The following is a 72,089-nucleotide window of genomic DNA, read 5'->3' as shown; positions in this document are numbered from 1 at the left end:
CTTTGAGAAGTTTCCTTGTTGTTTTCTTTCAACCCTTGGGGAAATATATAAATGGAGCGCTTAAATTGAGCTCATTTTGTAGGTTCTGAAACATCTGTGTGAGGTAGCAAGGAAATTCAACAACCTGTACGAACCAGCATTGCTAAACTCACTATGACTGTATCCCTGTGTATGCATACCAACATCAAAAAATCATCATCAAACTTGGAAATTATCAGCAAATCAGCTGACAAACTTGCTTAAGAAGTCATGAATGGACAGTCAAAGAGATAACCACCTTCTCCTCCCAACAGTGTTAAGGCCAAAGATAGAGGTGGGTTATTAAGAATAAAATACATGATTGCCCATCCCCAATGCCTGTGCTTTGTTAATTACTTGCAGTTTCTAAGATTTCCAAATTCTTTTTCTTTTGAAGGCAGTAAGAATAACAGGCACAAATTTGCAATTTAAACTCCACTGAAAATCATACCCAGGTACAAATACATACATAGTCATAATCCTCTTAATTCATATTTAAAGCTGATTAATTATTAAAAAAAAAAAAAAAGCAGGCCCCTATGATCCTCTTAGTGGTGATCTGGGAAAGAAAAAAATCAGGTAAATATCAAATCTGTCCAGCGGAAAACATTTCTTTGACACACTGAAATCACGTTCTAAAGAGAAAAGCTTATTCGCAAAATATTTCTGTAAACAACAGCAACAGTTTCAAGAAATATTTTAATACCCCTTATATATTGCCATTTCTTCCCCAAATCAGTAAGCACGTGTGCAGCCTCGCTGTGTAGGGTGTTTGTTTTAAGACAAACAAAATCTAATAAACATTCACTCCTCTCAAGGTTTCAGAAGAGGTTTCAGAACACAGATGGACCTAAAAAAAAAGATTGGCCAGAACTCACTGTGATGAGTGGTTCTCTATGAACTGTTTGAATTCAAACTACTTCAAGTAAACTTACATGTGTCATTGATAATTAAAAATATCAGCAAAGCCTAATCTGAAAAGTTAAATTATTCAGGGATTTTTTTGGTCACCTAGAAAGTTCATTGGTGCCTTATATCTTCTTGTAATGAACCCAAGCAAATGAGGGTTTGTTTAGTCTTTGACTATCAAATGCACGGTTGGGCTGAGCTCACAGAGAACCATTTAAGAGAAACCACACTGAATTAAAACATGTATTAGTTGTTCTTATATAGCTTCTAGCAGAACAGTGACATGAGATCCTGAGTTTAATTAAGTTTAAAAATAACACACTCTTTTAAACAATATACCTATGTTTCTCATTCTTCCTTCCTTCATCTCTTACAGCTTGTTTTATGGTTCAGAAAATCCTACACTTAGAGAAGACAGGAAAGAAACTTGCTAATTATTGCTAACTTGTAAGTGAGGTGACCTACAGCTCTTTTCAAAAGATGCTAAGTGCTTTTAAGGTTTTCTCTCTTTGTACTTCAACTTTTTGCAAGGAAGATTTCCATTCCACTGTTTAACCCTGATGACACCAAGTCTGCATCTGTTGCTGCACATACACCAGATGGCAGCAGTCTCTCTTACCCCACACCACCTCTCTGGTTCCACTCAGAAGAAAGATTTCAGCCACCACGTGCATACGTAACTTCAGAAAATAAGCAGCATCATTACCTTCAACAGACAACCTGCACACTTAGACACGGGCATGCAATATTGCAGATCATTAGTTTACTACCTTCATTGTAAAGTTTATAAGCATCCTCATGAGGGAAAGAGCAAAAAACTCTGCAGTACTGAATGTATTAATGGCACTTATTACTTAGAAAAAATGGTAGACCTTGGTACCAATTGAAGAAATTCATGTACCTGTTCACCTTCCTAAATTACAGCATTTTTGTAATTCTTTTTCCTTCAGAAACAGAATTAAGTCCAGTAAATCAACACAGCATTTATTCTCCCTGAAAATGCACACTGAGGCACAGCTAGTATTTCAGCCTTGCCCTATTTGCGCATGCACACCATCACCTACTACAATCAAGAATTACACAGCACGAGCAGGATACTATACTGTGCTGCATTTACCACGTAATTTATTGCTTCACTGTTCATTCGCTGGAAAGATGCTCTTCAGCATGTTTGTTATCTCTTTTCATCCCTTCATTTCATATGTACTGACAACAGAGGACTTACAGAGAGGCTTTAAATATCAGATGAAATCTGGTGTCAGGAGCTCTGAAAGCAGAGGTGGTGGGAAGGGCTGCTTGAGCAACTACTCTCAGGTTGCACTGCAGTTAAGAGAAACAAACAAATCTGCAGCAGAGGGCACAATGACAGTAGATCCTCCGCAGACTCTTCTCCGATAAGAAGATGATCTAATAAATGAATAGAAACCAATTTCAGCATCAGAAGTCCTAGAGCCAAAATAGTTAGCAGGTAGGAGAATATTCTGTAAATTAATCATTACAGGCTCTCTCTAGCCTTTTGTTCTCCCCAGAGCTCCTTCTTTTAGCCACTGTTGGGGGGGGGGGAAGAAACAAAAAAAAGGTTTCTCAAAGAGTCTGCTGAAAAAGACTCAAGTTGTGGTCAAATAATTCTCCTCATGATGACTGCCCTTCTGTCTTTAAATTCACATCTAATTATTGTCAGTTTCTTATTACTAGAAATTTTGACTTTATCTGGAATAAATGCTGTGCATTAATACAAAGGCTGCCTTTTGCTGCCACTTTCTGAGACATTAGACCTATGCCTTAAACATTTTGGCACAAGTTTATTAAAAGACAGAGGGCTAAGTTAGCTCGAAGAGTTTGCTACTGCATTTTATTCATCTTTTATTATAATGCCTGTTAAATATGTTACATTAACAGGGGCACTTGGTACTGCATAATACAACCCTGTGATGCATTAACAAGACACTAATTGTAAGGTCAGAAAATCTAAATACTGTATAAAGGATTTGCGCCTTACACTATTAAAAAATGCAAAATATACTAGATTAACTCAAATTCATACAAGTTGATGGAAAAAAAATGAACAGGAAATGAAAAAAAATCAAGATGAAGCAATGCAGTTTATGCAGGTCTCCAGAAACCAGCATATAATACACATGGGCTCTACGATCAGGCATACAAGGTAAAATTAATCCCAAAGCAAGGTTCTGCAGCCAAGCTCTGTACTTCCAAAGCCAGGTTTTATTGGTGAGAGCTGTTGACAGAGCCTCACCTACTGCTTTATAAATGGCATTTCTGTAATCTTCCTCTGCCTCTGAAGGAAGCCAACACCAACCTCAGAGCCATCTATCTGCACACAAACCCCTTTCACTCACACGGTTCTCCTCCATCTGAATGGTGCTCAGGGACTTTAAACCCAGCAGAAACACTGCCATAACAGTGAGTATTTTATGAGGGCTCTAGGAGGTAATGATTGAGGATACACAAGTCCATTAATTGATTGTTTTGCATTTAACTCCAGTAGGCAATCCTAGCTACATGCTGAGCCACAGCAGTTTCTTTCTCAGCAAACACTTTTGGAAGTGAATGCTCTTGCATTTTCAAAATTGTCAAGATTTTTTTTTTTAATAACATTCTTTTAAAAGAAAAAAAAAAACATAGCTTTTGAAAAAATAATTTTTTTCAGGTTATTTCCAGCTGTGAGGATTTGATAGGAAGTGTAAATTCACTAGTACACCTACAGAACACAAACCATCCTATATATTCTTTGCATTCATATTTTAAATTACCAGCTGTTTTGCCAGCTTTTCTGTAGGTGCCTTCCAGTTTACCACCACCTCTCCCATTTTATAATATTAAAACAGATTAGCCAGACAAATGTTGTGTGCTACAAAACAAACTTTGTCCTACTTACAGGTCTAAGTCCAACCTTCCACTCAGAGTTTAGTAACGGCACATTGCAGCAGGTCAAATTTTTGCAAGTTCTCATTAACTGTTTAACTTCTAGGATGTGCAATATTACGTTCCTATAAAAATAAATAAATAAATAAATAAATAAGATTTATATATATCTATATATAATATATGTTTTGTAATTTCTTAAAGCTTAAAAATGTGGGTCTTCCCAATCACCAGGAAAAAATCACTTTGCCATGTTTCCATTATAAAGTATGAAATAATGCAAGCAAAATAAATATACAAAATAAAAAATAAATATAAAAATAAATAGATAAAAATAAATATAAAAATAAATATATTAAATAAAAATATACTTAAATAGCAACTACAGAATATTGTTTGAACAAAAATTTATATAAAACAGGAACTCTGTAAAAAACCTAGGTCTGATATTTTTCCCCATTTAAAAATGAAATTTCTTTCAATTTTTTTGAGTAAAACTCAGTGGTTTCTTGAGGGAGCATAGTGTTTGTGTTTTTTCTTGAACACAAAATTAGCAAAGGCAGCAATCTTCTATTCCAGTGTTTTAATTAGGGAAAGGAGTGAGGAATAAAGAAGGGAACATTACGAAAGAGGGACGGCTTTAACATTCATAGTTTTAATTCAGTCTGTAGCTGAGAAATACCGGAAATGAACACACACTCAAAAAGGTTACCTAAAACTTCAGGAGGTGTTTTTGTATTGCATTATTAGCCCAGCAAGTCACTGAGTCAATATCATGAATTAACCAAATCAAAGAAACGGCCAATTTTCTATTTATGAGAACAGAAAGTTGTCTTAATCTTCCCTAGACAAGCAGGGGAGAATACAAGCACTAATTCCATTTTTTCACTCACATCATACCGCCCACCCCTTTGCTACCGAGGAACCTAACACGTGAGAATAATTGTAGCATATAGTCCTCAAACTCTCGGTCCCTGTCCAATTGCACCTTTACCACAAGTGAAGAGCATTAAAAACATGCCACCACATTGTAAAGAGTCCTTTCAAGTCAGATTTAGGAACCAGACACAAATAAACCTGACACCCACAGTTCTTCAGAACAGCACGAGTAGACACATTAATCAGCATGACCCACCAAAATAAAACCATGATAGCTTTTGTCAACGGGGAGTCACACGTCATAGATTTTTACGTTCAGTGAAAGCATCAGGAAGCAGGTGGACAAAGAAGATCCAGCTGATACAGTACTCTCAGATTTCCGAGTGGTTCCAAATGAAGCCCCTTCAGAAGAATTTGTAAGGAACACAAGCAACTATGGGTCAAACAGATAAACAAACAGCACACATGGATTAAATCAAGCTAATAATAAATAATCATTAAGTGTTAAGAGACAGAAAACTAGCCATTTGTTCTTCCACTCAGTGGAATACCGCAGTGGAAGGAAAATACCTTGCAGTTGTACCATGTATTCACAAGCAATCTCAAAAAAAAAAAAAAAAGTATAACAAGTTGTAAAACAAAGTTTTCTAGCAATATTACCTTGAATCAGGACAGTAATTGGAAGTGTTATTAGGAAGGAACTCACGCTATTATATGAGCAGGCAGTAGAACAACAGATATGAATTCATACAATGATTCAATAATTCATATTGGAATGAACCTCCAGAGGTCATTCAAACCAACTCCATGCTAACAGCACAGTCAACTAGATCAGGCTGGTCAAGGACTTGTCCAGTTTGGTTTGGAGTATCTTGAAGAACTGCAATTTCACAATAACTCTTAGCATCCTGATCCAATATTTGGCAATCTTCATTGTGGAAAAAAATAAAACTTGTCTTACACACGTGGCGGTGTTATTCAGCTGGGCAGCTGAGCTCCACCACAACCACTCTCTCACTCCCCCTCCCCAAAAGAAACGGGGGAGAAAATACGATGGAAAGGACTCAAGTGCTGAGATAAGGACAGGGAGATCACTCAACAATTATCATCATGAGCAAAACAAACTCAGCATAGGGAGATTAATATAATTTATTCCCTATAACTAGCAGATGAAAACAGTGAGAAACTAAAAGCAAACTTAAAACACCTTCCCCCCCATCTACCTTCTTCTACTCCTCCCCCTGAGTAGCGTCAGGCAAACGAGGAATGGGGGCTGCGGTCAGTCCCTGATGCTTCGTCTCCACCACTCCTTCGTAGTCACTCTTTGCCCCTGCTCCCCCATCCTTCCCAAACTGATCCTGCGTGGGCTCCTCTCCACGGGCTGCAGCTCCGGCCCGGGGCCTGCTCCTGCGGGGGCTCTCCATGGGCCGCAGCCTCCTCCAGGTCACATCCACCTGCTCCACCAGGGGCTCCTCCACGGGCTGCAGCGTGGAGATCTGCTCCGTGTGGGACCCATGGGCTGCAGGGGGACAGCCTGCTCCGCCAGGGGCCTCTCCACAGGCTGCAGGGGAACTGCTGCTGCACGCCTGGAGCACCTCCTGCTGCACTGACCTTGGGGGCTGCAGGGCTGCTTCTCTCACATTTTCTCACTCCTCTCTCTCCCAGATGCTATTGCACAGCAGATCATTCCCTTTCTTCAATCTGCTCTCCCAGAGGCCCAACCAGTGTCAGTTACTGGCTCAGCTCTGGCCAGCGCCAGGTCCCTTTTGGAGCCACCTGGAGCTGGCTCTGATCTGACATGGGGCAGCTACTAGGCTCTGCTCACAGAGGCCAGCCCTGCAGCACCCCTTGCTACCAAAACCTTGCCATGTAAACCCAATACAACACTGAATTGAGATTTCCTGTGTTTCACTTTGTTGTTTACCCTCACAAGTGTTGAGCACCAAGAAAAGGTCCTGGATCTTTCTTTCCACTACCCTCCTATTACACAGCTGAAGACAGCAAATAAAGTTTCCCCTCAACCTTCTCTTTTCCAGCTGAACTTGTCCAGTTCCCTTAGACCTTCCTTGTCATATCACGTTCCAGCATCCCACCAGCCTAATGGCTGATTGCTGGGCTTGCTTTAACATGTCACTGTCTGTTTCATATAGGAGAACTCATAACAGGATGCAGCACTGCAGATGCAGTCTCACAAGTGCTGAATAGAGGGGATTAATCACTTCCCTCAGCCTGCTGGTCACAGTCTTGCCAATAAAACCCATTACGTGGTTCAACCATCTTTGCCACAAAGGCACGTTACTGACTCAGTATACACTTAATGTAAAGCGAGCCACATATGAAAAGGATTTTGCACATGTAGTAATGAGCTGTGAATCAATTGATTGCTCCATTGTGGTTTTTTTAATGAAAATTTCTTGTCTTTTTGGCACTCAAAAAAAAAAAAAGCGTCAAATATTGGCTAGTTTCTGAGATATGTCTATAAAATTGCAAGTAGAATGGACACACTATCTCCAATTCAGCAATTACTAGCAATTAAATGAAACTAGCAGGTGGTAAGTGCAAAAAACAAATAGAGGAGACGCCACATATTGTGCAATTTAGCTGTGGAGCTTCTTGCCCCAAGACATTGAGAAAATTAACAGTTTGCAGTCAAAAATAGACTAGAAAGGCTCATGAGGGAGGGAAAAAATATGTCCAATTTGGACTGCTGTCTATGAAGACATCCACCTGTGTCTCACGATATACCTATGATAAATAAGTGGAGCTTAGAAGATTGCTTGGCAAGAAGCATCATCATCGATTTGCCTCATACAAAGATTTTACATAGGCATCTCATATAAACAGACAGATAAAAGGATAGATGAAACTCTGGTCTCATCTACAACATAATTTTATTTAGAAGATGTATCAGAGGTATCTTACGTAAGATCTTAAATACACACCTTAATCTGACAGTTCACAAAAACAGACAGGCCATTAAACACACACACATGGCTTGGAAGGAGCAAAAAAAAAATATTTCTTTTCTCAAGAAGAGCCTAGGACAGCCATATAAAACTGTGATAACGTGCCAGTTTGGTCAAAATTTGTCCAGTTATTTATAAACATTTGAATTTAGAGTAAGAAATATAGAGAAAAAATATTTGAAGTAAAGGTGAGATTGTGGAGGAAAAAATTACTTCAAATGTTCAGTGAAAAGAGTAACTTTGAAAGTAAGGTCAGAAACCAGAAAAAAATAAAATAAAAAATAGGAGAACCACCAAACCAGGGACAGAAAACTTGACAGCAAACTGAAAAGAAGGACTACTGAGACAGTATTCCTTTAGTTCTCACACTTCTTAGATGAAATTGCAATGGTCCTGATAAAAATCTCTACAGATTTGCATCCAAGAAACCAGGAAAGCAACCAAGAAAAATAAGTCAAGCTGTTTTATCTGAGAGATGAGGGAATCTGAGTACTGCCAGGACAGAAACGTACAGAAGGCTGAGGAGAAGAGCACACTACAAGTATCATCACAATATTTTTCTTTATTCTGCAGGCTCATGATAAAAACATGATGCCATTTTTCCCAGACTTGGGGCCCCAGTGAACTTCCAGTCCATCTAAAAGCCTCCAAATACTTCCAGAAGTGGCTGCAAAGAGAACATATGCAAGAGAACAAATACAACATATACAACATATACAAGCAGTTGTTGAAGTCTCATTCCATGATCATAGCTGTAGTTAAAATATGAGGGATAATTCAGTACACATAACATCAGTGCAGTACTCCATTTGTGCAATACCCTTTGTGCAATACTCCATTTTCCCTGATCAGCTGAAGCAGAAAGCGTTTTTGCACTAATCAGTATAATCTACATTGCCCTAAGTAACAATGTATCAGTGCCACCTTACTTATTTTGTATGCAAATTACTCTATTCTGTTAATTACCATAATTAAGAATTACTGATGGAAAAAGTCATGTCACATAAATAATGAACCTGCTCAGAAATCATAACTTCTAGAATTAGAACAGCAGCTTGAGACTAAAATTTTGCTTTGCACTGAAGGAGTTTGAGTTGACAATTTTGTTTGCCTTGTTAAATAGGAAAAAGTTATCTTCAAGCAGACTTTCACTGCCAATATAGAGCAAGAAGTTTAACAAAAAAAAAAAAAAAACACCATCAATGCTTCTGTAGGACTCAGTGGTATAAGTGAGCAGGGTAACATTACCATAAATTGAAAGCACTAAAAAAAAAAAAAACAGTCTGAATAAGATTCCATTTGTGTATAATAAGATAACGCCTGGACACATTTCAGTATTGAGAACAAACTTCTAAATCTGCAGGAATACACCACTGGGACAATACCATCTGACAGGAAAGGTTGGACTGTTTGTGAAATAAGTGATAGGGCCTCAAGATAGAAATAATATGTAATACACAGTTTGAAACCTTATTGTACAATTTTGTACAATGAGGTACTTTGTGATGTCATAATAAATCAGGACATCAGAAAGTCATAAGCCATCAAGGGGGCAACAAAATGACACGTTGTAATTAATTTTGAGAATATTCAGATGTCAGTTACACAGGCATTCTGGAAACTGCAGTATAAAACACCCCTCAGCTAAAGTATTAATTTTGAGATGAAAGTAAGAATGAAACTCATTGTGAACACATGGAAAATTATTATGAAGATGAGGATTTATACAATAATCTTCAATTACTGCAGTTGTAATATATCTGCATTCTGAAAGGCTTCACACAAAACCTCTACAGAAAAGTGTAATTGGTATCAATGAACACTGGTGCAATTAGCTTCTAATCCTACAAGCAATTTACCACTGAGAGGATCTACCTAGATGAGAAAGTAAATTAATTTGGTAAAAAGAAACCAGAAAAACAATTTGCACCTCTTCTACAGTATGTAGCATGATTTTCAGATACCTTTAGGATGGTCTCTTTTGTTTATGGAGAATTAAGTGCATTTGCTTTAAGATTTCTATATAGGCATTGCTCTGATATTTCAGTTCATTTTAAATATCTCTCACAGAATACTATAGTTAGATCGGGCTATACAATCTGCTCACTTTTAGCTGGATGTCTGCAGCCAATGTGGTTTGCAGTAGATATAAAAACTTCAATCCCTAGCTCTGCTGAAATACACATTTTAAATGGTGAGAAATACTAACAATACAAGTAGAGGGTAAAACACAAGCAACAAGAAAACTTGATTTGATACCACATACGTTGTACTAGACACAGATGACACCATCATAGACAGGATTTATTTTTTTTTTTTTCCATCCAAATCAGACTTTCTAAAATCAATTCATCTTACCATGGCAGTTTCTAACAGCTGAACAGTTCAAAAGTCTGAATGAAGTTGAACTATTTCAAAGCATTTTTCTATTCTGGCCACCCACATTCTAGGGATCTACAGATATGCTACACATCTGCAAAATGCCAAAAAGCTCCTGCTTGACAACACCTTTCTGTTTTGGATGGGTGGGGAAGCAATTATTATTGTTATTATTTATAACAAAGCTACCCATTTGAAAGATTTAAGGTAACTCAGTGTTTTATGTGAGGTCACCAGAACGTCTTGAAGGCATTGGCATCAGAAGCAATGGAAGGCAGGAAGCATGCACCTACAACAGTGTTGCCACCTGATAGGGTGATCGTAGCTAAGCATTACAGGTGCTTTCCATAACTATGCATGACTATTAGTTTACATTAGATCAGCTTTTATAAAATGATGTCCAGTCATCTCCTGTTCCATCACTCCAGCTGCTTTAACACTTGTACATGTATAACAGAGAACGTTTGAAGCAGATTATGTCGCATAAGCACATGATTAAAAGCACCTCCATTAAGTGTAGTAGACAGCAAACTACTTGGGGTCAATCTACTGACTGCAAACATCCATTTGCCATGCTATTGGGCCTCAGCACAAGCTGAATTATCCTTGTCCATCGGGTACTAGAAATATTGTACAGTTGCATCACATTACGGTTGTGACATTTAATCTCAGTGCACACGGACTGGCTCTCACCTACCTTTGGATGCTGCCCATTAGCCCATACTTGTAATTACCTTTTTTAAATCAGGAGGAGGATTGTCCCTTGTAGAACCCTTACAGGTTTACAGCCTTAGGGCTGCATTTTTTTCTTTCTTTTTTTTTCCAAATTTTTTTTCACAATTTTTGCTGTGCACTGTGCAGAAGCACTCAGAAAAATACCCAAGCTAACAGTGTGCTTCCAGCTGCAGAACCGTATCAGCACAGTCCTACATGCACACATAACCGCATGTTGCTGTAGCTATACTGTTCTTTGAAACTGCAGAAGGATCTCTGAATGACTTTGCTCAGTGCAGTCTCACTGCCTATCGGTCATCTATTGCATCCTGAAAGCAGTAGTGCATCACACGACGCTAACATACCTTAAGTCAGTCATCTTTCTCCACTACACAGTTACAGCACAGAAACCATGAATAAAGGATATACCTGTGGTGAAAGATGTAGAAGGAAGATATTTATCTGAATCCTCTCAATATAATTTTCCCAGTGCTTTTATGTAGTCAGTTCTCACAGACAGGAAACAGAACATCTGCAAAAATAGAAATTCTTAACTTGGACTCCAATATTCCTTGGGATACTGCTCTATCTTGCAAAAGACCTGTCTGGGGTATTTTGTTTTCTTTTACTGGTTAAATAAATGCAGACAAGGCAAGAATATATTGTATTGTGGTTTTGGCATTTATTTGTTTGTTTCAGTTTCTAAGGCTTTGCACTCCAGTAGCTTTTACCCATTACTTCATCGTAAGCATTAAGAAATGGTGGTAAGTTTTTCTAAGATGCTGTCATTTGTAGCAGCGGCCTTCTGACTCTCAATAGGTAACAGAAATTCCAGGTCAACATTTAGGTATAAGGCAAACAAGATCATCACCTCCAAAATTAAGCAGACAAAAATGACTTTTCAACATTGCTAGCGTAGCATTTCAATAAGGCACAACAGGGTTTGGAAATGAACTGGGAAAAAAAATCACAGAACAAAAATGCAATAGCCACTTTTACCTGGGATCATACATCTGTTTTAGCAGCACTGCTGGTAGTAAGATTTATGACTTTGTTTTGTTGTTACTGGTTTGGGTATATAGATACAATAAAGCAAAAGCCACACTGAATAGCACCCTGCATAAGGTAAAGCAGAGCACAGATCTAACCTTCTTTAACACATTCTGCCTTTGTACTTAGGCTTGATTACCTCCTCCAGATTTTCTCATTACAACTGTGATAAGCCCATTCTCCTGATACTGGAAAGGCTGCTGCCGTTTTTGAAACAGCAATTCTTCACACTTAACAACAGATAACCAGTCCAAAATCTTCTCAAATACACACCATCACTTCGTCCTTCCTCAGGAGATCTCAGGACATGGCGTGCATGTAGACAGGGATGTTGGTTATTTGGAGGGCGCGAGCTGGAAACCCATTCCCTTTGACTGTACGGTCACACTTCAGTAAGGGAAATGACAGCTAGCTTCAAATACAATTTTACCACCCAGGACTGGGCAATTAAGCATAAAACACCAGCTCAGAGTAACAGTTCCTAAATAATGTATTTCAGACACTTTAATTTTCCAGATTCATAAGTCTTCAAGACTCATTCAAGTCTTACTCTCAGGACCGCTTTCACCAGCAGGCAGCCAGGCATGGCGGGGGTGAGGAAGGGAAGAGCAGAATGGAGCACACAAATCTGTGACACTGGATGCTTTAAGATACCAAAACCACAGCATAGTCAGATGTTACACTGCCAAAGGCATAATACAAACCATCTGATCTTCCAAACCCTGGAATAAAAATATTACTTAGACTTACTCCCCAAGAACTTTGACTATTGAGTTGCTGGTGTTTTTTTTTTATTATTTTGTGGTGTGCATTTTTTTGTGTTTTTTTTTTTTTTTGGTAAAACAAAACATTTCCTTAATCTATCCAACTTTGTGCTGTGCTAACAACTGAGCAGTTCTAAGGGAGCACCAGACAGAAGTGGAAATGACTGTAAATAGTTATGATATCAAAGTCAAATATACAGTAGTTTGCAGAGCAGGGGCAGTGATGTTTTAAAATCTGTACAAGCTGTTGAGTCTCAGTTCTTTGATCCAAGATCTGCTGGCATAAGAAACACTTCAAAGCAATCTGTTGCTTCAGTTTACATGAATAAGAATGTTTCAAGCATATGGATTAACTAAGAGGAAGTGAAATACAATCCATTTTTAATGCATACCTTAGCAGCAAAGACCAACTCTGATCCCCCTTGGCATTTTACAGTGGAACCTTCCTGGCTTTGCCACCCAAAGAAAGTGACTTTATTATAGAAATTAATGCTGCCAAATACAGAAATGTCAAGATAGACCTAGGCATAATGAAATCAAGGAGCCTGGAACAAAATTCACCAAACACTGGAACTGCTAGATGGCAGCTATAATGCTACTGAAAAGCATTATTTAAAAAAAAAAAAAGTGCAGAAGCCCAAAGGTCACCAATGAGTACGAACTGGAACTGCATACTCAGTAGCTAACTCTTCAATGCATGACTTTAGGGCAGTGATAAACAAGTGCATATCATCAAATAAATCCTGATCTACAAAGTAAAGATTGACAATCTGTGTAACCACATGGGGAGAGCAGTTACCAGGAAAGGATATTGAAAGAACAAAAGGACATGAACCTCATTATCTGGTGGGTAGGGAGTGCAGAAGGACTCTTTACTTGGGTAGATAATGATAGAACAAGGGTGAATGGTCTTAAACTAAAAGAGGGTAGATTTAGACTAGACATTAGGAGGAAATTCTTCACTCAGAGGGCGGTGAGGCCCTGGCACAGGCTGCCCAGAGAAGCTGTGGGTGCCCCATCCCTGGAGGTGTTCAAGGCCAGGCTGGATGGGGCCTTGGCCAACCTGATCTGGTGGGAGGTGTCCCTGCCCATGGCAGGGGGGTTGGAGTTAGATGATCTTTAAGGTCCCTTCCAACCCAAGCTATTCTATGATTCTATGATTTGTTCTGCTCAGAAAGCCTAGCAGCACAGCCACTCTTAATATCCTTTCAACACCCGTAGTGGTTTGCCAACCTTTCCTTCTCAGATTTTTTTTTTTTTTTCAGAGAGACCTCATAAAAGCACTGTTTTCACAGTAATGTGATTGTGAATTATTTACATGGATTTATATTTTACCATCATATTACATGAGTGCAGGTGCTTCAACACAAGATGCTGGAAAGACATTTTCCAATGAGCATACTAGACAAGAATAAGGCTTCCCATTAAACAGTGAGAAAAACCTGAATATAAAATTCAAATTATGTAGTGACAGAACTGTGGACTTTTCAAATGGATATTCACATGTTTAACCACTGTTAAGTCCACAAGTCCTGCTGGGATCAAACCCTTTCCTACAGATATGTTTCTGTCAACAGTCTCACTGCAAATAAACTGGGACTATTAGAGAAATAGGTGGTGATTTCATTTCCAAAAAGATGAAGTAGATGTATGCATTGATGCTTTCAGTGAGATTTTCTATTAGAAGGTAGATTTCAAGTCACCAGTTAAAATCCATTCAAAGAAATTAAACATAGCCTTCTTCCCTTTACAGAAGAGAAATGCTACCTTACAGCTATTTCAAGGCAGCAGGGTATCACCAGCCACATAACTGAAGAGCAAGTAACACAAACATAAACTGCTTGCATGTCAAAGCCTATTTCTCCCCACAGTTAGCTGAAGATTGAGACCAAATGGCAGGTTTATGTTACTGCAGGACAGCTTCTGAATGATGATGATGCTAACTTGCTGCATCACCTTTAGTATCTCTAGAGGCAGCAAAACTGAAAAGACATGACTGCTGAACTACTTGCATATGTCCTGAGGCGACTTTCCCAGGATGAAGTTGCTGACAAATTCTTAATGCCATCCATGCTGCACCATTCTTGATCTACTTAGAACACTTCTCCCTTAAGGAAGCACTTTCCACAGCCTTAAATTCACTTAAAATGCAAACTAGGAAAAACATTGCCTGTAATATCAACAGGAGGTTTTTTTAAATCCAATGAATAAGATTAAACAATTTCAGTGCAAATTACTAAATTATTTTCAGTTTGAACTAACCCATTAAAACCCTCTACATGCTAATACTCTCCATGCTCTGTGATTAGCATGCAATTTCTTCTATTAGATCAGTAAACCATAAGAAAAGTTGAGCTAAATATTTCCACAAAAGCACCCTCTTTTTCCCCCACTCCCTGTTTTACACCCTGAAAATTCTACTGACTGAGACAAATCTCACATTTCTGTGTGACTTCTCTTGCTACATATCACAAAGCTATAAGAGCGTGATGTGAAAGTGCCAGGGAAAAGTGCTGGTTTATGATTTACGTCCTCTACAGAATAGCTAGCTAGAAAGTTCACTAAGTCCCTGTTTCCAGATAACAGCTAACATACATATTAAATTCAAGCTTCAGTTCAAATTTTCCTTACAAATGGCTGAAACCTGCTCTATAATCTGTCCCGGTCTGCCAGTAGAAAGCAGATGCTACCAAAGAAAGATATTCTGTATAAACTTTGCTGTTTTACAAGTTTATATTACAGCTGGATTCTTCTGTCTCTCAGTTGCTTTAGCCACTGGAGTACAAGACAGTTACTGCTGTGTTCATCAAGGACATCACAAACTGCGCCGCGCTGTTACAAGAGATTCAGTTCCATACCTGTGGAAAGAGATCATACAAGATTTACTGTAATCACTGTGTGGCCAGACCCCTTCCTGACAGTGAGGAAGCCAAGAAAGGTCCTCCCAGCAGCCAGCCTGCCAAATATTCAGCACACAAATAAAAAAGAGGCAGCCCCCTGATCCCCTCAGTGGATACCACTTGTGGTAAGAGAAGACAGAGGCAGTATCTGATGTAAAAAGTGTGGGAATAAACAGGTAAATAATAAAAAGCAATAGGAAAAAAGAAAAATAAAAGAAAAATAAAAGAAAAAGAAAAATAAAAAGCAGAGCTTGAAGCCTGAAGTACAGAAGTACAAACCTTTTTTTTTTTTTTCCCCTTGTTCATGTCATCACATACAATGACCTTTTTCTTGCAGTCTCCTGCTGCAATTTCCAAGGAGGAGCTGCAAAGATTACCCTTTTTTGGCTACATTTGTTTTACCACCTTTACATTGCATTTCCTGAATTCTCAACATCAGTCCAATGCACAGGAGACTGGTATCATCAGTAACAAATCACAGAAGGACTAGTCCAAAACTCCATGAAATTACCAGTCAGTCAGTTACCCAGCTCATGGGCAAACTTTGCATTCTGAGAGATTTCCTGATTGTGTATGAAATTCACCTCTGCGTAACGTTTACAACAAGCCAAGGAGTTCCACAGGTCACCCAAATCCACTTTCTGCTTCCACTCACACTCTTACCTCCCTTTTGGCACGGGTCTCATGGCCAGCTCTTTGACAAAGACCCATGTTCCTTGTTGGAGCAAGGAAGTTCATGGACTCAAAGGCCTTGGAGAGGGAGGTAGATGGGGGAATCAGGGGGAAGCATTCATTTTCCTCTACGACAGCAGAACTAGCCTGTTCTGAATGAATGTTTAACAGCAGGTGACCGTCCTGCCCACCTAAAGAATAAGAGTGACTTATCATGGGCCATCATTCACTATGGACAAGATTTTGTGCACAAGTTAGTGCATGATGCTTTGTATATCACACTGAAATGAGAAAAGGAAATTAAAGGAATGAGACTGCTCTACAGATGAGCTGTCTGGAATGCCAAAAGCACAACAAGGTGAGTAAAAGGTGGTGTGTGCTTCCATGGGACTAGGAAGGGGGAAGGAAAAAAAAAAAAAGAAAAAAAAAAAGAGAAGGTGCCCTGGCTGAAATTTGTTGCAATGATGCGACATAGGCCTTTGAAACTAGGCATTCATTGCCCTTAAATCCTCTTCCAAAAACTCAGTCCTTGGTAAAAGATTCAAATTGCAGATTTAATGGAGGCAGCACATTGTGCGCGGCTAGAAAATGTATTATGATTAGATGGAGCTATAACTAAGTTCATACATACAGATAGACACATATTCTCCACCTGGGTAAGTGTGTCTACATTATATTCTCATGAATGTAATGAACCCCCTGCAAAAATCATTAATGAAGGACAAAAGGAGTAAATTGATTGCTGGTATTATCTCTAAAAGAGAAGAAATTGCTGAATTTCAGAGGAACAAGTAGCTGTTAGAGCAGCCAAATCGTACACATTATTTTCAGTCAGATTAAGCAGTCAAATTTGAGACAGTCTGCTAATGTCTAAAAATTTATATGGAAAATAATTCTGGGGAGAAAAAAAAAGAATCAAGACTGCTATTATGCTAATACCCAAGTATTACTTGGAAACTAAGGTTACGTGCTTAAACCAGCTTTTTAAGTCAAGGCAAAGTTATCAACACAAATCAGAAAAATGAAATTATATTCCTCTTACTGAATATAATCCTGCCCAGTTTCACTGCTACATGATTTATTTCAGCAGAGATAGAAGATTATAAGGGACATCTACACTGGAAATTCATAGTGCTGCTTTAGCAGGAATAAACAAAGATCTAAGCTACAGCAGCGACTCCAATTTTAATAAACCCTTGAACTGATGTCCTACGTAACATAAACATGGATGCACAGCCTGACTTGCAGATGGATCTCGTTTGGCTTTGTATTTGTAGATAATTTCCTCTTTGCACTGAAATATTACAATTTGCACCAAAATTACTGTAGGTACAAAATGAGGGACCAAAGCACAGTAGAAGAGTATCAGAGTGTGCTCTGTGACAGTAAATTAAAATTCCACGATTTTATCTATGATATTAGTAACTTGAATGCAAGATACCTAGTACGTTAGAGATTAAGTTGCGTGTTTGTGAGTGGTCATTGTGGGGAGATGTGAAGAAAAATTAAAAAAAAAAAACTCTGTCTCTCCAGAGCAATCAATTTTGTGGCACTGTTTTGTGGTTTGGCTTGGGGTTTTTTTGTTTGTTTGTTTGTTTTGGTGTTTGGTTTTGTTGTTGTTGTTGTTCTTCCCAGTTTTGTTTGCTTGCTTATGGTAATGGGGCAAAAACAAATGTACTCATCAGCAATTAATACATTTTTGCATTCATGTTTTTGAGAATGAACCCACTGTTTGCAGGATGGCTTTTAATGGAGAAGGGCTGAATAAACAAGGCAATTTTTTTCACATACAGTTTAACAAGAAAAGATAAACACTTCTCCACAATTCCAATAGAATTTTAAGCCAACTTGCATGCAGAATTCTCCAGCTGCATAAAACTGAAGTTCAATACGTGAGCTTTGGTCCTCAGGAATGCCAATTAAACTGGGCTGGAGTCCCTCCACAAATTCCTACAGAGATACAAAAATTAGTGAAAACTGAAGTCCAAAATAACTGTCTTTAGCTCATGCTTTATACATATGAAAGTCTGTTTACTTAAATTTACCTGTGGGAAACTAACTACTATTATGTCACTTCCCCCCCTTTCCCGTGCCTTATTACATTTTCTTATACCATCTTAATCTCAAGCCTCACTTCCAGAAGTCCCAGACTGGTAACGTGTTATTTCCAATTAGCCGAACCAATCATTTCACATCAGACGAATCCTTATTTCACAAAGTGTTCCAAATCTTTAATCAGACTTCAAAAGTATGTCTATAATCAGTTTCTTCAAGATAACATGAAGGGAGAGGTGAAACAGAAAATGGATTGTTAACATAGATTTTCACCTGCTTAAGATGCAACAGGAGGTAAAATTCAGACATAAATCTGTTGGTCCTAAAGCAAAACATAGATCATGTTCAGTAACTTAACAGCATGTCCATGTAAGCACTTTTTTTAATGCATATATGATTGCAAACGGAAATGCTGAGATTATAAAAAGGAGCAGGATGACATTTACTTCTACTACTTACTAAAGATAGTGTGTTTCTAATTCAGTCTTCCCCATATCTCCAACAGCACATGAAAGCTGATGCAAATTTTAAAATAAAAAATTACTAATGCAATTATTCCATTTCTTGTTCATTAAATCTTTTTTTTTTTTTCAGGATACAACAACATTAGTGTTACATACTAGAAAGCTTTGTCTTTGCTCACACAAAGGTACTCCAGCCTTATAAAACTACTCTACAGTGGAACTCAAACAGAAATTTTAAGATCCTTATACACTTGCAGGAAACTAGACCAAAACAAGGTGGATATACGGTATAATTGCCATGATTATTCTTTTTCATTCTTTTACTTACCATATCATACCAGTAGCAAATTTAGAAGAGAATAACTTGGTTTCAGAGTACCTTACCTATCTTTTAAGTTTTTTATTAAACGTTTTTACTATGTACATGCAAACACTATTTGCACATTTTTAAAGAAGGTAAAGTAAGAAAAAGCAGTAATTCAAGGTGTTATAAAATAAATGAGGTAACAATGAACAAAGAACCACTGATAATCATGAAACACCATACTGACTTCACTCACTATTTCCAGATTTTTCTGAGCATCAAGATGTTTGGAAACACGTTTCTGAAAAGATCTTTTTTTTTTTTTTAATCTTGGTAGGGAAGAAATATTGATGATACCAAACTCTGTAAGTTAAGCATTTGCCTTAGAGCTTGAGGGGTTTGGCAGCAGTGGGGTTTGTAATTAATAGTTAAATACTTTCCAGTCCCTGAGGACTTAGCTGATTTATAGTATTTCAGTGAATAAACAGAACATTACCTAGCTATAGCACATTCTTCCCTACCTTGCATTTTTTTTTTCTATAAGATTTCATCAAAACAGCTGAATCTAACTTTGTGCCTGACTGATTCAGGATAGGAAAAATTATTAACCTACATTATAAGTGGTCTGTATGCAGAACAAAAGTAATCCTACGCACTAATATGTGATCAATATCTGACTCATCAGTGCATCTCCCTTCAAAAGGTTCAGAGGTCTGGCTCATGCTCTTAGGAGATAAACAACTTAAGCCTACAAAGAATAGCTTTCCCATTTCAGTTTTCTTTCGTTTGTTTAAAAGCCTTACAGTTTTCTACTTTATAATAAACACTTCTACAACCTAAGTAGTGTTAATAGAGTGACATTGCTCCTTTTTTTGCGGACACTTCAAAAGAAGCACAGCATGCAAAAGACTCCTGAGTGGTTTAAACAAAGTTTGAAAGTAAGAACAGAATAAGCGATGTCTTGTCATTCAGTACAATAAATCCGTCCTCACCACATAAATCACTAGTTATCCTTGTTGCCACCATTTTGATTTATGGTAGATGAAAAAGACGGGAAACTATGGAACTTAACTTTTCACAGTAATGTGTTTCCAATCCATTACATACAAGAGCTTAAAACCCACTGTTTGTCTTCACTATAATCTGTAGAAACACTTTAATCTGTGCAGTTTCTAACACAGGTATATTTAAGCTCAGATTCAGTTGCCATATCTCTGAGATTCACTACATGTCAACTGAGCTGTACTAATATGCCAGGCAGCCAGAGGATCAAATGTTTTCACCTAAATCTAATTGTCTGAATGTGTTGGAATATCTGTATATGCAATGTGAACTACTGCATGGCTTGCTGGATGGTAACTCAATAAGATATAGTAGCTTGATTATGTGTCTAAATCCCTAATTTAAAACAATATTAATCCAGTTCAACTCATCCTCATTACACCATTCTCTGTTGTTATTTTGTTGTTGTTTTTTGCTATGTATTCGATTACTAGCACCAGACAGCCACGTAACTGCATACAAAGAAAACAGCTCTTGTCTCAAAAAGCAAGCATATGACAACAGGAACAGTCTCAATGAAATCAAGACCATACCTAAATATCTAATGGATAAATTCTCGAGACCCCACCTGCAGTACTGCATTCAGCTCTGGGGCCCCTAACACAAGAAGGACATGGAGTTATTAGAATGAGTCCAGAGGAGGTCCACAGGGATGATCAAAGGGCTGGAGCACCTCTGCTATGAAGACAGGCTGAGGGAGTTAGGGTTGTTCACCCTGGAGAAGAGAAGGCTCCAGGGAGACCTTATGGTGGCCTTCCAGTAGCTAAAGGGGCAGGAACGCTGGGGAGGGACTCCTTGTCAGGGAGTGTAGGGATAGGACAAGTAACTGCTTTAAACCAAAAGAGGGTAGGTTTATACTAAAAGTGAGGAAGACATTCTTCACTCAGAGGGTGGTGAGGCACTGGCACAGGCTGCCCAGAGAAGCTGTGGATGCCCCATCCCTGGAGGTGCTCAAGGCCAGGCTGGATGGGGCTTTGGGCAACCTGGTCTGGTGGGAGGTGTCCCTGCCCGTGGCAGGGGGGCTGGAACTGGGTGGGCTTTAAGGTCCCTTCCAAGCCAAACCATTCTGTGATTCTGTGAACGCAAATCAAAACCTGTCTGCTAAACAAGAAGAGAGAGAAAAAGAAATCTGGAGGCTATCCAACATACAATTGCTCCACATATTAAACCACACTTACCAAAAGCACATGTGTAACAGGAATGTACTACGAAAGCAGAGCTGGTTCTCTAAAAGCAATTGCAAAAAGATAGGAAGAAAAAGCAAAACAACTGCAAGGCCAGTTTGAAGAAAAATACTGTGATTACTACCCTACATTACAAAAACTTCAGAAATATATAGCTCCTATTAGTTCCCAACTAAAAGAAAATGACTGCAGTAAAGAGCGACAACTCCACAGTGACGGTGTTACAGTTCAGAACAATTCTTCAGATTATATTAACCAACATAGCTCCAGCTTATATCAGTGGAAGATCATACAAAGTGCCCAAGAATATTAATGAATTGTTCACTGAAAACATACTCTATTACAAGTAACTCCTTCAATTATTAGTTGTTGCTTTTTTTAAAGAACACGGAACACAGAAGCATTTAGGTACACAGCAGACATATGACAAAACAATGATGAATGGCAGGAATAACATTTTGATGTAGTTCTATTAAAAAGACAACTCCTCCACTCTTGGAATAATCTCATAAAAACCCTTTCATTAAATCACTCTTTCATACTAACCAATTCCTTTTCAATGCAATTTAAGCTCATTAACTTAAACGAGCACTATTACGCTTGCAATAAAATAAACATAAGTACTGCTTTTATGCTTCCCTACCAGGTAAATCACCCCTTTAAAGATATTATAGTTCTATCTGTTGCAGAGTAGTTAAACAGACACATTTAAAAGTTGATGCTGGTTACTTTCTTTTTACTTGGATGAGTTGGTCTCTGAAGCACAAAAAAAAAAGTAGTCTTCAACTCTTTTTTTTTTTTTCCCCACTTACAAGTGCTTATACTTTCTCTCACAGAAATTGTCACAGAAATCGGATAAATGACACAAAAACAACAAAGATGTCCTGTTTTCAGCATGGGACACTAATGAAATCATTAAAAGCAGCTGCAAGAAATCCTGAAGCATTAGACCAAACTGTCACCTAGGGCATAGCATCACAATCAGATGTGTATTTTCATGATAAGATTTCAACTGGTGCCTATTATTTCTCCTTGTTGTCCAAACAATTATCTTTTATAAGCAAGAATGTTTTATCAGAGTGTGATATGCAATCTATTCTACCTTCTCTTGCACCATATATAAAAAGGGACTCAGACAGCTGAAGATTAGCTAGTAAAGACATTTGATCAAAACATGGATTTTTTTTGGAATTGATATTTTCTTTTCTGAAAAGAGCCAGCGCAGTTACCTAATATCATCCCTTTCTTTGTGGAAAGTAATATAAAAAGAAAGGTAGATAGGAGTTGAAGAAATGGAAATTTGAGTGAAGCCACATGCAATAGTCCATGTTTCTGGTTACACGGATGGTAACTACTGAATTTGTTTCTGTTATGAAATTTATAAGCAACCATCAGATGAAATTAAAACATAGCTTAATGCTACAGCAGGTTTAGTTATATCTCTGGTCTATCTGAAGAGGTGAAAATGTATTTTTAATCTTAATATGTTCAGAAGCGGTCAGATCATGATCCCACTACCTCAGTGAAGATGCATAGCAACAGCTCTGCAACATTTAATGTCAGTTTCTGAAGATCTCAGAACCACCATTTCCTTCGGTCTGCTGTATATGCACATTCTTGTTTATACACAGTGGAAATGAGAAATTAGGAATATCCTGAGGATCCTCTGCTATGCCTTGTATCACATCTTAGGTTGACAATGCTGCTAAAGACTTACACTCTTCCTCATCGAGACATCAACTCTCAGGCTACCAGGTTTGAGCGTTGGGAGAAGTGACAGCACACTGTCCTAGTTCATTTCTAATAGTGACAAGAGAATTTTCTATGATACAGTTAAATGTACAAAATGGTCAAATGCTTTAAAAAGTGAAAGTGTTTTGTTGGTGGTGGTGCTTTGTTTGTTTTTTAAAGAAAATGAGGTACTTTGCTTTAAGGAAAATTTTGAAATATAACCAAAATTCAGCTAGAATGAGCAGTAGCAGAAAACTTACCATCTTATGGATGTTGAATGCCCGTCAACTTCGGTGGTTTTACAGCAGGTCAGAGAACAAAACTGCACATTTGAAAAAGTCATTGCAACTGGAGTAATTCTGCATCTTGGTAGGGAAGCCAAAGACTGAGAGTACTTCAGGACTGAGCTACTGTTTCCTTGCTAAAGATGGCGTCTCAAAGTTTCACTCCAGTCAAAAGAAAATCTTGACTGGTCGTTTTTCTGTGCAGCAAGAATTTCGGTTCTGGCACTCATTACACCCAGTACACTTGTTAAAACATTTACATTATTTCAAGAAATGCCAGTCACTGTCAGCAGTCAATAAGAAATGAGATGGAATGCAGCTAGTCATGCTTTTTACATCAGCTAAACCACCAAACACAAATGTTTCCCTTTTTCATTAGGCAAGGTGACAGAAGTCAGACTAGAACTGAATCAGCTTTAACTTCATTATCTTTGAAAGTTATATTAAGAAACAACACTATCACTGTAGTACAGATCTCCTATAGTCTCTGTGGTACAGATTACAAGGGCTTACACATAAACATTGCTTGCATGAACTGATTAATCTGCTTAAATCACAGAAAAAAAGGAGGAATTATTTTGAAGGAAATCACTATTATGATAAAGTCACAGAAACCAACAATATAGTAGTGTTTTTTTTCCTTAACAGAGCACTTCTAAACTACACAAATATGTTGTAGTTTGTAACACGCTATGTAATTGCATCGGAGTCCCAATATTGTGTCTTTTTTTTCCTTTTTTTTTTTTTAAATAAATACAGGGAGTAGAAGATTTTGTCCTAAACTTACTTCAAGGAACCCAAAAGATCATGCACAGAACTCCAATTTTCCATGAATAGTTCCTGTTAGATAGACTACATCAGATATGCATTGATTCTGAAGCAACCGAATGCCACCTATGCTCAGTAAGAGCGGCTGTCAGCTCAGCTGTTCTGATGATTGGGACTCTAATTCATAGGCCAATAAGAGAGGCAAGTGGCTAGGTTCAAATCAGACAGAAGGTCAGAACACACAAAAAGAAACAGAACAAATGGGAATTTGAAGAGATCTCCTAATATATTAGATAGGTGATTTTATTGACAAATGCATTACTGTCGCATTGTTCATGACTTCCTGTCTACCTTTTAAATCCTCTACTAGAACATATTTAAGTAATTTTTTTTCTGGAAAAAAAAAAAAATTAACAAAACCTGTCAGAACATGTTATTTACCAATAACACTAATGAATCGGAAGGGAACAGCATACATGCTGTTTTACTAGTAGGTTGTATTGGGTTTATGTGGCAGGGTTTTGGTAGCAGAGGAGCTGCAGTGATGACCCCTGTGAAGAACCCAGCGACTGCCCTCCATGTCAGCTCAGTGCCAGCTTCAGCCAGCTCCAAAAGGGACCTGGTGCTGGCCAGAGCCAAGCTACTGAGCAACACTGTTTGGGCCTCTGGGAGAGCATGTTTAAGAAAAGGGAAAAAAAATGCTGTGCAATAGCAGCTGGGAGAGAGAGGAGTGAGAAGCAGCCCTGCAGCCCCCAAGGTCAGTGCAGCAGGAGGGCAGGAGGTGCTCCAGGCAGGCAGCAGCAGTTCCCCTGCGGGCTGTGGAGAGGCCCCTGGTGGAGCAGGCTGTCCCCCTGCAGCCCATGGGTCCCACACGGAGCAGATCTCCACGCTGCAGCCCGTGGAGGAGCCCCCGGTGGAGCAGGTGGACGTGGCCTGGAGGAGGCTGCGGCCCATGGAGAGCCCCCGCAGGAGCAGGCCCTGGGCCGGAGCTGCAGCCCGTGGAGAGGAGCCCACGCAGGAGCAGGGGGTCTGGGGGGAGCTGCCGCCCGTGGGGGACCCGTGCTGGAGCAGTTTGCTCCTGGGGGATGGACCCCGTGGTATGGACTCATATTGGAGCATATCTTGAAGAGCTGCTGCCTGTGGGGAGCCCATGTAAGATCAGTTCCCGTGGGAGGGACCCCACGTGGAGCAGGGGCAGAGTGTGACCATGAAGGATCTGCAGAGACAAAGTGTTAGGGACTGACCACAGCTGCCATTCCCCCCTCCCCTACACCGCTCAGGGGGAGGAGGTGGAAGAGGGTGGATGGGGGGAAGGTGTTTGTAGTTTGCTTTTAGTTACTCCCTGCTCTAGTCTGCTAGTGATAGGGAATAAATTATATTAATCTCCCTATGTTGAGTCTGTTTTGCCCATGAGGGTAACTTACGAGTGACCTCCCTGACCTTATCTCAGCCCATGAGCTTTTTTTCATCATATTTTCTCACTCTGTTCTGATAAGGAAGGGGAGTGAGAGAGTGGTTGTGCGGAGCTTAGGTAGCCATAAGTGTGAAACCACCGCATAGACATAAACGTGAATGCTCTCACAAAAGCTTCTTCACAGTATGGCTCTCACAAGAAGAAATTTATTACCATATTAAAATGTGCCAATAAAATAATTATTCCTAAAAATAATTTCAATATGCCCAGTACCAGGAACAGACTAACCATGGGATGTTCAACAGAGAAAAAAAAACAACATTAATTTATATCAACATCTCTCTTCAATCTCATCTATGCCAATTAAAAAAATGCAATTGCACTTGTTACTGAAAAACTGAAAGATACAAAACTTGCAGGAACACAATTTACTTCACTCGCATTAAATCTTAAAACATGAAAAAAATATATTTTTTTTCCTTTATTAATGCAAGGAAATTAACACCCCAATTACATCAGTAGTTTGTTCCATACCAGTTATTAACCTTTTCAGTGCTCACGTAAAGCACCAGACTGACTATGAAATACTCTTTGGTTTCTTCCAGCCATACCAACTCAACACAGACTTTACCCTCTGAATCTGCATAGTCTGTGGTATAGACACAACCCGTGTAGTCACAAAGGCTGGACGCCTTGGAAGACAGTTCCATGCAGACTGGGGCACTGAAACACCAGAAGGGCTTTCGAGTTTCATCCAAGAGAGTAACATCCATCACGTAACAGTCCTACAAACACAAACAGAAGAGATTACTTTCCTATGCCATGGCACAGTAAGTTCTGTCCCTGAGTTTAGGGAGAAATACTAAAGGTTCAATAGACAGCAAATTTTGGTATGAAGGCTAAAAATGCAAAATATAATTGATAGTGTTCTACCGACTATTGCAAGTCAACAGATACTTAGAGGTTTCTTACAGAAATCAAAAGTGCATCCTACAGGCATTAAAAACTGTCTTGCCAAACAGAAAGTTGCACTGTCAGCCTAAATCAGACATTTTTTCTTGCAGATTTTTTAAGCCTTTAAAATCTGTGGTTCAAAATAATTACTTACCTTCCCATTCAAATAATGGTAGTCCTTTCAATATGAGAAACTTAGGTTTAAACTAAAGTACTAACTTCTGTCAATGCAGCAATGTTTGCAAAAACATTCGAAGAGACAAGCCCTAAGGCAGCCAAAAAAACACAATTACTCCTATACGCCAGCTATAAATGAAAGGCCACTCTCTGAATGGCTGCAAGCATCAGCTCCCAAAAAGGTGTTATTAATACATTGTCTTTTCCTCTAAATAATTCTTCCTGTTAAAAAATGTTGCAAATAAACATTCTCAACACTACACAGCTACATCACTTTCTAAGGCTAAAATCAGGGTGGCAATTCTTGGCCACTTACAAAGTGAAGTTTTCACATATGCGCCTTAAAAGCATACAGGCTGTATATCACTGTTAATAGCAGTTATTACCTATTCTCACCTGTTCTGAATCAACAGTCAATCAGATGATATAATTACATTATATATATATATATATATGTATTATTCCTCAGAGCATAATTTGTTCCAAAAGCATAAACAAAGCAACATCACAAATTCCATGCCAAGAAAGAAATTTGGAATGCTTTATTTCACAGTATTATATAGCTGTGTTTATGTAGCTTTAACAATTATTTCACTACAACTGAAGTTTAATCAAACAATACCAAGCAGATGGCAAAACCTTAAAAAGTAGTGTGACCTATAAAGTTTTCCTAAGTTTGTTATTATAGCCTATGCTGCAAATATACAATTCAAACCAAATCTGATGATCATTTAATAATTTATATGACCTATAAATATACTTGAAACAAAGTAGTCTTCAGTGAATTCTGTGGAAGAATATGTACTGTAAAGGATCCATCGCCCTACTGAGATGGTGTTACCTGTGTTCTAGTCACTGCCAGCAGGCAGAGTCCTTGTTCCTCACTGTGTAAAATTTGGTGGGTATCTTACACAGTGGGTCCGTGTTTACAAGTGTTACTGAGTTCAAGAGGCTCAGAAGATACAGTGTCTTCTGGGAATATCCTTTAGCAATGGGACTGGGTAGGTCAGGTTGGTGGTTGGACCTCATTATCTTGAAGATCTTTTCCCACTTAGAAGGTTCTATAATTCTGTGGTTCTAAGAGCTACTATTTTTTGGTCTGATATCTTGCATTTCAAAGGCCAATTGTGAACAGTAAAGCAGGGTGGCCTTAAGCATTTGGTGAATCTTTTTTTTCTCTACATATTCCAAACTCTCAGTACTTCAATTTCCATAAAATACCCAGAAGTGCCAGAAAAAAAGGCTTCTTTTCCTGGAAGTACCAGAGAAAATTCAAATAAATTCAAAATAGTGTCATATTCTGTTCCTGTCACTGATTTTATTTGGCCTTCACATGTTTTAAGAGCTTTAGAGATTTATGTCAAAAGCTAAATTGAATTCTACCCACAGCTGTGTGTTGACATGGGCAAGCGCTCACCATAAAATGAGGGGTTTAACAAAGATTGATATGATTTATTTTTTTTCCTAAAAGCAAATATTCAGTAGAACTTATGCTGCAAACACACAGGACAGAGCTAAACTAGACTGCAGGCTTAGCTCTCTGTTTCCTCTGACAGTTAATTTCCCAGACTTTTATGTGATACTTACGATTATTTTTGTGGAAGAAAAAAAATCCTGCCTAGCAGCTGTAAATCACCTAATTTCCAGATATCTGACCAGCAGAGCAACAAGAATTCCTATATCTCATCATACACTTTTCAGGCGAATGAAGCACATTATATGCCAAGATCCCACTAAATTTAAGCATGTGTATAGGTCAAATAAACTTAATGGGATATAAAATAAAAACAGTTCAAGTGAAACTTTTTCAGAAGCCTAAGAAAGAAAAGCATCTATTCTGCATTATGGTTCTCACTGAACATTCATAGCCATTAAAGAAATACGTCAAACAATTATTTTTAAAAGCATTTTCTTGTTAGCTTGAATTCCTTCTACTTGCCAATATACAATAGTCTTATTAACATACACAGGGAAAGGATTTGTTGTTCTTTGAAAACAAACACCTACCACGAAACAGCCTGGTACAAACTGAGACGGAAAAAATGCAAGTGAACTAGCTTGTCAACAAGGAATGTGAGGAAAAAAGTGCTACAACTAATTAAAGAGGGAAAACTGAATGGAAACTGATTCAAACTCAACAGCAAGCAGTTGATGCTCCCAACAGATACACGTAGGTTACTAAGTTTTAATGATAAATTTTATATTCCTTGTTGCACAGGACAGCTGGTTGACGCTGTAAACTATAAAACAAGTATGTTAATGCCTATGAGCAAAATATTATCAGACAGTATTTCATTTCACCCTAATGCAGCATTAGAAGAAGGGTAACTTTCTTAATTGTTTTACTCTTTTCAAGTAGATGCCAGAATCAACAAAATCTTGAACAAAAGTTGAACAAAATCTTTTTTTTTTCAGTAGCACTTAAATTACTTTTATTAGTATTTTTGGTACTTGTGAAATATCCATGCAGCTGAAGTACATTTAAAAATATGTGCCTTCACTATTGCAAAATCTACAGAACCACTCTTAATCTTTCTTTAAAATCATTCTTTTAGGAATTTTATAAAGGAGGACAAGTAAAAAACTCCTCTACAATACCAACTTTTAACCCAGGCGACCCCATTTGTATGAGTCAAGAGCTAGGTTCTGACTGTGGGAATGTGGGCTGCAATCTCTGCCTGTGTCCACTGCCATTTTAATATTCTTCAACAGTTTCTAACTTTCCTTGCACATACACACAACAACAGAACTGCACAGTATTTCCCTGGGGGTCACGATGTATTGCCTGCAAGGAAAAAAGAAAAGGCACATCTGCAGCACATTTTTTGTCCAGTGCCTCCAGGCAATGCTGGTCAAACACAACATTTTCAGCAAGTCGAAAGCACTGCAGTCATCATCACACACGCACACTGGATCTATCATGCAACAGATCCTCCAGAACAGAAATAATTGAACTATTTTTCTCAACATTCACATGATTTTTACAATACTTAAATTCCTTTTTATTTTTTTCTAGGAGACATAACCTTCCACAAATAAAACATTTTAAAAAACAGCATATTCAGGATGCATAAACATCACTCTATTTTGAGATGAACATTTCCAGAAACAACAAGTATTTCTGACTGACCTTTACATTGCCTTTAAAGGCATCTGTTTCCCAGGATAAGCCAACTGTCCCAATAAGAGGCACATGCTTCGCATTATCCTTTAAGCTTACAACTGTGAGCCTTAAATATCCATTTTCAATGTCACCTGAAAATATTAACAATATATAATATTATACATCTGCAAATCAAACCCAGTCAAATACACTTTAAATATTCTCTCTCTTTACTTTACTTGCCACCTGCTCACCTGTGAGGAACTCTGACGTACACCAACAGCTAGCTATCCAGTACATTATGGAGAACTTAAGTCAAAATTCAGGGCTTTGATTTTGTGATCCACAGTAGAAGCAGCAGCTAAAATAATTTTGATTTGCGTATAAAAATCTGAAGGCCACCAAAGGGCTTACACACGGATGTAAGGACTACATTCCGTATTTAATACTTCAGTCATATGCCACCAGCGCCTCCATCGCTACCTGCCCCCAAAAAGTTAAACTCAACATATAAAACATGAAGTAAATGCTGAAATACCTTCCTCCTGCCTCCCCCCCGCCTTTATTTTTTAATTTCTATGCTCTGTCTGGTTCTTCAAATAACCCTACAAAATAGGAAACAAGGACAACAATCGGTCCTTCCTGGAAAGCATATTGGGTTATTTAAACTGACAAGCAGTAAACCCTGATTTGAAACTGACAAGCACTAACCCCTGATTTGAAAATCGTTTTTAAATAATGATTTTTTTTAAGCTTCCTTTCTCTTCTTTCACAGAATTATTAAAATCACTTTATTATTATTATTATTAAACATAACTATTTCTTTGCTATGTCCTCCTCTCCTCCCAGAGAGAGACTGACTTTTTCATTTTTTTTTCTTTTTTTTTTTTCTCCTCCTATTGGAAGAAAATTAAACAGGCAATCCAAAGGTCTACTTATAGTTTGGGGTATATCAACACAAGCAAGATCTCTGATTACAAAAAATGCACCCCATCATGACAGAAGCAAGTTTCTTAGCAGAACTTCCCTTCAACAAACTTATTTGAACAACAGATACTAACTCTATTTAAATAAAGATGGAAGGCACTAGGGACATGAAAGTGGAAAAAATGGGGGGGGGGGGGGGGGGGTCAGGGAACAGAACCAAAAAATAACTAATACTTGCATGAGGCAGGTAGAAAGGAAACAAGGAATTCCCACAAAAAAAAAAGAAAAAAAAAACACAGCTTGTTACAATCTAGTAGCAGAATCCAGATGATAACTGAAGGAACTGGTTTAAATGCAAGTGGCAAAAAAGCATAAAAGAGAGAAGTTGTTTGCCCATGGTTCTCCATCAATAAAGCGTAGTAGCAGCAAGAGGCTGAAGACAGAAGCAACATCAAAAAGGCAAAAAGCCTTTGCCTGGTGGCTGCTGAAGGCAGACTGCTAGAGGCAAAGTGACAGAAAAAGGCTGAGCCCATAGTTTACCACAAAAGCCAGAAATTTCTCTGAATTGGTACTGTGGGACCAAGCAACACCCATGAGATGCCTGACCACAGATCAATGCTGGAAAAGACATCACTCAAGTAGGGAGACCAAAGAATACTTACTGTGTGGGGAAAGCAGCTCAACACATGACAGAAGCAGCAGATAGCTCAGTACCGACACTGTCTAGAACAGGAGTGTGAATACAGTCGAACCATCTTGACTATGACCAGTATATATTTGGTGTGGTTGAAGGAAAATCATGGAGTTGTTGAGGTTAGAAGGGACCCCTGAAGTCATCTTGTACGACCCCCCTGCTCAAGCAGCGCCACCTACAGCAGGTTGCCCAGAATCTTGTCCAGCCAGCTTTTGCATGTCTGCAGGTAGGGAGACTCCAAAACCTCTCTGGGCAACCTGTGCCAGTGCTCAGTCACTGCAAAGCAGTGCTTTCTGATGTTAAGATGGAGCCTCCTGTAACACAGTTTGTGCCCATCACAGGGCACCGTGGAAAAGAGCCTGGCCACATCCTCTTTGCACCCCTTCGGGTATTTATAAAGATCGATAGCATTCCCCTGGAGCCTTTTCTCCCACTGGCTGAACAGTCCCATCTCTCTCAGCCTTTCCCCATACTAGAGATGCTCCAGTCCCACCATTATCTTTGTCAGACACTCTCTAGTAGCTCCATGACTCTCTTGTACTGAGGAGCGCAGAACTGGCCACAGCACTCCAGGTGTGGCCTCACCAGCAGAAGGGGAGGAAAGAACAAGCAGAATTCACTTCCAGGATCCAGCTCAATGTGCAAAAAAGAGGCGTTAAGTATGGGTGATACCTACCCATATGGTTCAGCTCCAAACTTCAGTAAATCAAATCCAATGACAAGATTTCATTCAAGATGAATATTCAAGCTTTACAAAGAGAACATTAAGAGCCTGAACTTAAAGATGAGCTTTTACACAAGAGATTTTAAATGACATCAGGCAACAAGCATTTTTTTCCAAAGAGCTATTCAGTTATCTGCAATTCAGATTTGAATGGATGCAGCTAATCTTCTCACTTACTCAAAACAAATGAAAGTTTTAATGGAATAAGGACAGATTGAAAAAAAAAACAACAACTCATACTACTAATAAATTAATGAAGCTAAGCACAACACTGGTATTGCACAATATTAGTAACATGAACTACTGCATTGCTAGATGGACCACCTGGCTACGATGTACGTTGGAAATTGCCTGTTGCAAATATTTCTCAACTCCAAGCCAGAATGGAAAGAGGCAATGCAGAACAGCAATCTGACAGCTAATTACACATGGGTTAGTTAACCCCATCTTTGTAACTTTTTCTGTTTTAATATAAAAGCTAGTCCTCGTATCCATAAGAAAGAAAACGTACTACTAGAAGTTAGCAAGAATCAAAGTGCTAATTACTTACATGTCCCTTTCCTCATCCCAGTCAGATAAGAAAGAAAATGAAATTAAAGGGCAAATCAAGCTATATTAAACATGGAGGAGGCAAATTGGACAGGGTTCCCTTCAACCTGATCTGTAATTTGTTTCATTGGTACCCTTATAATATTTACAGTTCAGAGTTTATGTGAGACAGGTAGAGCAGCAAATCAACAGCAAATCAACTTCAGTCAACACAGCTTAAAGGGAACAGGTACTTCCAAATCAAGGGAATACCAATATAGAGAACGTACAACATGTAGTCAAACTTCAGGGAAAGAAATAACCCAATAGTTCACAGGGACTTATTTTTGCTAAAAGCCAAGCAAGGTTGATTTGCTAACCAAGCCTTGTTGTAAGTTATAGTTTGATTGTTATTGTCACAGATAAGGCTGTGTTTAATGCTAATTCTGGTGGCAACAACAAGCCTTACCATGCTGAAATGGTCATTTAACTTTCCAAATCAATCTTCAAGGTCAAGCAAAAACATTCCAAATACGTAATGGGATATTTTGCAAACTAATCTTACAAGTGCTCTAAACACACAAAAATCACTCCATTATGTTTTGCGGGCACAGCACAACTGACATCAAACAGGAATAACACTGAGAAGCCGAAGCTTAAAGTACCATATAGTACCAACAAAGCTATACTTAAACAGATGAAGAACTAGGTAAATACATTGCAGAGTGTTTAGTGATAGTATTCATGATTTCTGGATGAGTCATATGAAAAGCTTGTCACAGCTTCCTGAAAACAAGAGAAGTTTTCTAATACATTCAATTTGAAAGCTTTTAGCATATTCACCCTACAGTATCTGTCAACAAGACCATATTAGCAATTCAGTTTAAATGGAAGGAAGCATAAAATGCTAAAAAACAGCCAAAACAGGGTTCCAAAACAGCTAGCTACTGCAGTGCAAGTATTAAGAACAAAAAAAGATCTGAAGTCATACACAGTCCATCTACTTGGTTCAATGAAGTGTGATATAACTTTTTTAATTTAATGCTCTGAATCTTGCAGAAAGAATTGAAAACAGAGCAGCAAGAATGAACACAGCAGTAATGGGCACTAACGAAAAGCAGACAAAAATAAAACTGAACTTGCACAAATAAATCAGTAGCTCTGTGGAATAACAAATGGGCTTTCCCTGGTAACCTAGCACTGTCTATAGCTTCAAAATGTAAACAAATAAATAAGTAAAACCTCAGTATAATAACTCACAGTTGATCTGTGTCTTAGACTGTGAAAACTGCCATTGGCACATCACATTCATAATTTAAAATAAATGTGGATTGGGTAGAGAATTTTAAGAAATAGCAAGACTTCTCACTATGTCTGAAACCTCCACACTCCAGGGTCATCCGAGGGAATGAGACAAAGAGTGTCATTAAATGGAGCCTAAAAACAAAGTGTAAACCATCAAATACAAGAAGATGGTTATTAATGTAAAAGTATATGGAAGAAAAAAGACAACAGATGAGCTTGTTGCCTGCAGAATCGTGGCTTCAGCTGGCTGATGTCCTCTGAGAGCAGAATGCAGTGACTACTTCACAGAGTTAGAGGACACAAAATCAAAACAACCCAGAAAAAAACAGTGATCATAAAACAGATTCTGTAACTATCGAAGTGAGATGGCATCACAACCTTAGGTCCCGGACATTTGCTACAAAAACTTGCCTAAAGATCAGCTTAATCTTTAACAGAAATAATTCCTAAGTGGGGAAAAAAAAATGATACCAACAAAGCAGATGTCTCACATTTTGCTCTCTTGTGCAGCTGTACTGCTAGGAGCCTAAAATTTTCAATTTTATAGAACAAATTGTAACATTCACCTCAAAAACACAAAGAAACAAACAAAAAAAAATCCACCCACACCCCCTGGCCAGTTTACAGAAGAAATTATTCTTTTTCTGAGGGCATAAAGAGGACTCCTGTAATAACAACGTCTCAGGAGAGATTTCTGTTGCTTCACGGCTAGAAATTCACTGAAGTTTTATCCTTATAAGTGTTCTCGTATTTCAAGCTTGGAGCTTCAGGGAATCTGAAAACATGCATGTTTCAAATTCAAAGGACTACAATGCTGCATACCAGCCTACGGTCCAAATGACAGTTCTATTTGTTACAGCACTGTGAAGCAGTCAAGCCTGGTAGCAGTGCCCTCTACTGTCCTCTTTAAAAACAGTATTTTCTGAAACCAGAAGGCTCATTAGTACTGTTGTTAGAAGAATAGTGGGAAGCAATAATTAATTTACGGTGTTTCATTTTTTAAGATCTAAGAGTTGTGAAGAATATTTAAGCTTGAATAAGTAATTATTTTCTGTATTCTGTATCAGTACTTTCACTATTGGGGATAGGGAAAGGACCAGATTTGATGGGACCTGCTATTTTAAAAAAATTCACTGAAAAACTGAATCTTATGCAATAAACGAGTAAGATTTATGTTTTCTACAGTTTTGCCATTCATGTAGTTGTCATTGGGGCACTCAGTTGTTCAGCAGGCATATTATATCATTAAAGCTCAGCTTTAACAAGCTACGGTATTTACTTATGAGCACACGTAAAGACTTTGCATTAATTGCCACCAAGAAAAACGCATCCCTAGCCAGCTTCGCAGAATTTGTTGGCATAGCTGTATCTGCATAAGCTACAGGATGAAGAAATAAACAGAAAGCCCTCTGTCATCACATGAAGTTCTACTGTGAATTTAAGACGCCAGCAGAAGAGATCTTTGCTGATAAAGCTTATTCAGGATTGTAACAGCTACCCCGGGAGGACTTTTATTCTTAGAGCAACACTCGTACCCTGGGACTCTGCTGATAGTAAGACAGCTGTAGCGTAGCTGCAGGCAGGGCTGTGTTAAAGTCAAGTCAAAGAAAGATCATCCATATTTTTGGCGAAACCCTAGTGAATTATTAAGTTGGGTTGTACATGAACAATAAGGATGGCTAATGGTGTCTTATTAAAACAAAGAGGAACTGAAAAATGTCAGAAAGGGCAACCTTAAACTTGAACTAAATAAAAGCTATAAATCTTAAAGTCCACACAATCTCCTACAGACATATTTAAATATTCGACCTGATAATGTACCTAAAGTATACTTGAGAAAAATTCTACAAAAACATGTCCCCGGAATGTGTAGGGAGAAATTCACTCTCCCTTACAGTAAATAAGTAGGTACGAACATCTGCCCGCATGAAAAGCTGTGCCGCTGCATTATTATCTCAACACTGAACCAAACAAAAATATCCTGACAATTTGCAGATGTTATAGCTCAGGTCTGACATTATGTTAATGTAATACCGGACAGACTTCATACAGAGCAAGCTTACAACACCTCACCACACACCATGCAGATATAAAGAAATAACGAAACAACAACAAAAAAACCAACATAGCTTACTCTAAAAATCCATTTCAATTTCTTCCCTTAGAAGAGAGAAACTGAATCTGAGTGGGGCAGCATAGCAGCAGGGATCATTTTAAAAACAGACATTACTGTTCTGTCAGCTCTACCTTTTCTGCAAAAGAGGCTCTTGAATGTTCCACACAGGTAAGTACAGCTTCCACTGTGCATATCGAGATGTAGGTCGTAGTCATGCAGTCCATATTCTGGGTCAACATCATCCAGTATAGGTTTGTTAGGTGGAAGGACACATGGACTTTAAGTAAAACACCACATGGAATTAAGAAACAGGGAATGACTTAAAAGAAAGGGATACAGTATGTAGCCTGCACTGAGAGGATCATTTTATGAGAGGTCACAGGAGGGGGGAAAAAAACATTACAAAATACAAATTTTCATCTTTGCTAATGCTTTTGAAAGTCAAACATCTCTAGCTCATCATACTTCTTTAATAGTTTACTAATAAGCTCTCCAGTCTAGCCAAAGGCAGTAAATATGACAGTCAAATTTAAAAGGTAAATCTGTAAAACTCCAAAATATGGACTTGTTTACACAAATAAAAAAAATGCATCATCTTAACTACAAATCTAAAAGCCAACTAACGAAAAGCTTCTCTAGATCATCAGTTATTCAATAAGTTTGTCTGTACCAAGCCTAATAAACTACTGCACACAAATGATCAGAAGAGCCCAAAGGCCAGAGGCAACTGAGCAACAAAACTCAACCTTTTTGTTACTGAGACTGCATTAAGTCTTACCTTCTGTGTGAAAAGAGTCATACTAAGTTATAGAAAGCACATAAAACTACCACTAGCACATACAACTGAGCAGAAAGTTGAGGGGGTGGGATAAGCGGTAATTAAAACCCCCAAATCATTCTCTATGCTAAAAAAAAAAAAAAAACTCTCATATTTTCAAACCATTTATAGTGTGTAAACAGGTATTATACACTGGAAAACAAATAGCATAACAATGCCTAATAGCATAACAATGACAACATTTTAGTATAAAAATATTTCTACATCTTTGTATACAGTTGCCCTAACTTGTTAATATTGAACAAGAATGGTCAATTACTGCCTAAATACAAACCTCTTATCAGCAACCAATTCTCATTTTAAAACCCAAAGTTTTACTCAAAAGGTTATCTTTATTACCCACAGAGGAGGAAAAAAAACTTACACAGTAGCAGACCCCAAAGTGCTTCTCTCAAGAAGTTGATGATAATGAAGACTTGCCATAACCAAAGCAATTTCATTTTTTCCCTGAAAAGTTAATTAAAGTAGATGTATTTTCATCCAGAAATACTCTTTTTCACAAGGTCTTCCTGAGCATTAAAATTCATAGATAAATGCTGCTTATTACTCTGCTAGTTATTGTAATAATGGCAGGATGATTTAACACGTGGGCAAATACTCCTATAACTGCAACTCTTTTCATGGGAGTACAGAATGTAGGTAAAAAATCACAGCATTTCTGCATTCTGGGGAACAGCAGGGAAACGCCGTGGCAAAAGTTATCAGCAAAAATCAATGAGTCTTACTTCTCCAGGTTCTACTTATCACCTCAAAAGGGATAACTAAAAATAAGCAAACAGACCTTATTCCCAGCTGCTAAATACCTGAGCAGCAAACGTAAGGAACTATTTGTAAAGCGGGCTAACAGTGAGGAATATAGAGTTATTTAATAGAAATACTGAATTTCAAAGCAAAACCCTAGATGTCTTCACCAGATTATGTACTCCTGGGAAAAGGGTGAGACGTGCCTTCCATAAGCCTAAATGGTTCAAAGAAAACTTGAAAGCTCATTGTGAGAACTAAATAGAGCCAAAGGTATCTATCTACTTCAAGATCACAGAGTGCTATAATTTCAGCTCTTTTTTTTTTTTTTAAGAAAAAATACATTTGTAAGTCCTACATTTGCAAATCCACAGACCAATGGTAAAAGTGTTCACTGTCACCAGTCTATTAGACCCCTGAAAAGCAGGCAACTATTGTTTCATCTCTCTGTGATACCCACACACAAAATTTTTTTAGCTACTCCCATACTTTTGTAATGCAAAATTAATGCTATAAAAGATATGAAATAGGTTTATCAGTCACAGCGTCTCTCAGCCTTTCTCCATCCAAATAAAAGAAAGCCCACATAACCTGTCCTTGGTTGTCAAAACTGCCAGCATCAACCATTTCTGTTACACTGCTAAGCTATGTGCAAAAACCAAGATGTCTGGCATTTATGATTATTACACCCATCCACAGTTAAATGCCTAATGTTACTCTGCCCACATAGAGAGTACGAACAGCTGTGAAGAAAATTAAGCAGGAAAAATATACTAGAGAGAAACACTCGGTAGGTTAACAATTTAGTGGAACTTTTTTCTGAACTATTTCCAGGTGCTGAAAGAGTTCTTTTTCCAAGGACAGGAAGAGGTAACACACTAACAAAACCATAGGGACAGCAACACAGGGACGCCAATCTACTAAATAACATCTGAATATCCAAAGGAAATGGTTGTTCAGTTATTGGAGCCCTTCAGAGATTGAGACAGTCAACAATAGGCTTGCACAGGTCAGCCAGCCCCAAGATTTCTAGGAAATGGACACGTTTAAGTAAGGGTGAAACATATATTCCTTCTGTGGTTTTAAACAATCCCTCTGGTAACTGTGTACATTTGAGGTAGCAAGAGTTTCCAGCTGAAAATAAGAACAGTTTCGAGCAACTTTCACAGGCTCCCTGAGAGAAGTTCCTTGCCAGTGGCAAATAACGTCATTAAACCTACCTCATTGCCACAGCTTGGGCAGCAAGGAAGGGCTGCCACCCCAGAATTCAACCCAAGAGCAGAAAGTTTGAGACAAACTTCCACAGAGCCTAACCGCACACAACTCCAGGCCCAGTGTATCCAGTGCACAGATGCAGATTCCTTCAGAGCCGGATGCTGCTCTAGATGTTCTACGCTGCTCTCTAAAGATGCCCATCTCTACATACAGCTTACAGACTGACCCCGAACATAGATACTTCACTTAGGCACTTACTACCAAGAACCGCATGTCCCCACAAGGGCACAATTTACAGCATTCCTTCTGCAGGCACGGGATACGATTACCTGGTGATAGAGACTGAAGGAAGCAACTAGCTTCCACGTTGCTTTGTGGGAATTTATCACTTTGAGTAAAAGGGACAAGGCAAGCAATGACAACGGGGGGTAAGAAGCACCAACCTCCTCAAACTGTTCTACTTAGAATGTCCTTGGGATATCAAACTTTGACATGTGAAGACTGCAAAATAAATACAACCCATCACAGAAATAAAATCATTATAGTATCTAATATACTGATACATAACTGTTCTTTCACTTAGAAGATATTTTGTTTGGAAAGTATGGATATGCCTGTGAAAGCTCTTTAAAATACAAAAAATCATCAATTTGCTGCCCCTACCTGTATTTTCCTGCTTTTAATTTAGACAAGAACTTTTAAATCCAAAGAGAAAAGAAAGATGAAAAAAAGGGGGGGGGGGGGAGGAACAAAAAAAATATCAAGTCACAATAAAGTACAGAAATAAAAATGTTACCCTACCTTCCAAAGTCCTACTAAGAGTCCAGGATTCAGACTGAAGAGCTGGACAAGCTTATTGGCCCCAAGTGCGACATTACTTTCAGTCAGGTTAGAAAGATCATATTCAGCAATTAGGGAGCGTCGACGGGGTCTTTGAAAAGAACGTACAGCATATAGCAACAAGATTATGGCTCTTTATTTATGTAAAAGTTGAGTCAAATTTCATTTTTAATTCTGAAGTTCTGACTAACAGCACTTGAGGAAACGTCTTTTCAAAGCATTCAGCATGCACAGCAATAAACTACTTCTAAACAAACACAACATACTGGCAGGATCTCAACAGCTAAGAGGAAGAGAAATAATGCCACCATAGGATTGCTTAATACACTACTTTAAAAATATATATAAAAAAGAGAGGATAAACAGATATGCTTGCCTATTTTTTCAATATATCCACAGATTTTTTTATCGCTTGGTTAAAATAGTATGCTGGTACCAGATGGAGTCACGAAATATTTCAAAGTATGAAGCAAGCTACTTAGAAGGCAAATTTAAGTCCCTCCACAGAAGCAAAATTCCAAGGAAAATCAAACTGCCTATATAATAAATCACAAGCTTCTAATAGAGGAAATTTTCCTTTGAGAAAATTATTTATAGATTTTTCATTGTAATTAAAGCAATTTTGCTCCTTAACAGCATTTTATTGAAGTTCATACTTTGCAGGCATTCTTATTGGCTAATGAGGCATAAAAAGAAAGAAAGTAGAGTCTGTGTCACCTGCTCAGAATGGGGAAAAACTCTTTTTACAACTCTTCACAGACTTAAGCTCCTAACATATTCAGAACTGTTCCTAGATTTCCCAATAGTATCACAGCATTACCATGTACATCCTGTACAATTGCACACTGCTAGGAAGACAGACAGGAACTTCCTTACATTGGCTGGAACTGTAGGACTTGCAGCAGGGAAGGGACACTAACTCTTTCTATCTTTAACTCAATCAGGCTGGTGGCAAATACTTTCCCAAAATCTTTGCATGAGTTTCTTTGTCTTAACATTCTGAAATACCATTCTAATAATATTTGGGAAATCATCATCTTCATGCATACTCACAATCTCTAACAACTCATGATTATGGAAATAAAACAACTGACTGAAAGTTTTCTTTTACTACTTTCTACGTATGAATCATCATCTTGGTAGAAACAAGTACATTCTTCAGATAATTTGGCTGGTAGACTTCTACCTTTCTCACCTTCTTACGCAAGCACTTTGCTTCTTCCTAAAGAACCATGACTTTGTGTTTTTCTTTTGTTTTTCTTTTTTTTTTTTTTGCAGGTGATCAACAAAACTATTTTCACAGATCTACTGCTAGGGATATGTTGTGTTTTTTTTTTATTTTGGTTTGTTGTGTGGTTGGTTTGGTTGCTTTTCTTCTGAAATCTAATGTGTAAGAAGCGTGTATCTGATACCGCATATACTAAAACCCCACATAAGACACAGACGTGGAAAATTCCTTTCCAGCAACCAAACAGATACATACTTCAAATATACACTTTAAAATTAGTCATCTTTTCTCATGAAATAACACCAGAAAAATCTCATACATACTTAAGTTATAAAAATAACAGCCAAATCCTTCCTTTTCTATACTGAGCATTTCTAACACCTATCCCGCATTGTGCTGTGGACTATTTTTCTTCATATGCACCTATTCCTATCTACACACATACACAACCAATCGCTAAGTTCCCTAAATTCACATAGACACCTGTCAGATTCAAAAAATAAAATGTTAATAACATAGATTACATGACTGTAGCCATATAAATGCTGACAAACCAGTCTAATCTACATGTCCCATGTTAAATTCTCCTGGATTTACAACTTTGTTTCATTCTCATTTGTATCTCTGCTTCAAATTTAGCTTTCCAAGGCAAGACCTGTCTACTAGTTCGTATGGCAGTAGCTTGTATTGGCAGTAGCTGCATTAACCTATGAATTAACGTCTCAGAGTACTGGATTATATCTATTTTTTGCTAAAAATCTGTACCAGTGGATGAGCAGGACATAGGATTTGGAAGATCAGAGAGCTCTTCTAGCAAAGAATTAATTTGTTAAGTCAAAAAAAGTTTAGATAGCTCCTATAGACTCTTTATCAACCAGTTACAACAACAACAACAACGACAAAATCCTCTGTAAAAACTCACCCATTCTTGCTAGGAGCTTTGCTTTGGTCAAGAAGCAATGGAGTCACTCCAAATAATTTTAGGGTTGACAGGATGTCTAAGCATGGCCAACTTGCGCTATACCAAAATATAGTAACAGATGTGTCCTTAAATGACAGGTCTGCCTGCTCCATTACATGTTCCTTTCCATTTCTGTCCTTTAGAACAATCATCCAACTCAAGCCAGAGGCTCTGATATTCAGGAATACAGAGGGAACGGGGGTGTTTAGAAAAAAATATTAATATTTTAAAAGATTCTCAAAATGACGATGCTTAAACTATGCTTCTAACAGTGTTTTTAAATTTCTTTTAACTGTTATTTAGGTCATTAGTCGGCTACAGTTATATTTTCACCTCATGATGTGCAAATTTTAGCTCTATTTCTCATTCCCCCCAGCTTTACAAATGCATTAATATTGTGTACATTGTTCTAGAGTAAATGCCTTCTGTGACAAGGCATTGCTTACTTTATAGCTTTTTTGATTCTACTTGGAAGACCTGTATACGGATCTACAGGTTTAACAAGTTGCATTACTCTAGTTGTGATAGCAGCTATTTGTTTCAAGACGTATTCTTTCTTCCAGTATCCAGGCTTTCTATCCTGTATAGGAGCACAGCTCAAGGAAACAGTTTCTGTCTGCACAGACTTCGTTTTCCAAATTGTCCGTTTTGGTGGAAAACAACCGGAATAGATTTTCAGCCAGATTACACTGATAAAACATAATACAAAGGAGAATAACATAAATGTCGAGTTACTTAATTATAAGGACAAACCATCAAATCAATTCAGCCATACAAGTACATCTCATACGCAGCTCTCAGGTACCACTAAGCATAACGTTGTCAGAAAAAAATAAAGTCCTAGTTTATCAGCAAACTGGGCTTAATCTAAATCTGAATTTATGGAAGACCAGAATGTGTAGCCTCGTAGGTACTAGTCAAGAAAATGCACAGGCACAGTTTGTGCAGTTTTGCCTATGATGATCTTCAAACAGCTCATATCAGGTCAGCTTCCCTGGTGCAAACCTGAAAGCTCAGGAAACGAAAGATGCTAGATGTCAGCGTGTCTCATGAGCTTATGAGGCTATCTCAAAGGACACAGACTCTCTGAACACATTTCTTCTTCTAAAGTATACATACCAAGTAAGATCCACTTGTGAATTTCTGTTCTACCAAAGGAAAAAAAAAAAAAGGAGGGGGGTTAGTTACCCAATTAATTCTTAGAATATGCCAGCAAGGTTGATAAATATCACAATTACATACAAAGAAAATGTTTGGCTAGTACTGCAGAAAGTAGGATCATTTTATCTTGGGAACTTCCCACTCTTTCGTGCTTCTCAATAGCACACCAGATCATGTTTTTCAAAAACTTTCCCTAAACTTACGCTGCTACTTCCTTCATAGACTCTCCCTTACACTCATTGAAGAAGATTTAAAAAAAAAAAAAAAGTAAAAGTACGGATTTGAAAGAAAGCTATCAACAGGAAAAAAGAAAAGGTAAGTCTTGTCTGTCTTCCTGAAAACGCAGAGTCCAGGATGAAGCTCAGAGACAACACAGACACACTGTGACTTGAATGAAAACTGATTAAGCTCAAGCAGTTGCTTTCGAAAATTCCATCCCAAAATAATGATGCATCCTCATCATACAAAATTAACTTAGGAAACAAGTGTTTTAATACCTCTTACTCAACAAAAGCAATCTGGACCCCTCACGTCTCTCACACAGACCCAGACAAAAGAGGGTGGAGGAGGGCAGTTAGAATCACTGATGTTTGACAGAGGTATCATTGTCATGCCAACCCCTTCCGCACTCTTTTGAAGAGTTCTGGATACAAAGATCAAAGAAACATCCAACAGGAACGACGGATTCATCTCTTTACTGTTAGAAAAAATGTGGGGTCACATTTCTCTCCTAACCCGCAATGATCTCTAGGACAGTACAGAGATATTGAGTACAAGACATTAAAAGAATACAAACAATAATGCTTACTTAACGTTTTCGAATTAGATTTCTATTTCTGAAGTCACACAGTCAACAAAACCGTGCTAAAAGAAACTAATAGCAAAAGAAATCAAATTCTCAAGAGAAATCCTCTGCAATTTATCAGCAAGATTACCTTTACCAGTCCTCACTTATCCCCAGGCAAGCTTACGCTAATGTGCTTTGTAATGCATTTCTTCTCCCTCCTTACAGCATTAAAGCATTCAAGGACTAAATGCATCCATCCCACTACCTCCTGTCCAGGAAAACCATTCTCATTTCATCAGCTACTGAGAATAAGCCCCCACATGCCCATAACCAGACTCTTTGTTACTGATGCAGAAGTACTCAAGGAATTTTGCAGAGACCTCTCAGCCTGCTGCTGCCATTTTGGGGGTCAAAGCTGTTTAAAAACACGCAGACCCATAAGCTTCTATGACTGGTAAAGGAGGGTTCACATTCAACACAAGCTTCTACCTTTCCCAGAATCCACAAGAGGGGGCAGAGGAAGGAGGAATCAGTATGGAGAACAATCTCATAATAAAACAAAGATTGAAAATATTTCACTTCTAAGATCAGAAAAGATGAGACAACCCAATTATCAGATAATATTAAATAGTTCTGATAAAGGAAACAATTTTTTATCTAAACTCCAAAGAAACCAAGAATTGCTCGATGATGAAAACAGAGCAGAGATGTCCTTGACACATTGTCATCAGGGGAAGCTAAGCTGTGTATCATCCATTTGGTCGTATTCAGCCTAAAAAGTCCAGTAAGGTATCACCCTATAAACCTTTGCTGTTAACTAGAAAGCACATCCCAAGACAGACATCCTCTCTTTAATGGGATATTCGTCATCTGGCTTCATGATGCTGAAAAGACAGGAGTTAGTAGTAGGTATTTCCTGCATTTTGAAGACCCAGTTCTCTGGCAATGTAAGTTGAATGAAATCAGATTTGCGATCCATCAATTCCTGCCACCCTTCTCCTCACTAGTTATATATTGCTTCTTACTTTCCCATAACATAATTGTGCAAGCAGAAGAGAAATCAGTTCAAAAAGCTCAAAAATCCAGTCAGGGAAGGGAGGGAGAGGAGAAGAGGGCGACTTGGAATCACAAGTGTTCATGGATGTATCACTGCCCCTTCTATCCTCAACTTCTGAAGAATGCAGAGTACACAAATCAAAAAGGCATCCAGCAGGGAAGCATGAATTTGCCTCTGACAGCAGAATACGTGCCACTTTTGCCTCACGGTGTTAAGGTCAATATTCATCTCAGGATCTTTACTGGACACTCCTACAACAAGCCAAACCAACCTCTTCCTGCTAACTCAAGTGCCAGAACCAGACACGCACCACTGTCAGCCTTGACCACAAGGGCAAAAAGGTCTGGGCAAGGCTAAAAGACCTTCCTTTGTGCTCTGGCTCCTTGGTTCCTGTTGTACACGTGCCTTCTGCTGGTGATCAAAACCCTCAGGCTTTCAGACAGACCACCTATGTGAGCTTTCCACACTGCATGACAGGAAGACTGGAACACTACTACATGCTGGGAGGGGGGAGAGTGCAGGAAGAGGGGAGACAGAAATATTTCCCTGTTACACTGGTTACACTGTAGACATTAGTACCAAGTCTTAATTAAAGTGCAGACGTTATTTGAAGAGCCCAAAGACAAAGCACAGCATTAGACATCACATATGCGCCATGCTGAAAGACCAACAGTCCTGTTGCATCAAGAGCCATTGAACCTGCTTGACAGTAAGTACATCCAGGACAGCAGAACTATCCTCAGCAAGACACTCTGTCCACAAACAAGACCAGATTTGTCACAGAGATGCGCAGGGACTTCAAATTAAACTTCTGTTAATGCACCAAAAGATTCAGGGAGTCAAGAAGATCCACAGAAATCCAACAGGAAGAAGTGACCTGATCTTACAGAACCAGCCAGTCTCCTAGATAAGGGAAAGCATCTTCTTCTTGAATCACATTTTTTCCTATATAATAATCTCTGTTGAGATTAAAAAATGGAAACGGACATTGCTGAGAGGGAAGCAGATTAATCAGTTCCCCTTGAACAGCCACAAAGATTTTACCTTACCTTACTACCCTGAAGTTGAAAAAGCATATTAAGATATATAATTTGCAACAACTATACAATTTTTACCTACATGCATGTGCTGACAGCCTCAAAAAAAAAAAATCTGGTTTATGGCCTTCCCTTGAAATTCATCAGTTCTAAAGGTGACAACATTAACTGACTCACTGTTAAAATTTTAGCAAATAAGTGAGATCCAGTTGCAGTAACTTACTATTTAGGAAGAGATTTTCTCATTTAACCAACACGAATGCAGCAGAATCCTGGGAAAAAACGATACCCAGGAATGCTAGTTACTTCATACAAACCAAGCTCTGTCTTCTTGATTGTTTCACAAAGCAATGGTGATATTGGCTCTTTTTAAGCTCTGTATAAACAATCACTTAGAAGAAGGTTGTCAATATTTACTTTTGCCCTTTTTGGTTTCATTTAGAAGTCACCAAAATCTGACAGAGAGGGCAACAGATAAAACCCACTAATCCATCACTTGACTAAGTCAAATCCTCTGGAAAAAAAAAATGATAAAGAGCTGAAGAAGTTGGACTTCAGAAGTTATGAAAGCTGTAATTCTACAAAGCTACTGGCTACACACCACTAAGGGCTGCCTGAATCAATGACCCAGCACAGGTGCACATGAATACAAACAGAAATATATGCAAATTTTATAACAGCATAAATGCTAATAGCAACATTTCAAAGCACTGTATTTAGTTTTCGCCTCATAACTCCCATTAAAGCTAATAGGGCTTGCACAGCTAGAATTCCATGCAACACATTGTACTATGAGCTACGCAGTACATTTTCAGCAGAGTAATTGCCGGTAGGTACATGCACCAGTGCTCTGGCATCGGTGAAACTAAATTAGAAAGACTCGTAACTCAGGTAAACTCAGCTGCTGTGCAAGAAAGACTAACACGCTTTCCTTACTTGTCATTGGCCAGATGATAGAAGCGCTTGTTCACGCAAGCGACGCACAGCAGGGATACAGCATCCAGATAGGAAAATATCTTCATCAGCATTTCTGATGGCATGCTGGAAAACGAGAAATGCTGTTAGACTCGCCTGCAAATTCCAGAAATGACAATGGCAAAGAATTTTAACCCCGAAACTGAGCAAAAAGAAAAAGAGATAAAAAACTACCAGTTTGAGTCCCAAGATGAAACCTCAACCTCAAGAGTTAATTCACAACGTCTGGGTTCTAATTTGTCTCTCTGATCTAAAACATGTGCTTGAAACAATTCATCACAACCTATTCAAGTGGCACAGGACATTACCTGAAAAGTTATGGGTCTGCATTTTCGTTACACTACAACCAGCCTGACAAGAAAGTACCTCACTCAACTCCAACCTCTCGCTGCTTGTACCATGATTTCACCACGCAGTCCATCAGCATTTCCCAGAACTCCCACTCACTCGCCTCCTGACTGTGCTGTCAGCTCTCAGGATGCATCAGCACAGAAATGTCCCAGTCAAACAGTGGGATCATGCTATACCTCATCAAAATCTTCAAGCCACGTGTGCTCAGAGGTCTCACACAGCTTTAATTTACGTCAACAGAAAGATGTGAACTTCAAAGTAAGAGTTGTGTGACACCTTAAAAACATTAATGCTTCTGTGTGTCTCCCAGGCTGCCTGATGAACTGCAGGTGCCAGCCGCAAAATCCCACTTGTGGTGTTTCTTTGCAGCCTAAGTAGAAGTGCAACAGAGCCTTCAGATAAGACACCATATTTTTTTTGTATTAACTGACAAACCCATCCAGTAGTACCTGGTAACAGCACAGAGTTTAAAAAAGAATAAAAGTATTTTATACTCTAACTTTTTTAGAGCACGGTAAAATGATCAAATCAAAATCACCACTGAAAATACAAACCGCTGTGAAAGTCAACGCCTCAGCCATGCCTCTTTTTCCAACTGTATCATTTAAAACATTTGCTGATTTATAATACTTTATTCCAGAACTATATAGATTTCAAGCACAGAATGATAATAATGTCAATACTCCAGGGTTTGTATTAAAACTCAGAAATTTAGTTGCACTAACAGAGAGGCAAGCATGCCAAAACTTGTATAGTTATTTACGTGAAAGGATTCAAACAGCGTAAGCCCAAAGCAGTTACTGCATTTATTCCACAGAAAATTTAGCAATGATCCCTTTAAAAGCTACAAATTGGTTAAAATAATATACTTGATCTCGAATTCTCAGCAGTAGTTTTCACACCCACATTATTTTTCCTTTGAAGGAAACTTTTTTCTCATCTTTCACACAAACCTAACAACATAAGGAATGGAACTGGCTATACAATGGGAAACAGAAAAATGACTAACACAGAAAGCTGCAAATGCGTAAAACAAGGGAATTAATCTTCCCTATAAAATACTCTTAGGTGCTTTTTGTAGAAATGTAAAAGATCTTCAAAAAGAAAACAACTCACAACTATTTTAAAAAGTGACCTTTCAATGTCAAATGGAGAGAAACATTCCCTCTGCAGCATGTTTGCAGCAGCCTCTTTCCTCCCCCTTATCTCACTCCACCATTCTAAGACTACCTATAAAAACCAAGAAGCATCAAGAGAAACATCAAGAGTTTAATTCCAAACTGGGTTTTCTTTACAAAATACAACAAGAATTTTTATTTTAAGGATCATCACATCCCATGACTTGCAGAGGAGTTGCTGAAGGCTTCACATGACTTGGGTCCTGAGGTCAACTCAGGATCCCAAAGTAGGTCAGGAAAGCAAATCTCCTTTTCAACTCGGAACATCTGACATGGAAATGTCCAATGCATGAACTTAATAACTGTACACAGTGAAAAAATTGCTTATACTCTGTGAGGGCTCTTATGCTCTTACATTGAAGACATACTCACCTCTCAATGCACATATTAGGTTTTGGTTTTATGGGAGGTCTCCGATATAGACTTTTAATTTCTGCATTTACAGTTTCAGAACATTCCCCAGGCCTGGCAGCAAAGCTCCTCGATTTATTTCTAGAAAGTAAAAACTGTTAGGAGTCACATCATTATAAAATGAAGAAACATGCATATCATGCGCATCTAGACACCACATCTCAGCTGAGACAGGATTGAGGGAACACATCGCATGGTAACTCATTATTATCGGTTCACAACTTTGAACAATTACCACCTAAAATATCAGGTAAAATACCTAAAATACCTGACATCGGGAAGATGTCAGATTTAAACTCACAGGCCTCTCTCCTGTGATTAATCTCTCACAGTAGTCAGAAGGGAATGACGCTGCACCACCAGGTCAGTTTGAATCCAGTAGAGATCTATTACACCGCTGCACCATTGCGGGCACCATAATCAAGCTCCAGATAGACCCCCCAGAAAAATCAGCCTCCCTGTATTAATCTTCTGTTTTGCAACATTACTCCAGAGGCATTTTTGAGCCATCCAACTTTGCTAAGCTATTAGAAGATACCAAATAGAGCAATACCTTGATAGTCTCTCAAAAACTGCCATGGCTCAAAAAGAATTCCATTGACCGTCCAACAGAATCTCATTTGAAACGAGGCTCTATTCTCACTTCAGACGTTCCCCAGCTAAAATCCTAGCAGCTCGACAGGTAACTGTTAGTTCAACAGGAAAAATGGGTATCAAAGCTTTTATTGCTCGTTTACACAATAATTTGGATACAAATTACTTTCTCTAAATAAAAAGTAACCTTGCATACTCCTAACAAAAAGTCTTAGAATCCAGCGGGCTACATGTTTTCCCACTTTTCTGATAGGAAGAACTATATTATTTCTCGAACTATATAAAGAACTTCAAAGTTGTAATCACAAACACCATCTTCAAACCGCACGCTTATATTCAGATGGAGTTTCCATCTTCCTCAAATCCTTACACTTAATACCCACTGATACCCCGTGATTCCACACAGCAGGCACAACTCCCCACGTACTCTGTTAGTGCTCCATGGTTTGTAACGCCAGCTGGCTTTCTAACATCTGGTCAACCCTGCCATGGCTATCAGCAACCAATTAATGTCGGAGAGAAAAAATCTAATTTTGAAGCAAATGGGCACCACGTACATTTAATGCATACTGTTCTTGATTTAGAATCAGTTTATGCTCAATGAAAAAATCTAAAAACAAAAAGAACAACTGTATCCTATGTTGTTGACTGTGGCGTATAAAAAAATCCCTGAAGTTTTTCTGGGAGCTGTTATAAACGTAACAGAAAGACATACACATTTCAGTTTGGATGCCAAAATGCAATAGACTAACAAAATTAACAGCAACAAAAAAAGTAACTATATGTCAAATACACCCTGAAGGTCAAGCAAATGTTTTACTGATGGGTGTTCTTAACAAGCACATTTAGAAAATGAGATGAAGAACCAACTTGAATGAGTCCATAACAAACAGCATTTTTCAAAAGCCGTTAAAGGGATTTAGAAAAAAGTCCAGTTCAACAGCAGCAGAACTACCTCTATAGCAACAAAGATGCTCTAGCTTGGAGGCACAACAACCTCAATTGCTATTTCATTACCTTTCAATTTGTAGGACTCAGTTTTGTACCAGTATTTTGACTTTCATACCCTGCGGTACTTGCAATGTGAACATGTTTTTGTGGTTGCTGCTGTTGTTGTTTTGGGTTGGGGTTTTTTTGCATGCTGGTCAGGGAACAAAACTATTTCAAAGAATGTCTAGGAAGCTGTAATTGGTGACAAAACCTGTCTGCTTCTCCAGATGTAGTGGTATACCCGTGGGTAAATACAATTGACAGCAATGTTTTCCTGTATATTATATATATATATATATATATTATATATTATATATATTATATATTATAATATATATTATATATTATAATTATTAATATTTATTATATTATATTATTTTATTATATTATTATAATTATATATAATTATATATAATATATTATATTATAATATTATATATTATTAGATATATAAATATATAAATATTCCTCTGCTACCAATTCCAAAGTCTTTTTAAAAGGTGGGTATAACCTATTTTGGTTACAGGTTAAAAAAAACTGGGGAGGAATGAAACAGCTATTACAATGAAGATTATAGAAAAGGGTTGGTAGAAAAATCTCCTTTCTCGATTTTGCTTCTGAACTTGGTGCTTTGAATTTTTGGAAGCTGAGCCTGCACTGGAAGGATTAAGGAATCGCACCTTCCCCAAAGAAGCCGTCCTGTTTCTTACACAGGCCTGACTACCTCGGACATGTAGCCCTTCTCTTGGCAGACTTGTGCAGATTACACTACTCCCCTCAGCTCAAGCACCTAGCCCAGGTTTAAGCCGCACTCCTGAGCGCAGCAACCGCAGAAAACTGCATGTTAAACCGTGGTTGTCTGCTACACCCGGGAAGGCCTGTGCAGCGCATCTCGGGGAGCATCGCACCCACTGAGCCATCCCAAAAACCCTCTTCGTGGCCGGGCAGGGCAGAGCACCCAGGCCGTGAGGGAAGAGGCCTGAGCTTGGTGGTGAGCTCAGGGCTGGAAACGGGAGCCGTGAGGCTGGCGATGGGGAGCAATGGCAGGAAAGGGAGAACACCCCTCAGGACGGGCAGGGACACCACTTATTACCTGAGCCCTGCGGCGGCGGCAAAAGGGGCAAACAACCTCGGCGGAGCGAGTCCGACGGCACCGAGAGGAGCCGCCGCCGCCATGCCGCGACCCCACCGCCGCTGCGCCCTGCCGGGGACAGCCGCCATGCCCGGCTCGGCCACCTCAGGGCGGCCGTAGGGGCGGCGCTGGGCATGGCGGTCGCTGTAGTTGCTTTGCCCGGCGCCACGTCCAGCAGCGGGCGCAGGAGGGAGCTCGTTCAAACTACCGCTCCCAGGGCCCGCCGCCGCCACCGCCTCCTCCTCTCGCAACCCGCTGAAAGATTTCCGCAGCGGCTATGGCGGGGCGCAGCTGGGAGGGCACCGGGGGCTCCTGAAGGGCTGCCGCCCGCCCTCAGCCGCCTCTGAAGGGTCCTCGCCCGCCGCGGAGCAGCCCCCGGGGAGAAAGTTTTCCCTCGGCTCCTCCGCCAGGCCTCGGGGGGAGCAGCGTGAAGCCGCCCGGGGTGCCTCGGCATGCTGCTCCCCACCGCCCTGGTGCGGGGCGGCGGGCAGCTGCGGGCCCCCCTGGGGAGGTGGCCGCCGGCGCCGTGCCTGAGATGGCGGCGGCAGCCCCCCCTCAGCCCCTCTGCGCTGCTCCGGGGTGCCCAGGCGAGTGTATGGACGCAGGCGGGGGGGCTGGGAGCTGAAAAGTCTGGCCGTGACAGCAAGCATGTGTCGGTGCGAAGGGATCAAAAGGATGAGGCTCTGCTGTCGGCGGCTCGGAAAGGTAAGAGCTGTGCTCAGAGGTGAGGGGGTGCCCCGCAGCGCTTCCAGAGGCAGGCGCAGGGAGCATTGCCGCTGCCCCTTTGGTTGTACAGCCCCCATACACGCCCACAGCTCGGAAACTGAAAAAAAACACAACTCTCAGAAAACCGACAGACTCCTTTTCCATCGTGTGGGTTGCAAACACTTCGGTGTAGGCACTGCTGAAGCAGAACTGAAATTCTGTGGCTCCTTCCAAACAGCTTGTTGACTGAGTGTATAAGTCAAATCCACACAAGGAGTAAGTTCTAGTAATTCCCCTTTTTAAAAGGAAAACCTTTCGCACACAACCTGTTTTGATGCTGTTAAGCCAAGTCTACTTCCAGCACTTTGCCAAAGCGCTGTATCTGCTGCTGGTTTCTTTACAGAGGGCCCGGCACTTTGGTTCTTTTCATTCATTTCAGTGAAAGGTGACTCCTGCGCTGTCTCGGAAATTCCAGATTGAAAAAGTTTGTGGAAAGCATCTTCAGCTGATGATAATGTTTCAGGAAAAAAATGGTTTTTAATGTTTCCTCAGTAATTTGCGCTTTGCTGCAAGGCGTACTTTATCACTTAAACAAATGAGTAGTTTCTTCCTCCTTCTCGAAGAGTACTTTGTGAATCTCGTTACTTTTTTCACAGTTTATACTGACCCATTTACTGGTGCATTAAATCAAGTTACATTATAAATTGCAGTTGACAGTTTCAATAAGTACATATTTTGGTCTAATATCCCTCCTTTTTATTGTTCATTTGACTGCAAGAAAATAAGAATACATAGTATAGAAATATAAACCTGTCTTTGATAACATCAGGACATTCCACGATCTCTTAGTATGAGGCATTATAGAAGCTGTGGTTGGGATTTTTTTCTTCTGACAAAATGTTACCTGAGTAGTTTGAACTAATAGAAGAGCATAAAGGTATGCAAGTTTTACTTCCCAATGATCTAACTCTCACATTGTTTTATGTCTTATTTCAGTGAAAGAAGCTGGAAGAGACTTTACCTATTTTATTGTGGTGCTTGTTGGAATTGGTGTTACAGGTTATTTTTTAAATTACTATTCTTTATCAGAAGATATTTTTCACTAATTCCAGATTAATTCTCATTCCATTTTTTCTTGTTTCTATTACAGGTGGTTTGTTCTATGTGATCTTTAAAGAGTTATTCTCTTCTTCTAGTCCGAGTAAGATCTATGGAGATGCCTTGGAGAAATGCAGATCTCATCCTGAGGTTGGTTTTTGAACATTAGTCGTAAGTTTATGTTTCTCATTAATTATGGCCTCTCTTCAAGTCAAAAGTTTGCTTCTCACAAGCAAACCTACAGGAACATCCACACGGATGTTCAAAAACCAGCAAGATCTGCCTATGCTTCTAGCTGGACAGAGCTGGGTCAGCTCTAAATCTGAACCTGTTCTAGATTAATGCAAGCTCTGAATCTGAATGAATTAGCATGCTAAAAGACAAGAGAGTGTAGCACAGCCCTACAGTGTCTGCCACTTCAAAGCATGTGTATCTGTAGGCACTTGCAGTGTTCTGCAGATCAGAGAGGCAACTGGTCTCAATTAAGATTTATGGATCTGTGTTGCTGACTTTCCTCAACACAGTTATTCTGCTGCAGCTTCGGTAGGGTTCTGTCATGTGAAACACTGCATAAATATCAAGGAATTCAAACTCTTCATTTGAAACAGGGCTAACATTACTGTGGCTAATAGGAAAGGAGAAAGGGGACAGTCATACGGTCAGTCTCATAAGATAGCTAAATATAAACAAAAGTCAGTCCAAAACTAGACTACAAAAGTCAGTGCTTCAAACAAAACAAGAAAGGTGGGGAATAGCTTTGAAAAATTACCACAGGTGCCGCTGAGATGCCTGAAGTGACAAGTTCTTACTAGGAAAGAAATTAAGATTGCTTTAGAAAAAGTTTGTAGAATTAAAACTCCTCTCCAGTAGTTACACCATGAAAGTACCCTTCCTTTCTAAGCAACTTTAAAGTAATTTTAAAACTAGGTTAATTTGGTCTGTCTTTATAGATCTGAAGAAAAAAATGCTTGAATTTCATAAACGGTGTTTCTTAGATAAGGTGAAGGGCAGTTATTTGCATTTTAAGATTAAGCTTCAGTCAGATAGTCTCTTGGAAAAGACATGAGCAAATATGCTTTTTTCCCCTTTTTATACAAAATGTCAGTAAAGTATAAAATACACAGTAAGAAAAGAGATTAAAATGTCTTAATGCCAGAGGATGGTACAAATGGAACATATTACTGGGATTTATTGTAGGCATTTTGCATGTGATTGTAAAGGAAAAACACTGAAATAGAGTAATTTTTCCTGTGGCGTTTTCTTTCATAAACTATTGCATTCTTCTTAACGTATCAGACGCACAAGAGACAATTTGTTGAAATAATTGAAAGAAGATGCGTTCACAGAAGGGACAAGAGCTGATGCTAGAATATCTGTTTGAATGTGATACCTTCTGACAACTCGAACCTCTTTTCTCTTGTAGATAATTGGTGTCTTTGGTGAACCCATTAAAGGTTACGGGGAGGCAACGCGAAGAGGAAGACGACAGCTTGTCAGGTGTTTGCCCCATACAGACAATAGTTTTTGCACAGCAGAGGCATTCTGGGACACATCACAAAGTCAGATCTAGATTACTGAACTGTGTGACATACCCTGTCAATTCTGAGTGAAAATGAAAGGAATTGTTTGCAGTACGTCTTATGTGGTACACACCACTAAATACGGTGCACATGCAATATAAAATGCCAATTCCATGTGCCTCAGAACAAGTAATGGTCAGCATGGTAAACATGCAGCACCTCGCTACAAAAAAAAGAGGATGAGTCTGAAGAGAGTAGTACAGAGGCACAGGCATGCATCTGGGGAGCAGGGGTGAGACCAAAGTGTAGTGTGAAGTCCTCGAGTAGAGTAAAATCACTCTTTGAAAAACGATAGAGAGTTTTTCTTATGAAATAGCAGCTCTTAACAGGCCAGAAAGAGCAGGAGAGGTTCCAACTTGAGCAAGCTATATTCTTAAAAGTCCAATTTAAAGCTAGGCTGTGTCTAGGTGAGCAGGTGTAGTCATTGCAGTGAGTCTATTGTCCTGAGTTGACATGTAGCACTGACTGCCTGTTACTTATATTACTTTCTGGTACTTGAGGCCACATTTCTACTGCATATTTAACATAACAGTTCTCACCTAAACGTTTATGAGTGTATCAGTTATTCTCCAGTTGAGGTAAACAACAGAACTAATTCTTATAAAACAAATCCTCCCTGCAGTATAACCCAGCAGAGGCTTAGTCTTTATTATGTTCTTTGACTTGAATTTATTCAATGAGTTTTCATACAGTGTGGGACACACAAGCCCAGCTATAAAATTTGAACGATGAAATTGAGATTATTTTTAGGAGGAGGATTTTTACTTTGAACTGAAAATTTATCTTTTCACTAGACTGTGAAAAAGTGTTTAAAGTGGAGCTACTACATGAAAAGAATATCAATGAAAATTTGTACTATCATCTTTCCTAGTGTTTCATTTCCACTTTCCATTTGAAAGTTTCGTATTCTAAAGAACTTTTTGAGCTGAAAACTTGATCAGATTGTAGAGCTCAAGTCTGTGATAAAAGGATGACCTTAAATGTCTCAAAAATACAGTTTTTCTGTGCATGGCCATCTTGAATGTGAATTTACTGCAATGAGACTTCATTCATCTTTGTCCTTTGTAACCCACCATGTCACCTTAAACCATATTCAAAGTCATCATTAATTCACAGTGTGTTATCTGGATTTGATTGATGGAAAAACTTGGAACTGTGCAGCAGTTAGTAATTTCAGTAGGAAACCTAAACTGGCAGCGTAATTCTAGTTTGACCATTAGTTTCTGGAGGTGGTCACTTGGAAAGTGATTTGACCTTTCTGTTTATCTAGTATTTGACCGTAACCTGACTGTAACTGAAATATCAGCACTTAGGCTGGAGGTCTGAAATGAATGTCAAAGTTGCGCAACTTCTATAGAATGAAATTATTACCAGAATGTGTGAAGTATATAGTAAACTATTTTGTGGTGAATTAACAAACCTAGTATCTGAGTTGACAAAGCATTCTTTGCATGTTTTGCATGAGTTTTGAGGGGAGGACTGCAGTGAGAACGTTTAAGCACCTCAACTGTTAACCATCAGCTGCTAACTAGTTCTCTCTTCTAACTCTCCACTACTCCTTATATGCCCACAGTAAAGCTTGGGAAGAGAAGTCAAGAAGGAACCCATGGTAGCATAAGGACTGCACTGGAATACACTTTCTCACAAAAGTAGTTAAGCAGCTCCTCTCTAAATAAGAAGCTGAAATTTGAAGTTTAACTAGCTATCCTGTCTGGGTGGGTTGTTTTTTTTGTTTTGTTTTGCTGTTTTTAGTCACGTTGAATACGTAAAGGATGGACTGAAACATATGCGTTTGAAGTTCTATATTGAGGGCTCTGAACCAGGAAAGCGGGGAACAGTCCATGTGGAAGTCAAAGAGGTATGTACAATTGCTTGATATAGCTGACAACCCTAATCTTGGATTTAAACTACCAAAGAGAAAAAAAAAACAGAGCCTGAAAGTGTTTTCCTCATTACAGAATCCTGAGGGAGGAAAACCTGAAGTCCGTTACATATTTGTGGATGTTGACACCTATCCTAGAAGAACCATTATCATTGAAGACAACAGATAGCCGGTGATCAAAGTTGCTGCTTCATCTTACTCACTGTTGAATGATATCGGCGTAAGCAGTCTACACAGGAATTGTTTGGTGTTCTTGATCATATCTTGCAGATTTGGAGTTAAATATAGGAAGTAACCTCTCAGGGCCTCCGTTAAAGTCTCTCATAACAACAGATCCAGAATTTGTGGTGAAGCCAATGAAAAATAGTAGAGCCATCACTTACGGCAAGTACTTTTGAAACAGGAAAATAATGGCTCATAATAAACTGTTTAATGCTGGATAATTCTTCTTAACACCTAAAATCTGAGTCTTTCAAGGTTTCAGGTTTAGGTGGAGAGTTTCTTGTCTTCCTTTGCTTGGATTTCCCACTAGCACTGCAATAAAGAAAGTGGTATTTGAAATGCAGACAAATACTGTTTTCATTCTGGATGCGTTTGTAGATAATTTATGTTAGTGTGTAAAGGAGATCTAGTCCAAGTGCATCTAAGAATATGAATTTTGGAGACCCACACCCATGACAAATGACTAAACATAAAGACTCCAATATTGGTATCTTTTAAATAAGTTATCAGCACCTGTACTGTCTGCTCCTTTCAAGGTCTGCCACCCTGCTCCACTGAGTAATGACAAGAGGTGCTCTGCACTGCCAACACTTTTTTCATTAACATAACTAATCTACATCTTCCAGGAATTAGATTAATATAATTTTACCCAAAGTCAAAAGCTCAACTCATGACCAAATTTATCTCTTGGGTTTCTTCATTAGTGCCACATGGCAGTTATTATGCATAATTCTGTGTATTAATGAGCCTCAGTTGTGTCTGTCACGCGGCACCATCTGAAAACTTTCAAGCTTTAGTGTCTTACATTTGACCATTTTCTTAAACACCAACTAATGCATTTTTCTGTGGTTATCTATATATAATACGAGCTTTTTAGTTCACTAGTTGTTTATCCCTAAATTAATATACACTGATGTTTAGCTTCATTCAGTGGCACATTTGGCATGTTCTAAAGTTCATACAGTATTCCCTCATACAAATACCATAGAGAGACACTTAGTAATACTTTACTGCCCTCCCATTCAGTTTCCAGTAATCTCATCTGCATAGCCCTAATAACTACACATAATACTTTTTTAGACCTGGATAGTTTTACTTTATATTAAGCGTTGCAACTTTAGCTTCAGTCAGATCCTCATATTGTTTGAAAGTATTCAATGAAAAGGAATCCCCAATTTATTCCAACTCTCTGAGTGTGGTAGAGAAGAAAAGCATGTTATTGCAAAGCAGCTACCAATGTCAATCTGTGATAAAGTGCAAGGTATTTTGGAGTTTATACATTGTACAGAATATAACTGACTTCTGCTGTGCCAGCCAAAGGGAATTTTACAAAACTAACATCTGTTCAGACTGATCAAAGTGATTCCATATCTGTCAGTTTCAGCAGAGTGATAAATTTGTCTGATTTTTTATCTATTAATGGATAATTGTCAAAACCAAAAAGTCTTTTACTCATAGTCAAAAGCTACAGAAGTCACTGTGGTTCCCTACTGAAAGTATGAGAAACCATTCTGGTACTTGTTAAGAAGTAACTCCAACAAACTTTTAATTTTCACCCACAGTTATTGACATCATTAATGTCAATCTGGAAAGGTTTCTTTAAACAATGAAAGCAACTATTGCCCCCTTCATGTTATTTTTGTGAAAGTAATAGTTATTAATACATTCTAGTGTTGCTTATGACTCTTCCTAATTCTTAGCATTGCACTTTACCAAAACCTATAACCAAGTACAAAGAAAAAAAAAAATCAGAAGCCCTCTGTTTCATTGCATACTGCTGCAGTAGTGACTGATAGCATTGCATGCCACGTTTAAGTCCAGTTGCTGTAAACATGTGTCACACATGGCAGTTACTGAAAACTACTTGTGCAAGAGTTTTGTCATAAATACAAGACAGAGCAGTTAAGAGCATATCAGAAATACTGCAAGCTATGTAATTGTATAACTTAATATTAAGCTTACTAGCCGTAAGCCTGTGCTACACCTTGATAAAAATGTACTCATTCTTCAACTTTTATGAAACAAGACTATATCAAAATACACAGTTTAGGCTAGAAAACTTGATGTTGTTTTTGCCCCTCCTTTATGAATTTCTTCCATCTCAAACTGCCTGAAAGCCGTTGTAAATTTCCATGTCAACAACAGAATTGACAGGCTAGATTTTTTTCCTATATCTCCACATTCCAGCTTTGCTCTCCCATTAATCTGAATGTGGCTTGTTTTCAGTGGGCTTCGCTACTGGGGAAAGTAGTATTTCCTAAAGCAAGATGTAAACAACTTTTTAGAGTAAATGGTATGGTAAAAACAATGTGTCAAATCCAGTCCTTGAGGAAAAAAATAAATCAAGTGTCACACCTCAAAAGAAAGACATTAAAATAAAAACAGCGAAGAAAAACCAGCTGTTTAGGTTTGCTTTTGTCTTGTTTTAGAGCCTTGTTTGCAGTGAAGAAAGAAACTGTCAGGACTAGAAGCTTGCTGGGAAGGAAAAGATTCTGATCTTGCATAATGATTTTCCAACAGTGGAATTACAAGAAATACTTTATTAGACTTGTGGTAGAGCAGCAAGAGTTGGCCGTTGGGTTAATGTCTACATTTGGCTTCAGCTCTAGAGAAAACAGAGTTTGATTATTTACAAACAAGTTTCCATATATTTTTTTCAGTAGTAAGGAATTCCTAGCTTACATAAAAATACAACAGTTTTCAAGGCTTGTGTGAAAGAGCTATTTGAGAATCTGCGTTGCCTGGTCACTGTGAGACATCAGAATGGAAGTTGTGAGAGTTGTCTTAAAAGGACTTGGTACCCTTGTCATATGTTGGCATTTGTGTCAGACATCAATATTGTGTGCTGTAGCTGGGAATAAATGCTACAGTTCCAGGTGTCAGAAAAAGTCTTTGCAAAGTCAAAATAATGAATCTGTCTGGTACTTTGGCAACCAGTCTAGACCTATACAAGAAAAATGGAGACAGAACATAACTGGCAATGAGGAAGAGACAGACGCACAAGTATAATTTAAAAGGCACAGGTGGACGTAGAATGTCTAAAAGCAAAGTGCCAACCTCTGGTTTACGCACCACATTTCAAGAAACGAGAATCCAGAAAATCAAGTCAGGTGATTACTTTCAAACTAATTTTTGTTTAGGTTATCCCCAATATGATGGGGTTATAAATAAAACGTTTCTTATCCTGTACTTACATGGAGTGTGCTGTTGTCATTTCCAGAACTCATCTCACTCCTGTGAAGTTGCAGGGAAGCAGGTGTGTGAGTGCATTTGCTCAAAACAGCAGGATACACAGCTATGGTGGCACCCACGAACAAAATTATAGCAAGTGCCAGTTACTTTCTGATGTGAAACTGTCATGCTATTGTGGAAAAAATAACTGCCAGGAAGTCAGAGCCAAAACAGTAACATTTTCATGGAAATTAAACACATTAAATTTTGACTGTTGCAGAGTTAATAAAAATGTATATGCACAAAACCCCGTTCTCGTTTAGGAAGAAAAAAGCACTTCACCCACGAGTGAAATGCTGTTTTTCCAGAAACACCGTATGACAGATTATTCAAAATTTGAGGTAGGTATGCAACTTGGTCTTTACCATCTCATCCTTTATTTTTGTGAAATCATTTTATGAAATCCCTCATTTTTGTGATGCCCAAAGTTGTGTATGTAGAACAGGCAGCCAACAGCCTTAGAACCAGTTTGTGGGAATAACAAAACCACGCTGTTACTTGGGGGCTTTTGTTTGAGTCTAGGTTCCATGTTTGTGTACGTGTTGTATTGAGACAGAAAAAAAAAATACACTTTCAGATAATTAAGTTTATTAAAACCTTTAAATATCAAAAACTGACTACCTGGCTACTCTTTAGTTAAGCTTCAGTAAACAGAAGTTCAGACTGATGGAAATAACATGTACGGAAGCTTATAATTACCTACAAAAGGAGATGACAGTACCTCTAACAGAAAATATCAGGTGTTTAATAGAAAATGCCAGTTTTATTTTTTTTCTGGCCCTTCTTACACACCCTTTCCCTGAGGTGCCCACCCGTGGCTGCGAGTCCCGGCCCTGCCCTGTGGTGGGGCCCTTGGAGCCGGCTGCATCTGCCATGGGGCAGCCCAGGCCTCACCTCATGGAGCCCTGCTTTACCAAATCTGAGGGCTCATTTTCACCTCTCTGTTAGCTTAAGACGTGAATGTCTCCCCTAACTTACCATCCCACCACACACACAAGTATCTAGCTGAAATTTAACGGGACTTTAAACTTGAGCCCCCTGGGGACCTCACTGCCACGCGCTGCTAAGGCCAGCATTGTTCAGGGTTCACAGCCGTTCCTTCCCAGCAGTGGTATGGTACCCACCTGGCCCGTTACGATGTCTTCTCTTAACTCCAAATCACGTACACGTTTCTGCCACCACATCTTAAAACCTCCTGGTACTGCGCAGGGAAACCTTGGCAGAATAATCATGTTTATCCAACCTCCATTTAATTACAATTCCTCTTTATCTGAATCACAATTAGGTTCTCTAACATGAATTACCTTCTTGTATTACTCGCCACAATTAACTCTATTAACTTTCACTCATCCAAGTGCATTTTCACTTTTTATAGGAACAGATTTTTTTACAATTTCGATCCTAATTCTTTTTTTTCTCTAAAATCGTAACAATTTCAGCCATAGCAATGTCTTATTACGGCTGTTTTATACACATACTAAGTATGTGGCTATATTCCCCAAAATCTGATTTGCTTCATTAATGTTACAAGTCATATTGGAGCTAGAAGTGAATTGGTATTTTGTATGCTGTCTGGGACTGTCTTTTATCCTGTGTGTATTAACACTGACCCAAAGTCCAATGGAGAAGCACAGATTTTCAGAATGCCACTAGTCACTTTCTGGCATGATATTTAGCAAGTTGTGTGCACCATAGTCAAGTGTGCGACACTGAAAAGGATAAATATGGGAGGGAAAAATACCAGAGACATCTCAAGAATTAAACCAGAAAGCAGCCTTCTATCAGCCATCTTGGGCATAAAAGCCCCATAACGAGCCACAACTGTTTTTCCCTGAAAACAGCCATGAAAGATGTTCTACTTTACTATTTTTTGTATTCTTCCCACTTCTTTTCCCTGAATTTCTCTTTTAACATGTCTTCAGGAGTCCTGCCAGCCTCTACATTTATTTATCTTTTTATTCAAAATATTATGCCTTGCTTCTATGTCTGTATTTCTCTTCTTTACCTATATTTAAGTTAGCAAAATGAAAGATGAGGAAGAAATATTATACCTTTGGTTTCCAAGGTATCTAGAGCTGACAGCTTTTCTCCTGTGCCTTTATCCAACTTTTCCATCACGCTGACTCATTTAAAAGGTGGTATGAAATCTTATGTCCAACAGCCCATCCAAATCTCCAACCACTAACATCTAGAAAAGCTCCAGATGTGCCTCAGTAGAAAACACTTCAAGGGGAATCAAAAAGGAGAAATCAAATAAGCGCTACAAGTATGTGATTCATGCTAAGATCAGAGCCAGTCAACTCTGGGTCTTTTCTCCTGTGTTGAGTGAATCGGCAGTTTGTCCTTGATAATCCCTCGCTCCATCCTGCATTGTAATGATAAAGGCTGGAAAAATACTGCTGCATTTGGTGATGTCTTCAGCCTTTGGGACTGAATAACAACATGGAAGTATTTAGTTTTGTATTTTTGTAAAAACATACGTTTCACGTTGAAAATACTAACTCTAAACCAACTGCTAATTACAGTCAGCCCAGTTTACCTACAGGCTAGCCATCGTGTTATGCCACACACAAGTGACATGACAATGACTTTCTTTTCATGAACAACTGGCCTTGCATTTCCTAAATTCTGTTTCCAAAGGAAAACTAATATTCTTAAAAATGAAGTCATCAGAATGTCAAGAATATTAATATGTGCTCCACAGAGTGAAGTCTAGATATTTACATTTAACACACATTGTCAGGCAGTGCTGTAATCACTGAGCAATCTTCCTGTGTGTGAGCATTAAATACTTGCGCTATATGCCCAGTCTTGTAGTTTCATTAATGTACTTTGTCATAAAGATCAGGAGAAACCAGCACAAACAGATCCATGCTGAGGTCATTACAATGAGTTATAAATGGTTTTGCTCTGCGTCTACTGACATCATACCCGTGGGAGTTTCTACCTTTGAAACAGCAGACATTAGGTGGCTTCTAAAACCCATGTTTTATTCAGTCTCGGAACCTTGGTGAAGTTTCCCGTCTCTAATTCAAGGGTCATTCATCTCTTCTCTGGTAATAAGAGTTAGTTTGCTGGAGGCCAGTTGCAGGCTGCTCTTTCACATCTCTGTGCACCGCTCAGGTTCCTCAGGTCATGCTTTCTGCAGCCACGCACTATGTGACTCCATGCAGCTCGCACTGGGATTTTAAAGACAAGAAATAGCACGGATATTTTTGGAACTGCCTATAAATCACTGCTGCAACACACAGGGTTACACTTGCACACCGAAATAATTTACTTCGTAGAAATAAGGACTTGTGAGTAATGATACAGACATTTTCAGCATCCCAGAAAACAGTAACAAGCACAGCACTGGGACTCAGGAAACACTGATTCTAAGCTAAGTTCTGTCAGTCCCATTCTGGGGGCCTAGAATAAGTGTTTTTCTCTTCCTCTGCTACAATAATCATCTGCCTCAAATGAGTACTGTAAGAAACCGTTAATGAATTCAGGCTTCACAAAACCTGAATAAGCTCATACACCCCTGCTCAGAAACCCAGGGAGGCCAGTTTTCAGAAACCCCTGAGCCCCCTTTTTTAGACACACTTCAAGTCAGGTACTCCAAAGCATTTTTCCAGAATAAAAGTATCATCACTTCTGGCTATTAAAGTGATAAGTCATGAAGTGATAGCAAAATATGTCATGACAGAGTAAAAAATAAAAAAATCACAATATCGATATTTTTTCTTTTGCCACACCTCACAAACTTCATGATTATACAGGAAATTTTCATAGGAAACCAATAGTGTTAGCTCTGATAACAAAGAACTGAATGGTTCAGTGCCCCAATCTTGTTTTATCCTGGATATCCTGTGTCCCTGCACTGCAGTTAATCTCCATTTTTAGTAACAACCTCCTCACACTTGAAAAGACTGTGACAGGAAGAAGAAGCTCACTTTTAAGCCCAGGCTAAAAAAATAAAAAAATAAAAATACAACAACAAGAAAACAACAACAAACAAACACACAAAGCAGAACAAAAAAAAAAAAAGTTTTATGCATAACAGAGCTAAAGCCATCACTCTAGGAAAGTACAGATTTCTTTATGCACATAAAGACTAAAATAAATTTATTTAGGCTGAATTCAGCTTTCTTCTGATACAAACGGGAGCCCTAGTATTGCATGCCATGAGTGGTAGCACACACATCACTTCACGATACAATAGGCTGCACAAATAATAGCAACTAAAAGTAATTGAACTGCCACCTACTGTAAGTGATAACACTGATTTACAAAATGTGATCTAGAATACTATTTTAGGTCTAACCACCATGCATTTTAAACTCTGTTTAAGTTTAACATCTCATAAAGATCTCTCTCACTAATCCAATGGGCCTGGGGAGCAGGTAAGGGCTGGAGCACAGCTCCTAGCCTCCATCTGCAGGAACAGAGCATGGTGATGGTGAACGGGAGTCCCTTATGAACAGAACTACCCTCAGTGTGAAGCAGGGAGCAAATCAGGTCTGGAAACGTGGTCCAGCTGAAGGCATGCATATTACCTTTCACTGCAAGTGGTCTAACAAGTAGACTGGGGGGGATTTTGCTCCCTCGTCTGAATTTAGTGGATGTTGTGAAGCACTTGCAAACAGAAATTTGCAGGTTCATGTCTTGGACATGCATCTCATAGACCTTAATCTACAGCTGGTTCAGCCCCAGAAGGATTACACAGATGGTCCCTGTGGTCTGTGCACCCAAACTAACCAGCACCTTGCAGCAAATGCTGGGGAACAATCCACAAACTCAAGTGTGTTGGCAGTGAGCAATTTATTTGTAAGAATGAGCAAGCGTGTGGGACCAATAAAACAAAAATCTGCTCACCTGTACTTCACAAGCAAAAAGGACAGTAGTAACTGATGAATATCTCTTCACTGGCAGGTCCAGCCCCATCACACCTGGCTCTCATTTAACGTTTGCTTGCAAGTTAATGGAAATAAGTTGGAACACATAAGACTTCAAAGAATTTGTAGTCAACACTTAAAAATTTTACGTGATTTCATGTCCATATGTGTTAATTAAACTTCCTAAGAGTTTTCATAATAGGGTCTCACAAGTCATGGAAAAAAGCCACCAAGTTGACAGCAGATCTGAATTCTGAGATTGATTCTGTTCATGTGACAAAAATAGCAGATGTAGCAGATTTCCTAATTATTTCCTAATACTGAACTTTATTAAGAAAACATAAATAATATCTATTTCCCATTTCTAAGCCCATTCACTTTTCTCTTGGCCCACTAGAACATTCCATCTACAGTCTCTCCGGATTTCAAGGAACAGCAATCAACATCAGTGAGTCTGTGTAACTGCGGAGAATACACACTCCCTCAGCCTCTGCCATCATTTGTAGTTTAGCACCACCTTCCTATACACCAAAGAATGACAACTTTGCACTGCAAGATCTTTTCGCACGAACCCCTTGTACAAAAGCAAATAAGCAAAATTCCAAAAAAAAAGTGGTGGTTGTGTCCCTGTCTGTTTTAATTACTAGACATGTTTAATAATGAGATGGTGTTTTCCACCCTCAGCAATTTTTAGACTCTATCCCACAGACCAGTACTCACAGACCAGCATGTCAGTTATGACAGCCCTATAGATAGCTGTCGATCTGTGTTGTCATGGTGTAGGGCCGATGGCTTAGGTTTCCAAATCACGAAAACTGAAGTTTCTAATGCAAAATATAGGTGAAATTTATGCTGAGTTTTAGCATATATTACTATTGAGAAAGAGATTGTGGGTGCCTAATCTGAACATAATACATTTGTTCAACATTCAAGGTAACAAGTTTCAACCTGTTTTCTACATTTCATCATAAACAACTGTTAAGGAAAGTTTCAGTGAGTCCTTTAAAAACAGACAGGATTGGTAACTATAGTTCACAGTAGAAATACTTTCATAATCCAAGGAGGTGTTATGAAAAACAGTAGGGCAGTAGGGGTGACAGATATAGGGGCAACTGACCTGCATTAGAGTCAAAGACAAGCCCATACCTCAAAGAAAATTCAAGACAAGCTTCCAGATTTTTATTTTATTTTATTTATTTTATTTTTTTTTACAATGTGTTCTTCAGTATTCCCTTTGGCATGTTCCCCAGCTTGCCCTCACTTGCATGGGGCATGTCTAGGATCAACTAGCCAAGAATAAGCTTAATCACAAAATTACCCTACAGTCACCCTCTACAAAACCTACTTTTAGGCTGAGCTCCTTATCTTGTCACCCAGAAGCTGCACATACCCCCATGACATGACCTCTTTTACAGAAGTCTCACAAGCTGATACTTCAAAAAATAAGAGGTTTGTAATCCTTCACTTCCTTTATGACAGCGAGCTATGACGTGAATCTGCATTTACATCTGCTTACTCTGGGCAGCAACTTCTGATCAATGATAAGAAAGGTGATAGATGATAAACGATAAATAGGCGTCAGCCTTTAAAATCTTTCCCGAACACCACATGTGAATCAGTGTGTCCTTTTTGGAGGCGCTCTCAAGAAAATGCATGAAAATGAGTCTTGTAATGTGGGTTAGTTTAATTTCTTTACACTTTTGTGTAGGTATTCTCATTAAGAATTCAAAAGTTAAAGTGGCTTTCATTTAATTTACTTCATTTCTAAGGAGAAATAAAGCAGATCAAATTAAAGACGCTGTAATTCTAACAGCATCCACGTAATACTGTGTAGTGGAGTTTAATTCATCCCTTTTCAATTCTCATTTTAGTTTGGATTGCATTTTCAGTGCGTCCCTGAGAAAGCAAATGACAAATGCATTACTGTTTGAAGAGTGTCTTGATAGCATGCAGTGTTAAACAGATAGGTATTATTTTCTTGTCCCAATTAATGGAGCGTGGAAATATTTCCATAGACATTGCTACTCAATAGAGACAACTACATAAACAGATCTCTGTTTTTATCTGACATATATATTTCATAGTTTTGTTAAAATTTGAATTTGATTTTTATTTCATCCAGACTTTGCATAGAAAATGTATCATATCAGAAGGTTCTTTTAACTCTGTATGATATTTACACTCGCAGAAATAATGTATATGAAAAGCAGTAAACAAATTTACTCCTACTTACAAGGAAAAACATTTTTAGGTGCCTGTACTTCCCTTGTCTCTCCAGACCTCCTCAGACACCAAGCCTTATCTCTCAGATAATCCCTCTCAGATGCCTCAGCGTCAGATCAAAAGCAGCCGTATGTGGGATAGGTAGCTCAAAGCCATGGGGAGGACTAAGCACCATGATGTTTTCCAGTTATAATGTTAATATAACCCATTCATTAAATTGATTGGGGCAGGCTTTGCAAAGCGTTAGCACTGTAGATGAGCCAGTGGGTATCTCAGGGGTGTTATCACTGAACAGCAAGCCCTTTACAGCCCTTCAGAAAAGCCCATCAAAAGCCACAGGCCCAGAAATCCTGGTCCACAAGGCAGGCTGGCTTACCTGGCAGGCAGTGATTCTCCATCTTCCTCCATCTTGAGATGTTTCCACAGCCAGTGTGTGCGCAACAGTCGGCATTGCTGGCAGAGCCATGGCCTGGCTGTCCACACAAAGGGGGAAAGAAGCACCTGCGGACTTGGAGGCCTCATGGAAGGGGCATGGATTGGGGTCTGTGGGCCACCCAGGAGAAATCAAGTCCAGGCTGAAGCAGAAAAGAGAGAAAAATGGGAGCTTTGGACTCAATCACTTCAATTTATTTATTTGTTTGTTTATTTATTTATTTTTCAGTGTAATCCATCTTCCCTCATGAATTCTACCTCAAATGTACTAGCCTGATGAAAACATTTGTTCACCGAGCAGTTTTCCATCTTTCAGGCAACCAAATTTCACAGTTAGCTCCCTGAACATAGCATTTGTGTGAAAACTGTGCCACTAAAGATGTTCTCTTTGTGTTTTAGCTCCTGCACTTCAAATTCGACGTTATAGCTGCATGGGAAATCTGAACAGAATGAAAAGCATACAGAGAGAACAGAAGGTGCAAGGTATTAGCAATTATTGTTTGATGACACAAAGTGACAGCGCCAACTATAAAAGCTAGAAAATCATGTTTACAGTTGTTTAACAACTTGGAATTAAATTTTACACAATGAGCATCTGCTCTCAGCCAATTTTCCCCCACACTCATTCACCAAAAGCTTCCGCCAAGATAGCTTGCCTGTTTCTAGGGCCACGGAGGAACAAACACCTCCAAATGTCTCCGTTTCTCCTCTGCCTGATCCAAAATACCAAGACCCTCTTCTGGCAGCTCTAGCAACCTTCAATTTGAAGCAGGGTTTTTGAATTTGCCTGCAGACAGCTTCTGCCGTAGAGACGTGGCCTTTTATCCCCACAAAAATGTAGGCAAATTTTGCCAATATAAAAAAAAAAAATGATGGGAATCCTTGATCACTTCCTACAGGCCAACACCATACCCTCTGTCCCTGGTTATCCCACATTAACCAGGCCCGGGCAGCCGCCTCTGGTCGTGGCACCATCAAAAACCTGGGATGCCCAAGTCCAGGCTCCCCAAGGTCAGCATTCTGCCGCAGCTGCTGGATCACGTCCCTGTGGATGTCCCATGGGGCAGCCTCGGAGCCTGGCATATGGCCTCTCCCCCAGCCATCTCACCCTTTCCTCCGGGCTTGATCGCAAGCAACAGGGAATAGCTTTCTCGGAAAACTTTTCCATTGTGCTTTTAGAATCCAACATCTGACTTCTTATCCCTGACTAAGACTTCTCCACATGCTGACAGATCTTCATGTCCTCTGTGCTTGGGATGGTGAAGTGAGATGAGCAACTTGCCACTGAATCTGTGGTGGGGCTAACTGCAGTTGTGTGGCCACAAAGTCCAGTGGCCAGACCCGAGGTGGACACCATGGGGAGCCTGGGTCCAGGGCTCAGCCCCACCACTCAGGTACCCAGGAGATGGCTCCTGAATTAACACAGAGCTGTGAGATCATGATACAGAGAGGAATATCAATAACTAAAAAGAGTTCTAGAAATGTATTGAATGTAGAGTTGCTCTTTTCTATCCTCCTATACATTGATAGCACTGGCCACTTGACCTCAATAACTGCAGCAGCACCAGCAGATATCTCTGGTAGGGCTGGCAGATCTGATTTAATTCACACATCCCAGCTTCTTCTGGGGATGTCCTTCAGCCACTGTCACTCAGTTACACCCAGTCATGTCCATAAACCCTTAGATCTTCCCTATCACCTTGGGAACAGTGATAAGCACGGGCTGGAGCAGAGGTCTGTAGCAACGGAAAAGGATGTTTTTCCTAAGGTGTTTAGCAGCAGCTCTTCTCTAATGTTGGCAAAGCCCCGTACAGTGGTAGCAGTTGAAAAATAGAAAGGAAAAAAAAAAAGGCTTAGGTCACCCAAGGTATTTAACTCATGTGGACTGTGTTTCTGCAGCTATGCTGGGGAGGAGGCTGCCAGCAGAGAGTGGTGGGGACCCACGGGGACCATCACCTCATCCTCTGATACACTTGGGTCAGGAGGGGATTTATTTCCACGGCCTAACAACTGAAACTCCTTAGTTTTAAGCCCAGCTCAGACTCACTAAATCCACTCTGATGCCTTTAAGAAGCCTCTTCTTCTGTTTCAGAGTTCCCACTGTAGTAACTAGATTAATCGATGTTTACACAGAGCTTTGTGATGGAAAGGCTTGCCCAAATGCATTCTGTAGATTTAGCACTGTTAGGAGTAACAGATTGGAGAAAGGAGATATTTATGGTTCCTCATTTAGCAAAATACTTGATAGCATGTTTAAATTAAAGGCTTAGGATAAGAACTCCACTAATTTCAAGCCTAACTTTATTGAGTTCATATGCAAGACAAGCAATTTTCCAAGTTGGTATGCATGCCAGTTTTCAAAAATAAAAAATAAAAAAATTAAATGTGTAAGCAATGTACTCTTTATTTTTTAGTCATCTGTATATCATACTGAAAATATATCTGAGTTACTTTGCATAAATAAGTAGTAGAAGTATATTGGGAAATTTTAAGTGTTTGGAGGCAGATGCCTCTTCTACATCCCTGAAGAAAAATTGAGAATAAAAGCATTTTTAACAATTTAGAACAGATGGTAGGGCAATAAAAGTGATGAACAGCCAGAAAGCAAGCATCAGAAAATGACATCCATCAGAAAAGAGCCTATAGAAGTGAGATACACAAACACATATATGCGAGAGAAGTGACCTAAGACTCCCAGTCTTTTTGGTCTATCTGATGCCAGTCTGCAACTGAGCGATGAACAAAACATACTGGGAGCTGCATTCCTGGAAAGATGGCCAGTCATAATCAGCAATTATCCCTCATTAGCAGCAGCAGCTGCATGCACTACTGATTTCTTCACTTACCAATGCTGAGAAAAGTGAGCATTTTTCACTGCAAATTCAAAATATCCCACTACACACCCTGAAGAACTGGTTTCCCTGCTCTCTGCCGTTTTCTGCTCTGACTTGCCCCATTAACACTTCCCTGCAGAAGGGGAAGGGGCCAGGCTTCCTGGTGTGCGCAGTCACTGGCAATATTCGGCACCTGGTGCTCTCACCTGTGCTCCGCAGTGACTTCGGGATACAATTGTCTGCCTCCAGGCTACCGCCTGACCTTCTGTGACATATGGCAACTTATGTGCAGGCTTCTGTAAATGATATCTTAATAGTAATTATAATCATTAATTATTGCTTTTACAGTTATTATCTTTATCACTCCAGAGCTCAGCGAAGATCTATAAAGCATAACACTCCTGAACTTTACTTTGGAATACCAATAACTCAGTAGCCTGTATGAAAAGGAGAATGGTTTCAGGATCTCTCAGTTAGCTGCTACCTTCAGACCTTGAAAGTATCAGTAGAATGCTTAGGTTCAGCCTCAGCTATTCCCCAGGTCCTTGTGTTTCTGTAGGACTTTCCTACCTGGGGCCTTGATGTCTCTTTGGGTCCCTTGCGAGCCACTCACTGTCTTCAGTTGTTTCGCTGAAAACTCCAGGGAAGAAGAACCAACATAAGGATTAAGTATTATGTCTCAGAGGATATTTCTAGATTTGGTAAGCCAAGAATTTAAGACTTTGAAAAACTAATAACCCTTTAAAAATGATCTTTTATCAAGCCTAATATGAGCTGTGGCCTGAAGTTGCATTTAACAGCATGGAGCTGGGACAGGGGAGGGTCAGGCTGGGTGTTAGGGAAAGGTTCTGCTCCCAGAGGGTGGTCGGGCACTGGGACAGGCTCCCCAGGGCAGTGGTCGTGGCACCAAGCCTGCCAGAGTTCAAGAAGCACTTGGAGAATGCTCTCAGACACATGGTCTGATTTTTGGGTGGTCCTGTGTGGAGCCAGGAGTTGGACTCAGTCATCCTTGTGAGTCCCTTCCAGCTCAGGATATTCTGGTTCTGTAAACTGATTTTTTAGAAGTGGTTATTTTCATATGTCATAATCAAACTATGATGTCAACACCACCTATTCACAAATCATGAATCAAACCTATTGGAAAACATTTATCTTTTCATTTACCTTGTTTATCTATTTACATTTTGAATTAAATTTAAATATGTTCTGATTTTCCTTACACTCAGCGTAATAAAAACTGATAAATCACTTGGCTCCAGGAACAGATTTATGCATATCTCTTCAAAAAGAGTAGTGCTGCTCTAAACCCACAAGAATGAAAATTAACTGTAAAGGAAAAGTCTATAAACAAAATGGAAAGAAAAGTTCAAATAACCAATTTTAATAGAATTCAAGGAGTAGAGAAGAAAATAAAGTAGGAAAAATAGGTTAGATACTTTAAGATTTTCATTTTGATAGCTCTTTGGTAGCCAAGATAATGATTATGTAGATCTGAAAGTATAATTTAATTGTTAATCTTCATTGTTTTTGTTCCACTGAGAGTGCTGAACCGCATGTGTTGGCCATAGAGCACGGGTG

The 72,089-nt window shown here is 39.0% G+C and overlaps 2 protein-coding genes and 1 long non-coding RNA gene across 15 annotated transcripts; 1 reads left to right on the top strand and 2 right to left on the bottom strand.

Moving 5' to 3' along the window:
* Window positions 1-2,187: 2,187 nt before the first annotated feature.
* On the bottom strand, window positions 2,188-5,093 carry LOC106042215 (uncharacterized). Its single transcript, XR_001210987.3, has 3 exons — window positions 4,946-5,093; window positions 3,824-3,935; window positions 2,188-2,334 (listed from the first exon to the last, which is right to left on the bottom strand). It is a non-coding gene; the product is annotated as an uncharacterized lncRNA (long non-coding RNA).
* Window positions 5,094-23,831: 18,738 nt separating this feature from the next.
* On the bottom strand, window positions 23,832-51,525 carry FBXO15 (F-box protein 15). Of its 13 annotated transcripts, none has more exons than XM_048079244.2 (12): window positions 51,386-51,525; window positions 49,262-49,394; window positions 48,670-48,789; window positions 46,730-46,834; window positions 42,871-42,894; window positions 42,198-42,440; window positions 41,713-41,922; window positions 39,524-39,653; window positions 37,131-37,213; window positions 36,060-36,205; window positions 29,662-29,786; window positions 24,737-26,185 (listed from the first exon to the last, which is right to left on the bottom strand). In XM_048079244.2, the coding sequence occupies exons 2-12, from the start codon at window positions 49,285-49,287 to the stop codon at window positions 25,916-25,918; spliced, it is 1,482 nt and encodes a 493-aa protein (XP_047935201.2). In that variant the 5' UTR covers window positions 49,288-49,394; window positions 51,386-51,525; the 3' UTR covers window positions 24,737-25,915. The 13 variants fall into 13 exon arrangements, with proteins under 13 accessions (XP_047935204.2, XP_066848837.1, XP_047935202.2 ...); XM_048079248.2 differs by having other exon boundaries at window positions 48,670-48,803; window positions 50,973-51,511; XM_048079243.2 differs by having other exon boundaries at window positions 50,973-51,511.
* A 171-nt stretch (window positions 51,526-51,696) lies between these two features.
* TIMM21 (translocase of inner mitochondrial membrane 21) lies at window positions 51,697-59,309 on the top strand. The gene is made up of 7 exons (XM_048079254.2): window positions 51,697-52,129; window positions 53,126-53,188; window positions 53,280-53,377; window positions 54,651-54,724; window positions 56,560-56,665; window positions 56,766-56,861; window positions 56,960-59,309. The coding sequence occupies exons 1-6, from the start codon at window positions 51,877-51,879 to the stop codon at window positions 56,856-56,858; spliced, it is 687 nt and encodes a 228-aa protein (XP_047935211.2). The 5' UTR covers window positions 51,697-51,876; the 3' UTR covers window positions 56,859-56,861; window positions 56,960-59,309.
* Window positions 59,310-72,089: the final 12,780 nt, after the last annotated feature.

This window comes from Anser cygnoides, chromosome 2 (genome assembly GCF_040182565.1).
Source record: "Anser cygnoides isolate HZ-2024a breed goose chromosome 2, Taihu_goose_T2T_genome, whole genome shotgun sequence".
NCBI lineage: Eukaryota > Metazoa > Chordata > Aves > Anseriformes > Anatidae > Anser > Anser cygnoides.
The sequence above is the reverse complement of the archived record's forward strand: the minus strand, read 5'-3'. Positions and strand labels throughout refer to the sequence as shown.

Bases quoted from the DNA above. Each gene is read 5' to 3' on its own strand.
- FBXO15 (XM_048079241.2), bottom strand. From the start codon at position 51,513: ATGGCGGCTGTCCCCGGCAGGGCGCAGCGGCGGTGGGGTCGCGGCATG. The intron at 42,895-46,729 runs GTAAGGAAAGCG...TTGGTAGAACAG, and splicing joins TATCATCTGGCCAATGACAA to AAATTCACAAGTGGATCTTA. The intron at 42,441-42,870 runs GTATGTATACTT...ATGTTTTATCAG, and splicing joins TCACAAGTGGATCTTACTTG to TGTAATCTGGCTGAAAATCT.
- TIMM21 (XM_048079254.2), top strand. From the start codon at position 51,877: ATGCTGCTCCCCACCGCCCTGGTGCGGGGCGGCGGGCAGCTGCGGGCC. The intron at 53,189-53,279 runs GTTATTTTTTAA...TTTCTATTACAG, and splicing joins TGTTGGAATTGGTGTTACAG to GTGGTTTGTTCTATGTGATC. The intron at 56,666-56,765 runs GTATGTACAATT...TCCTCATTACAG, and splicing joins TCCATGTGGAAGTCAAAGAG to AATCCTGAGGGAGGAAAACC.